General features: G+C 44.2%; 4 protein-coding genes across 7 annotated transcripts in view; 2 read left to right on the top strand and 2 right to left on the bottom strand.

The window, feature by feature from the left end:
- The window catches only part of UTP15 (UTP15 small subunit processome component), a 16956-nt gene extending 3662 nt beyond the window's left edge, over positions 1–13294 (bottom strand). The window contains exons 1-7 of one of the 2 annotated variants that reach the window (XM_059492099.1): positions 13068–13294; positions 12641–12733; positions 12372–12556; positions 11076–11254; positions 10180–10305; positions 9390–9525; positions 1551–1635 (exon numbers count right to left, since the gene is read on the bottom strand). In XM_059492099.1, coding sequence (XP_059348082.1) covers positions 1551–1635; positions 9390–9525; positions 10180–10305; positions 11076–11254; positions 12372–12556; positions 12641–12733; positions 13068–13157 — 894 coding nt within the window. In that variant the 5' untranslated portion in view covers positions 13158–13294. Of the gene's footprint in view, positions 1–1550; positions 1636–9389; positions 9526–10179; positions 10306–11075; positions 11255–12371; positions 12734–13067 lie in introns of both variants that reach the window. The other variant, XM_059492097.1, reaches the window with a different exon arrangement.
- A 95-nt stretch (positions 13295–13389) lies between these two features.
- Positions 13390–22775, top strand: ANKRA2 (ankyrin repeat family A member 2). 3 transcript variants are annotated; one of them, XM_059492006.1, is made up of 9 exons: positions 13390–13520; positions 14062–14450; positions 16428–16586; positions 18037–18102; positions 19422–19519; positions 19681–19806; positions 20199–20265; positions 20352–20432; positions 21966–22775. In XM_059492006.1, exons 2-9 carry the CDS (start codon positions 14162–14164, stop codon positions 22019–22021), a joined length of 942 nt encoding a protein of 313 aa, XP_059347989.1. In that variant the 5' UTR covers positions 13390–13520; positions 14062–14161; the 3' UTR covers positions 22022–22775. The 3 variants fall into 3 exon arrangements, with proteins under 3 accessions (XP_059347989.1, XP_059347988.1, XP_059347987.1); XM_059492005.1 differs by having other exon boundaries at positions 13390–13540; XM_059492004.1 differs by having other exon boundaries at positions 13426–13540; positions 14068–14450.
- Positions 22776–38544: 15769 nt separating this feature from the next.
- BTF3 (basic transcription factor 3) lies at positions 38545–46086 on the bottom strand. The gene is made up of 6 exons (XM_059492117.1): positions 45984–46086; positions 45635–45703; positions 42333–42446; positions 41891–42092; positions 39377–39433; positions 38545–38906 (listed from the first exon to the last, which is right to left on the bottom strand). Exons 2-6 carry the CDS (start codon positions 45701–45703, stop codon positions 38860–38862), a joined length of 489 nt encoding a protein of 162 aa, XP_059348100.1. The 5' UTR covers positions 45984–46086; the 3' UTR covers positions 38545–38859.
- A 10218-nt stretch (positions 46087–56304) lies between these two features.
- Positions 56305–57564, top strand: FOXD1 (forkhead box D1). The gene has a single exon (XM_059492879.1). The coding sequence runs from the start codon at positions 56305–56307 to the stop codon at positions 57562–57564; it is 1260 nt and encodes a 419-aa protein (XP_059348862.1).
- The last annotated feature ends 13336 nt before the right edge of the window (positions 57565–70900 follow it).

Genomic DNA, 70900 nt, shown 5'->3' with positions numbered 1-70900 from the left:
CATAATTTCACTTATATAATGAAGCAGGTGTAAATTTCACCCAGAAAAATTGTGGATGCCCCATCCCTTGAAGTGTTCAAGGCCAGACAGGATGGCGCTTTGTGCAACCTGGTCTAGCAGTGTCAGGGCAGGGGGCTGAAATTACATGACCTTTAATATCCCCTCCAACCCAAGCCATTCTACAATTATTAGATGATATAATAAAAGCCTACAGAATTATGACAGGAACAGATGGAGATCAGCTGATGAATGGCTCATTTAAGGGCATCAACTGAAGGTTATGAAGATTCAAGTGGAACAATAGGGAGCAATTCTTCACACAAGTATCAGAAATGTGGAACTCCTTATCAAGGAATCCAGGCAAGGTTTCAAGTTTAATCAAGCTCAAGGAGAGACTGAACAGGCTTATGCAATAGTAATTAACTGAATTACAACGAAACTACACTTTGATGAGTTAATTTCTCATCTGAAAATGGAATTTGAGAGAATATCAACACACTTGCTCTGCGTTTAGTTTTCTATATGCATTTCCTTATGCAGCATGTGGATTCAGACCCACCTTTGATTTGACTCAGTAAAGGCATTATAATGTTCTTGTATGACCATTTAAAATTCAAATTTAGTCAACAGAAAAATTCCAGTTTAGTCAACAGAAAACAAGATCATACTTCAAAAGATGTATTATACACACTCTAGAGATGTTAAACTACAGGTATTGCATATTTTCCAGTTGCCATAGGGTCTTAAAAGGCTATGGATTCTTCACTTCAAAAGAAAAAAAAATCCAAATTTATTATACCTCAGCTCCCTTGGTAATACAGTAGGAAATGAAGACACTACCCACACATACCTTCCACATTCCAGCAGAGAAGGACAATTAGCAAAGGTAGTAAAGATCCCTCACAGGCCCATTCACATGTCCTTCAAAGGCTACATAAGGGGGTACGACATGACAACAGTATTGCTTAAAAACTGGTGCCAGCCTCCAAATTTCAGGCCAGCAGATAACTTATCCCCTGGAAATCAAGAGCTTCTGAGAAGTAAGAGTCTCTGCTGTCTGCTTCCAAGAGACACCTTGACAAACAAATTTTTTTATGCTCACAACCATTTTCTTTCTTCCTCAGACCAACCTGACACCAACTTTTAAAGCAAGTTTACATCCTATTCTGAATTTCTCAACAAATTAACTACTTTTTTTTTATTGCTGCCATGCGAAAGGACTCACAGCATTCCTGAAAGGCAAAAGGTAAGTATAATCATCTTGAAGTTGAAGGACCACCTTTCTAAAGTGAATGCTTTCCCTATGATGTACATTGTCATTCATAAACACAAGACATTGCACTGATCTAGTCAGGTAACATGGTATCTGAATCTATTATGCTTAAAAACTGTTAGTTTGTTACTCAGGAGAAACATATTCAACCCTAGTTTGCACGTACACCATTCTTCTGAAACACCCAACAGCCAGGAAAGCAACAATTATTTATTTTAGTGACTTAAAAGGTATCAGGAATTCACTTCTAGTCTAGGAAGTCTTCTAATGCGCTTACCGACAACGCAAGACTGAGGATGGATGTTGCATAGTTGAAGCTGTGGACCACTTTGTAGGATGTAGTACTGTAAATCTTCACATGCCTACACACAAGAGCAAAGATAAAAAAGCTGTTAGTAGAGATTTACTGTTGTCACTTTACAGGAACTTCATCACTCTCATCTTCTACAGGTCATTCAAGGAAACTGAGAGTTAATACAATGCTTTCCTCAGACTACCACTGAGCTTCTTAGGTATTACTCCTGCCACAGTAATGTTCTGTTAAAAGGTATCCACAAGTCAAGTCAGGAGTGCACTTACCTCACAAAAGGTGAAAATGGGGCAAGAATAGAAGAAGAAATTGAAGGCAGGCATAGTGATTATTTGAATTCAGAAATGTGTATTAGGAAAACACTGAGACAGCATCTCTTCAAATTTGTTCTTAAATTTTAAATACAAGATCTACTAGCAATATCTGAGAGTAAATCTGTAGATACTCTTGCATCCAGCTGCCCATTAAGGATTTGGTTGGAAGCACGAAATATTTAACAAACTTGAAAACAAAGTATTATCTTCCAAGGACAAAAGCTAGTGTTATGTAATTGTAAAGCCTGAGGTAGCCTAGGCAATACAGGAGGAAGGAGGAAAACAGATCCAGTGTCATTTCACATCACTTTGTATTTCTAATGTCTAATGTCTCAGACACAAGACACCAACTATCAGTACTCATCAACTGAAACCGAATGAAAAAAGCAAAGAGGTCACGTTCACAAGCACTCTTGGGTACAAGAAGCAAAAGCAGCAAGACACAAAACCCAGGCTTTTAAAAGGCGAATACTGGCACATTTTTAGATATTTAAACTGTATTAAAGTTAAAAACAGTTAAATTCCTGTCCTGGGTTGACTATATGATGCTTTTATCCCCAATTGTCTCATTCTGATTATGTTAAATATTAATAAGTTTTGTACCTTTAAGAGTGTTCCAGAGAGTGAAGGGGGGGAGAGAAGAAGCGCACAGTTTGTTTTCAGACACTGCACTCACTCCTCCACATTCCTGCTCCTGGACTGTGTTGTCTGTGGACAGACAGCGGGGCAGAGAGCTCTTCTTTTGCTTTTTAGTTAGTTCTAGCCAGCTGAGGCAGAGAAATTCCCTGGACCGTTTTTTTTCCTTTTTCTTTGGACCTCTTGAAACTGCTCTGGACTGAACACCCAGGAGAGCACCGGCAGCTGCACCTGAGGCCCACCGGGCCGGGCCTGGCCTGCAACAATTCCAGCACCGGACGGACTGATCAGAGACTGAGTGAGCTGAGCTTCAACCCGGGGTTTTCTCAGTTTGTCATCTCTTTTAGAGTGGCAAGGGGTCTCATTGCTTTGATATTGTTTTGGTCTTATTGTTTAATAAACAGGTTTTTTCCACCTTTCTCCAAGGAGGTATTTTTTCCTCCCGGACCAGTTGGGGGGAGGGGCCGATTGGATCTGCTTTTCCCACCGGAGCTCCTTTGGGGGATTCTTCCTCAAATTTGCTCTAAACCTGGACAAATACATGAATTGGCGCCCAACGCGCTGCTGGAAAAGGTGGAAAAAAGCCCTATTAATTGTGTGTTTGTTGTTGTTAAAGCAGTTAGTAGCCATGCTGCTTGGACCCCTGATGTCTCTGGTTGTGAAAGCCTCCGTGTGGCTCTGGGCTCTAGACCTTTTTGAGGTTTCAATACCTTTCTGGTCATTAGGATTATTGTCCTTAACAAGTAATTTTTACAGTAGAGGGGTACGGATTGGAATAGCTGTTGTGCTGGCCTTGGTGATAATGATTTATAAAGCGTTCACAAAGATACTGGCCTCTGTTTACGACATGTACGGTTTATGGTTTCTTCATCCTACCCTGCATCCCAATTCCAGTAGTACGTTTTGGGAATTTATTAGTAACTACACTCAGTCTGTTAGAAGAGGAGCCAAGAATGAGACTTTCCAGGCTTCCCTTTCCCTCTTCTCCTTTGGATCGGTTATGTCACTTTTTGAGAATGTTCAGTTTCCCCTGAATGTTAAAGAGACCATCTTTCTGGTATTTCATCTGGTAAGCTTCCTCTATATGGTCTGCAGCTTCTCTAGAATGAGAGCTGAGATATCCAGAGGAGCTGGTGAGACCCCTGACCCAGAAGCAGATGCAGGCGTGAAAAATCCTGAGTGGGGTGGAGAATGGGAAAATATAGGCCAAACCCTGAAGGAATTTTCTGATCCTGTAGACTGGGATTTTCCATGGAACAAATTCAGAACGCAGCAGAGGTGTGGAAATACCTAAAAGAGAAGTGCCATGACGATTCTAAGGAGAAAAGGCTAATTGCAATAAGCTGGGCCCTGGCCTATGCTTATCGCACTGTGTTAGATAGTGTAGGGCAGCAGACAGAGGCAGGGGGGCAGGGAGATAAATCAGCTATCCCAGTCACTCAAGCTGTAGCCAACAGCCCAGGCTTGAAGCCAGCAGCCAGACCAGATAGTGAGCCTAAGCCAGCATCTAAACCCATGGCTGTTGCTACCAGTACTAGAAGTGGGAAACGCACGGAAAAAACTGATCGACCAGTGGATGATGATGATGATGGTGATACAGGAGAAGGAACCTCAGTGCCTCCTGACATAAAATCAGGAGTCAAAGCAGCAGGTGCAAGACCAGACGCAAATATTGAGTCTTATTCTCTGAAGGACCTTCGTGGCCTAAGGAAGGATTACACCCGACAACCTGATAAATCCATCATTAGTTGGCTGGTCCGTCTCTGGGATGCTGCAGCCGAGGCTACAATTCTGGATGGCACTGAAGCCAGGCATTTGGGATCTCTGTTACAGGATCCTGTCACAGACCAAGGAATGATGAGGGGGGCTAACTCTCACAGCCTCTGGGAACGGGTCCTAAGAAGTGTAGCAGAAAGATACCTGTGTGCAGACAATCTCTATATGCAGCAAACTCAGTGGAAAACCATAGAACAAGGGATTCAACGCTTGAGGGAAATGGCAATAGCTGAGATTGTCTTCTCAGATGATGGAAACACTGTAAATCCAGACTTGGTACCATGCACATCTGTGATGTGGAGAAAACTTGTACGACTTGGGCCACAAGAATACGCTTCTGCTTTAGCAATGATGAAGCAGGATGATGGTGAGGAGACTGTGCTGGATATGGCAAAGAAGCTCCGAGCATATGCAGACACTGTGAATGGCCCAACACATGCCAGAATTGCAGCGGTGGAAACACATCTTCAAAAATTAGAGGACAAGATAGAGGAGGGTCACAAGAAACTGAGGGAGGAGATTAAAGAGGGCTTTCTCCAAATCTCGGCAGTACAGATCAGAGGTTCTGGTACCCACCGCAGACGTTCCCCAGATAGCGAGAGAAGGTACATCCCATGAGCTGAGCTGTGGTTCTACCTGCGTGATTGTGGAGAAGACATGGGGAGATGGCATAGAAAACCTACCGCTGCTCTGGCACAGCGTGTGAGACAACTGAAGATTCAGAGAGGAAGCTCCAAAAGGGAAGCAGCTCCAGTGGCCAGTAACCGAACTGTCACATATGATGATAATGACAATATTTTTGATCCCCTTGAAGGAACCTCCAAGACATATGCCCAGGGAAAGAAGGATAAACAGGCTTAGAGGGGCCCTGCCTCTAGCCAGGTAGAGGCTGGGGAAAACCGTGTTTTTTGGACTGTGTGGATTCGTTGGCCTGGCACATCTGAACCACAAGAATACAAAGCTTTGGTTGACACTGGTGCACAACACACATTAATCCCATCGAGACATGTGGGGACAGAGTCTGTTTCTATTGCTGGTGTGACAGGGCCATCACAGGATTTTACTTTGGTGGAAACTGAAGTGAGTCTGACTGGAAATGAGTGGAAGAAACACTCTATTGTGACTGGCCCAGAGGCCCCATGTATTTTGGGCATAGGCTACCTTCGAAGTGGGTATTTCAAAGACCCAAAGGGACTCAGATGGGCATTTGGAATAGCTGCTGTAGAGACAGAGTCAAGCAGTTTAACAGCTTGCCTGGAGTGTCAGAAAGCCCATCTGCAGTAGGTCTCCTGAAGGTGGAAGAGCAATGAGTGCCAATTGCCACCTCAACAGTGCACCGCCGACAGTACCGAACTAATCGAGATGCTGTGATCCCCATCCACAAAATGATCTGTGAGCTGGAGAGCCAGGGGATGGTCAGCAAGACCCACTCACCCTTCAACAGTCCTATTTGGCCTGTGGGAAAATCTGAAGGAGAATGGAGATTGACAGTGGACTATCGTGCCTTGAATGAAGTGACCCCACCCCTGAGCGCTGCTGTGCCGGACATGCTGGAACTCCAGTACGATCTGGAGTCCAAGGCAGCAAAGTGGTATGCCACTATAGACATTGCCAATGCATTTTTCTTCATTCCTCTGGCAGCAGAATGCAGGCCTCAGTTTGCTTTCACCTGGAGAGGCGTGCAGTACACCTGGAAGCGACTGCCCCAGGGGTGGAAGCACAACCCCACCATCCGCCATGGACTGATCCAGGCTGCACTGGAAAAGGGTGAGGCTCCAGAACACCTGCAATATATTGATGACATCATTGTGTGGGGGAAGACAGCAGCAGAGGTGTTCGAGAAAGGGGAGAAAATTATCCAGATTCTCCTAAAAGCTGGCTTCACCATCAAGAAGAATGAAGTCAAGGGACCTGCTCAAGAGATCCAGTTTCTAGGAGTGAAGTGGCAAGACGGACGGCATCAGATTCCCACCAATGTCATCAACAAGATCATTGCAATGTCTCCACCCACCAATAAGAAGGAGACACAAGCTTTCCTAGGCGCCATAGGTTTTTGGAGGATGCATATTCCCAAATACAGTCAGATCATGAGCCCTCTCTACCTGGTCACCCGTAAGAAGAACACTTTCCACTGGGGCCCAGAGCAGCAACAAACCTTTGCACAGACCAAGCAGGAGATTGCTCATGCAGTAGCCCTTGGCCCAGTCAGGACAGGACCAGAGGTGAAGAATGTGCTCTACTCTGCAGCCGGGAACCATGGCTTGTCCTGGAGCCTTTGGCAGAAGGTGCCTGGGGAGACTCGAGGCCGACCACTAGGATTTTGGAGTCGTAGCTACAGAGGGTCTGAAGCCAACTATACTCCAACAGAGAAAGAAATCCTGGCTGCCAATGAAGGAGTCCAGGCAGCCTCAGAGGTAACAGGCACTGAAGCACAACTCCTCCTGGCACCCCGACTACCAGTGCTGGGGTGGATGTTCAAAGCAAAGGTTCCTTCCACTCACCATGCCACCAGTGCTACATGGAGCAAGTGGATTGCTCTCATCACTCAGTGCGCCCGTATTGGAAAACTGAATCGCCCTGGGATTCTGGAAATAATTACAAACTGGCCGGAAGGTGAAAACTTTGGTCTCTCTGATGAAGGGGAACAAGAAGTGACACGGGCTGAAGAAGCTCCACTATACAACCAACTGCCAGCAGAAGATACACAATACGCTCTCTTTACTGATGGTTCATGCCGCATTGTGGGAATGCACCAGAAGTGGAAAGCAGCCGTACGGAGCCCCACACGACAGGTGGCAGAGGCCACTGAAGGAGAAGGTGGATCAAGCCAACTTGCTGAACTCAAAGCTGTTCAACTGGCCCTGGCCATTGCTGAGAGAGAGAAGTAGCCAAAGCTCTACCTTAATACTGATTCATGGATGGTAGCCAATGCTCTGTGGGGATGGCTGGAAAGGTGGAAAGAGGCTAACTGGCAGCATAGAGGAAAACCAATTTGGGCTGCTGAAGAGTGGAAAGACATTGCTACCAGGGTAGGGAAACTGCCTGTGAAGGTCCGCCATGTAGATGCCCATGTACCCAAGAGTAGAGCTAATGAGAAGCACCAAAACAGTGAGCAAGTAGATCAGGCTGCAAAGATAGGGGTGTCCAAAATAGACCTAGATTGGGAACATAAGGGAGAGTTATTCTTAGCACGATGGGCCCATGATGCCTCAGGCCATCAGGGCAGGGATACCACCTATAAGTGAGCATGAGACCAAGGGGTGGATCTAACCATGGACAGTATCTCTCAGGTTATCCATGACTGTGAGACGTGCGCTGCCATCAAGCAGGCCAAGCGAGTGAAGCCCCTCTGGTATGGTGGGCGGTGGTCCAAGTACAAGTATGGGGAGGCCTGGCAGATTGACTACATCACACTGCCCCAGACACGCCAGGGCAAGTGCTACGTGCTGACCATGGTGGAAGCCACCACTGGATGGCTGGAAACCTACCCTGTGTCTCATGCTACAGCCTGGAACACCATCCTGGGCCTTGAAAAGCAAGTTCTGTGGAGACATGGCATCCCTGAGAGGATTGAGTCAGACAATGGGACTCATTTCAAGAACCACCTTATCAACACCTGGGCTAGGGAACATGGCATTGAGTGGGTGTACCATACCCCCTACCATGCACCAGCTGCAGGAAAAGTGGAGACATACAACAGACTGTTAAAAAGCACATTGAAAGCATTAGGTGGGGGGATCTTTCAAGAACTGGGAGCAGCATCTGGCAAAAGCCACCTGGTTAGTTAACACCCGAGGCTCTACTTAGCAAGTGGGCCCTGCCCAATCTGAGCCTTTGCAGAGAGTAGATGGAGACAAGTCCCAGTGGTACATGTCAGAGGTTTATTAGGGAAGACAGTTTGGATTAATCCTGCCTCGAATACAGACAAACCCATTCGTGGGGTTGTTTTTGCTCAGGGACCAGGTTGCACATGGTGGATAATGCAAAAAGATGGAAGAACATGATGTGTACCTTAGGGAGATCTGATTGTTGGATAAAACCTGTATAAATATCACTGTTTCCTGAACATTATTACCATTGTCTGTGTATAGTTGTATAACGGATGTATCATGTATGTACTTGTAGAGTTAGAATTTATATTAGTGTTAGTAGTAAGCAGACGATATGGGGATAAGGGGTGGAATGTCCTGGGTTGACTATATGATGCTTTTATCCCCAATCATCTCATTCTGTTTATGTTAAATATTAATAAGTTTAGTACCTTTAAGAGTGTTCCAGAGAGTGAAGGGGGGGAGAGAAGAAGCGCACAGTTTGTTTTCAGACACTGCACTCATTCCTGCTCCTGGACTGTGTTGTCTGTGGACAGACAGCGGGGCAGAGAGCTCTTCTTTTGCTTTTTAGTTAGTTCTAGCCAGCTGAGGCAGAGAAATTCCCTGGACCGTTTTTTTTCCTTTTTCTTTGGACCTCTTGAAACTGCTCTGGACTGAACACCCAGGAGAGCACCGGCAGCTGCACCTGAGGCCCACCGGGCCGGGCCTGGCCTGCAACAATTCCAGCACCGGACGGACTGATCAGAGACTGAGTGAGCTGAGCTTCAACCCGGGGTTTTCTCAGTTTGTCATCTCTTTTAGAGTGGCAAGGGGTCTCATTGCTTTGATATTGTTTTGGTCTTATTGTTTAATAAACAGGTTTTTTCCACCTTTCTCCAAGGAGGTATTTTTTCCTCCCGGACCAGTTGGGGGGAGGGGCCGATTGGATCTGCTTTTCCCACCGGAGCTCCTTTGGGGGATTCTTCCCCAAATTTGTTCTAAACCTGGACAATTCCAAAGACTGGAAAGATCAGTTTATTTAAAAAACTGAACCCTTATTCAGAAGTTCTCCAGGCACACACAATCCTTATTGATATTCAGATTAGTAAGAGGAAAAGGTTAAATTGTATCATAGAATCATAGTACAGTTTGAATCACAGAATCATAGTACACTTTTCCGCAAACAGGTTAACAGTGATGTGAAATAATACCTTTCAAAGAAAAAAGGTCCTAAAGAATGGAACCATAAGGAAGCCACAAAATATACCAACCTGTCGAGAGATCCTGACAATAACCTTTGTCCAGAGCTGTTCAGGCACAAACAAGTCACAGTTTTATGGTGATTTTTAAGTGAAACTAGTAACTGTCCACCTTTTAGTACATCCCAAACTTTGACATATCGACCTCCTGTGAAGAGGAAGCACACAAAACATACACATGTACATATTTATGCTTCTCTGAAGAAGTTTTCACAGAGTGATGCAATATTTCCTTCGCAAGTACCTTTACCTCCTAACAGTTTTCTGTACCTACTCACCATCCTCTTCCATTCTATCTTCTGGCACAAGCCTGCTCTTTTTTTAGGCCATTCTGAATGGACCTAAATGATTCAACCATTCTCCAATCATACTCATTACCAAAAAAAAAAAATCTTTAAACTATAGGGTTATGGTACCTCTGATGGAATAGCAACAAGAGACTAAAAAAGCTTGTCAACATGATGAGAAAGACAGTCCTATCCTTTCAAAAGCTAAGTATGTTAATTCCTTCACTTTAGAAGTGGGCCAATTAGTCTGCATTTTGTTATTACAAATTATATTGGGGGCAGGGGGGTAGTGGAAACAAGAATATTAAACCAAAGACAAAAAGGAAAGATCCTTACTTGCACCCGGCACCTAAACGCAGATTCTGACATAAGATATTTGAGAAATCAAATTATTACATCACTTACCACTTCATTATCAAACTAAAACAGCACGCAAAAAGCTGAAGTATTCCTCAAATGAGGACCACAGAAAATATATTTTATTTAATTCTATAAATTCTAATTCATAGAATCACCTGCAGATACCAGAAGTCCACCAGATGGAAAGAGAAGCACGCTCTCCACAGGATGGCCGTGCTCTATCGTCATGACACTACTCTTTGTTCGTGCATCAAACAGTTTCACAGTGTGATCATAGGAACCTGCAAACATCAGCATAAATCAGTTTCATAATTTCAACTAGTTCAAGAACTAAAACAACTGTGTACTATCATCTAAAGGAGTTCCTGGCTAATAGCAACAGTCTTCAATCATACATGTAAAAACACCTTGTGACTTACCTTGGTTAGTTTACAGCCTTGGGGAAACAAATTTTCTAATTCTAGCCCTAGCTACCTGTCAGTCTGTAAAATTAATTTGTTTTCATTTAATTTCACTTCCATGAACGAAGTGTATTTATAATAATAAATATCAAGCAACCTGATGAAACCTTCTTGTGCCTCATGAAAAAAGGAATACTAGGTTTTTTTCACAGTTTTCCACAGACTAATACAAAGCAATTGTTTGGAAAAACAAAAGCAGCTGGTTCCAAGAAACTCCACATGACTTCACATTTTTGAGTGTGCCAGTTATGAGCTGTACAGACTAGAGTCCTGCTCCAGAAACTTGGTACAACATTTCAGTCACTCCCTGACTAAGGATACATTCACAGTATTTTCTTTCACAAGTTCTATTAACCCTAATAGACTAAACTATGAAGATGTTAAAATTCAGTTCCTGCAGTTTCCCCTAGAACATCAGTGTCAAGCTTAAAAAGCAATCAAAAAAAGGAAACAATAAAGTAGGTATTGCACAGGCAGACTGATCCTTCACGACTAAAATGCAATAAGCATGACCCTACTGTATCAAAAACTTTCAGCATTTTTCTTCAACTCAATCTAAAAGAAGTATAAATAAAAAAACAAAACCAAACCTGTTATGAAGACATCTGCATTCACTTTACTTGCACAGCCACATCTCACGTAGTCAGTATGCTCACTGTAAGAGATGATTTCTGTGGCACTTGGAATATCCCACAATTTTGATGAATAATCATCACCACCAGAAAATATTCGGTATTTATCAGACAGGAATCCCACTAGATGAACTGGTCTAGAAAACAAAGTCCACAACACCCGAAGTTAAAATATATTCATGTTTCAAGAAGAGTTAGTATGCATGAAGAGTTTATTAAAGTACTCCAACCTAGAAGTGCAGTGTTTAATATTAGAACTTGCAAAGCCTCACTTTATAACAGCAAATTTCAAGTATGGCTGCTTTGAACAATCTTCTTGCCTTTTAAAACCACTACTGAAGTCTTTGTGTCTTTGTTATGACTGTAATATCCCAACGGGTCTTGGCAGAACACACACAGGTGTACTCTGTGCAAATGCAGGTGTGCACAGGTATGAAGTCAACCTAGCCACTGGAACACCCAATTTGCAAAGAGACCTCAAACAGAAACACTCTGAAGGTCAGTCTGGGTACTTCCTACTGAAAGGGGGATTCTTCTTGTTCTACATAGATAAACCACAAATCGATTTTTCATAGCACAGAAGTCTGTTGAGGCACTACCACTGTCTCCTCCTCACTGATACATCAGAACTCCTAATTTCTTCCTCACCCCATGCTACCATTATGCACTTCTTTGGTTTTGTTTTTGAAGCTTTTTAAGGAATTCCTGCTTTTACTGGTGTATTTCTTCATTGGTTTTGTTTATTTTAGAACTCTTTTCCTACCAGCATCAAATAAGATGTGCTTATCAATGCAATGTACCCGCAAGAGAGTACCTACACAACATATTAAGAGACACCTATGTGAAAATGTATTTACTCTTCTACATACTTGATTCATATTTAGATTTTTTTAAAATCTCACTCCCATTTTAAAGTTAACATAAATCTACTTTTCAGTAAGATCTCCACGAGACAGTCAAAAGCGACATAAATCAGTTCTACTCAGGTTTTCAGCAACATGTGAAGCAGACATACTACTATAATTTAATGTAAATACTGAATATTGCTGAGGCACCTGAGCGGGTTGCCCAGAGAAGATGGGAATGCCCCTTCCCTGGCAGCGTTCAAGGCTAGGCTGGGTGGGGCTCTGAGCAGCCTGGCCGCTATAGCAGCAGGCGTTCCTGCCGTGCGGCGGGAGGGGTGGAACACGGCGATCTTTAAGAAACCCCCCGGTTGCTTTAGGATGCAAACAAAACAAAACAGCCCTGCCTTACTTGGTATGACCCTCGAACTGCCTGAGCGGGGCTTTGCCGCTGACGTCGAAAAGGGAGATGCTGCCGCCCTCGCTGCCGGCGGCCAGCAGGCGCCCGTCGTCCCGGTAGGTGGCACAGTACGCCGCGTCACGGAAGCGAGAGAACGTCTTGATGGGCTCCTGCGAGTAGCGGCCGTAGATGTGGATCTGCCAGAACAAGAGGGAATTACATCTCCTGGTGTCATGCCAGCTGAAGAACAACAGCATAAAAGCCTCCGAAAGGCCACTTACCCTCGAGGATGCTGTGACAGCGTAGTTATACGGTGGGACTGGGGAGAAGTCAATTTTATTTACTGCACCGAATTCCTTTATCTGAACAGGTGTCTAAAACAGTTGTGATAAAGATCGTTAAATACACATAAGGACACAATCAAGTATGAAAACAGCAAAATAAAAGCTATTTTTCCTACAAAGAATTTAAAACTCCATAAGAATCAAATCGTTTTTGCGGTGCAATGATAATGAGTTTCACTTCTGACAGACCACTCCTATTCTTTTAATTTTTTTCCAATTCACTCAATACAACTTACCCTTTTAATTACGTGCTCTGAACTTAAAAACTAACTTATACGTGTTTAAAAAAAAAAAAATCATTGCACCAAAATAGTAAAAGAAGACATTCTGGGCCAGTAACTGCGACTGCTGGGCTTCCTCCTACCTTGTATCCCCGCCAGTACAGCGTGTCCTGTGTGATCTTCTCCCCGAGCTTGGGGCACGCCTGGACCACCACTGGCTTGTACGCGGCCATGACGCGGGGCCGGGCCGGGCCGGGGCAGGCCGGAGCTCAGCGGGAGAGGCCCGGGAAGCGGCGGAGACCCGGGAAGCGGGAGAGGCCCGGGAAGCGGCGGCGGGCTCGGAGCACACGCGGCACGCCGCGCCGGCCGCGAGGAGAGATGGCGGCAGCACCGGCAGTGCGTCATCAGAGCGCGCCTCTCGTTGGCCAATCGGCAGGGCGGCGAGACCGCACTTCCGGCAGTGGCGGCGGCGGCGGCTGCAAGCCGAGGCGAGGCCGGGCCCGGGCCCCGGCGCTGTGGGGCCTGTCCTCGGCCTGTCCTCACCGGCTGCCTGCGGGGACAGGGGACGCCTCCAGACGTGCCCCAGACTTCCCGCGGTACTGCGAACAAGCCACGGGTATTCTGGGGTTGCCTTTATCGGTTTAACGGGATTTGGTTTTTTTCCTACGTATGTGATAGAAGCAGTTTATTTTACTCAGGTTGCAAAAGACATATGGGAGCTTAAAGTCGCTTTAAATTTTTCCTCAAGTGTAATGTTTTCGGAAAATAAAGTCATATTAATAGCTTGTTCTTGGCTTAGTATAAATCTGGTTGTTGTGCGGGCTTTTTTGTTGCAACTAGGCAAATATTCTGAAGCGTCGTTTCACATGGATGAAACTCCTACTGGCTTAATAGCGGAGTTTGGTTTAAACATCCAGGTGCTGAAACATATTTGCGTTTTGGTCACTAACTTCTGACAGCAACAAGAAAGGCCATAAGTTCGAATACAGTTTGATGTGTTTTTATGCATTGTTTAAGATTGATATTTCACCAGTGTTTTGACTGACAAAAATAAATAGCATAGCCTTAAATACAGTTTGATGTATTTTTGTGCATTGTTTTAGCAGAATGTTCTTAACCAGTGTTGTGTCTGTTCAGGTGCAGGTTGTCCAGAAAATTTGGCTTGGCTGGCCAGAATTGTTCCTGGCTGGAAACAATGAAGAACCATTTTGCATGAAACTTGAACGGGACTCAGATCATGGCATCTTCAACAAACTTAGATGTCGGGGCCCAGTTAATTGTGGAAGAATGTACCACCAGCTACAGCCTTCCACCCATGCCAGACATTAAAGTGGAGCATCAGCTTGATGCCAGCACAGAGGAGGGCCCAGCTCAGAGTGTCACCATGGGGATGAAATTCATTTTGCCCAATAGATTTGATATGAACGTCTGCTCACGATTTGTGAAGTCTTTGAATGAGGAGGACAGTAAAAATATTCAAGATCAAGTCAACTCTGACCTTGAAGTCGCATCTGTCTTATTTAAAGGTTGAATTTATGGTACAAAATATTATCTGTGTACTGTGTCATCCTGCTAAGTTATTATGCTTTCTGAAAAAAGAGTTTCTGTGCTATATGTGTATTGATCAGTTTTCTAAGATATGTTCCTCTAACGTTTTTTTAATATGTTTAATGGGTTATTAATATAAAAATTTGCTCCAATATTAATTGTTATGCTACATTTCGAATATATATATATAATCTGAAGACTCAGGGGCACAAAAAGTTTTTGAAGCTAGTCAGAGCTGATGCTAATTAGGTAAACAAGCTGCTTCTGTATGGCGTGTCCTGCAGCAGTATGCTTCTTCACAAAACACTGCTGAAGGCACTTTATGGGCACTTCAATAACTTTCAGCAGCATGTTGTATCTTTTCATGAGGGTGATGAAAGACTGCACAGGGCAGGTGTGTTTTGTCACTGTGGCTGTACAGAGCCTCTGGTCCTAGCCATGGGCTTGCCACTGTAGCTGCCCTGCTGCTGGAAAGCAAATGCTGCTCCAGGGCAGGATCCCTGCAGCTAATCCTGCCACTGCTGGGCAGTTTCATCACATGAATGAGTCACTGAGTCTAAATATTGAGCTTTTTCATAGATCAGAATATTGACACAGGGCGAAATTAGCACTGCCATCTACTTCCCCTTACCTGTTGTGGTTTCCAGCATTTGCTGTCATATTTCAGACTGTTCGTGGTGTATCTCTCCCTGAAGTCCATGTGACCTATTGCCTGTGACAAGTGCAAACACAGGCCTCCTCTGAATTTTGATGGTTTCACTGACTTGTGTTGTTTGGCTGCATTTCAGCCACTATAGTTTTCAAACATTTTTGATTTTGCCCCAAGTGCTCAGTAGGAGAGCTGCAGGTCTGAGTGGCAGATTTACACCCATCAGCACCTGGGTAGTTTTTCTTAGGTAACATCTTTAAGTCCCTTAGAAGTAGTCCTGCAAATCCAGGGACCACAGGTCAAAATCTGTGGTAGGACTCTTAATTCTTTACAGTCTGTTCTAGCTGTTTGATTGGCAAACAAAACATAATTTTGTTTCCTTTTACACTCTACTTCTTTTAAGTAGTCTCCCTGAATTTGTGCTTGCATTCATGATCACAGACTTCTCTATGGTGTTACTTCAGTGTGTGTGTTAATTAGTTTCTACGCATTAATTACTGGTGTCAAATCAGTTAAGCCAATATGGAGTTTAATCCTTCAATATATCCTTTAAGAATCTAATCTCAAAACCAAAAGCTACTTTTGAGAATTAGAAGCCAAGACAACACGATAAATATATTCTGTAAAAAAAATGCCATTAGCTTCTAGGAGAAAGCAAGAAAAGTTGGTATGAAGGAGCACATCAGTAGTGAAGGACTTCCTGAACTCTGAGCAGTGACCTGCTGTTGCATTTTATGTACATTCATGTGGGTGCTGTCCTTCTCCTGGATAAGTATTCATCAGGCATTTATAATGCTGTTAAATTTTATCCAGGAGTGGGAAAAGCCCTGGTGAAGAAGTTAATGAATGTTGTCTCCACTCATGCAGTGGAGTGGTTAGGGAGCAGGCAAAGGCTGCAAAGGTACCTGAGTGCAGGTCTGACCAGAGCTGCATCATGTTATTGCCTTGGAGAGTGTTTATGAGAAGATGACAAGTAGAACCTTCTTACGTAATAAATCCATGCCCGGGATGTTGAAAAATCAAGACAAAGGCTTCCCTCATTCAGATACTAACTTGTCTCTGGGTGACATTATGCCATATTGAACTTACGAAGTAGCATAATTGTTTTATGCTAGAAACTAATGCAGGTCTTTATTCAGCTTTCACAGTACACAGTGGGAAAAGCACATGTCACAAAGCTTTCTTAACATGGATTTTAAAGGTCTTGTGATACTTTACAGTGCTTTACAGTTTCACTTAGAATCTATGGCTTGCTTTTAATGCTCTTATTAGTACTGAAATCCTCTCTGTTTTTTGTTCAATGTAGCTGAATGCAACAGCCACACTTCTCCTTCCCCTGGTATCCAAGTAAGACATGTTTATACTCCATCAACTACTAAGCATTTCTCACCAATAAAACAATCAACTACACTAACTAACAAACACAGGGGAAATGAAGTCTCTACAACACCTCTACTTGTAAACTGTAAGTATCTTTCTGCCTTTCTATTAATTATTTTGTGAACTATATTTTGGATGCTTGACAGATTTGTACGGTTTTTTCTTTGGTGTTGCAATGAACTTAAAGATAGGAAAAAACCACTGAGATAGTCTTCCCTCTCATCCTGTACTCCTCAGAAAAAAGATGGAGACTCATTTTCCCTCTCATTTATTTGAGTTGTCCCTGCCCATGTAATTTCACATGGATAATTTCACATGGGTCCAGCCATAAAATAGTCATCCACCTGTTGTATGGAATTCATGACTGACGTTTATTTTCCAGATGGGGAAAAAAAACCAGAAAAAGCCTTACCTATACTTTTTAAATCAAAAATTAGATAGTAAGTTGTAAGTTCATGTACTTCATGCCCATGTTTTCAGAACTTGTGCATCTTAAAATTAGATGATTGGTAAATGCTGCAAGATACTTAAGATGTAATGTAAATATAGAATACTGTGTCATGATTGTCACAGATCTGGAAAATCAAGGAAGCATTATTTCTGGTGGGATTTTTTTCTGAATTGTCAAGCATTGCCTTTTTAAATTAATTTGCAGTAATTTACTTTGTAGTAAATTATTTTCTCTAGAAATTACAAGTCACTCTTTTTTAAAGAAAAATGCTACTTGCATGGAAAAAATTAATCGGGAGCTGCAGTATAGGCTACTGAACAAAATACATCATCTTCCTCAACAAACTCAACTTTCATGTGGTTACTTGGAGGAGGACAGTGAACATTTACAGTTAATGTAATCATTAGCTAATTTTGTTACTACATCATGTGAATAATTTATTACATTTAGCCTCCTGATTACCTTTCAGGACTGCTCCAAGTTGCAGTCATCAAAACCATGCACCCATGCAGTTTTCTGTGGGATTGGAGGTTATTTTTGCATAATCTCTGCAATAACAAATCCCTCAATCTTTGTTTTCTTCTCTATATATCAAGTTATGTATAGTTTTGTAATGTCTGATCTATTCCACATTATAGGGAGTGGGAGACACACTAGAGGCTTCCTTTGTTGACTAGTGGGACAGTCTTCTAGTGATCCAAGTGTGATTTTTAAATTAAACTTCCTTCATCTATCAAAATGTGTTTATTTTCACTTAATAAATGGGTCTTAAAGTAATCTTGGGTTGCTGACCAAACAGCAGTGAAGACTGCATGTTACTTTGTAAAGAGTCAGTGTGGGAAGTATCCTTTGCTTTCAAGAATAACTGCTCCATTGCTTTAAAAATTACCTAAATCTGCGAAACTCTTCAGAAAATTTTCAGTGGTTTAATTGTGATTTAAGTTCAGAGCCTAAGGTAGAATCATCTACACGCTTGATTCCAAGTTCTGTACTGCTGAAGCCAATGGACATGTTATGCTCAGCTCTAAATAGAGCAGAATTAAAACTGCTGTATGTAGCATGGCTTTTGCTTTCTTTTTTGCAGCTTTATCTGTCCATCAGCTGGCTGCTCAGGGAGAAATGTTATATCTGGCCACACGTATTGAACAAGGTGAGACAGAAGAAGGTTAAATGCCTTTTTTGTTTTCTTTGGGCCATTTATATGCTGTTGTGTTTGAGCTTTTCACCAAAGGAAGACATTTGAGGTATCTGTTCTTTGCAGATGTGGACTAATATTTTGTATCAATCTATTACTCACTCACTGTATCATTTGCATTTTAAATTAAAACATTAACATTAATAACACAAGGTAAATCCCTTCCTCTCCCTGTTCTGTAGGGGTATATAGGTAATCCATGGTACTAAAAAAGGAACATGTTAATTCTGTCACAGCAGCTTATTAAATTTCATTTTTAATTTATCCTTGTCATTTTAAACATACTTGCATTCATGGTGGCTTTCCAATTCTATTTAATCAGTCAGCATAAAGACCTGCATGTCACTAATGTAAGCCATGCCTCACACCTGCAGTGTAATAGTACACATTCTGAATGATGTGGCATTTGTGTGTCCATAATACATGTGCAAAACTTCAGTTCTCTCTAACGTATTTATGAATTTAATAGCATTAGTAGTATATTCTTACTGCACTAATAGTAATCTCCCATGCTTTCAGTGCATTATTGAAATGTTTACTGGGAAACAGGTAATGAGTCACTGTGTCTAAATACTTTGTAATGAGCCATGTATATGAAAAGTTAATAAATTCTGGAGTGTTGGTAGCAGTTAAAAATGCTTATTTTGGTGCTATGATAAGCATGGGATTTATAAAGTACTTAGATATTAAAATAAAATCCAGCTGAAATATTTGTCAGCCAGCTGTTAAAAGAAGTTCTTTTCTTTTTCCAGCTGCACTCGATGTGGACCTTAATTGTTTTCACAGACCACCTTATTGATTACACAAACTTTGTGGAGAATGGGGTTGTTTTACCTATATTGCTGTACAAGTTCATTTTTTACAAAATTGTGTGGCTCATTCTATTGAAAAAACAGTCTGCAGTATAATACAGGATGTACCTCTTTATTTTTCAAACATCCTTTATCTTCTTTACAAGGGTGAAGCCCAGATTACAGACAACTTGTAATTTTCTGAGTAAAAACAGAGTTTGATTTATAGAGCTTAAAAACTTGAATTTTAAATTATTAAACTAAAGGCTGAAATTTTTCTTTTGTCAGTTGGATATGTTTTTCTTTCTTGGACAGACAGACAGACTACCACCACCACTGGGACAGAATTTTGTTTTTAAAGTTGAGAATAACATTTAGGTCACACTGGTTCCTGGTGAATAAATGTTACCATCAGCACATTTCACCAGCTGATACAGTGCAGTGAGAAAAGGATTACTAAGTTATATATTTTTCTCTGAACAGAAAACTTAATCAATCATAAGGATGAAGAAGGATTTACCCCTCTGATGTGGGCGGCAGCTCATGGGCAGATAGCAGTAGTGGAATTTCTGCTCCAGAATGTAAGGAAAAAATCACAATTGATTTTGAATTCATTTACTCTTCAGTTTGTTTTGCATTCCTAAGTTTGTCAATGCTGCTACAAGCTTAAAAGATTTAAAGTTAAGGTCTATGTAAAACCTTGAATTTGCTTCTTTTTTTTTAAACTGATACTTTATTTCAGGGTGCAGATCCTCAGATTCTGGGCAAGGGGCGAGAAAGTGCCCTCTCACTGGCCTGCAGTAAAGGATACACTGATATTGTCAAAATGCTGCTCGACTGTGGAGTTGATGTCAATGAGTATGACTGGGTAAGATTCTAGCTTGAATTTAGTCAGAGGGTGCTTTGGTCAGAAAATTGAAGCAGGACATAGCACTGCCTTGAGTTTGAAGCTGTTCTACCTCTTCTGAAATACTTGAGAGTTTCACAACTTTCATAGGATACGAGAAGGTGATGCTACTAGTTCTGACTTCATGGTAGAAAGAGAATGAGACCAATTCTGACTTCTTGTAGAAGTGTGATCTTAGTGTTTGAACAGTATACAAAAATGATGAAAGTTGTGAAGATCTAAAACTGAACCTCATTTTTATAAAACCTAGGAAGTCTCTTACTGTTACATAGAAGCATATTTGTGTATTAAGGAATTACAGTTGCAGACTGCTTAATCATTTAAGTGTCTGAGGTATTTCTCTGCTTCTGCAGAATGGAGGCACACCCTTGCTATATGCAGTACATGGGAACCATGTGAAATGTGTTAAAATTCTTCTCGGTAAGCAGACTGTCCAAATTATCATTAATAATGTACGATCAGTTCTCCCTGTCAGAAATGTAAGATTCTATCCCTGTTTTACATAGAGAGTGGTGCTGATCCAACCATTGAAACAGATGCTGGCTATAATTCCATGGATTTGGCTGTAGCCTTGGGCTATCGCAGTGGTGAGTATTGCAAATGTAAACACTTTAAAAAAAATCATTTTTGCAGCTCCTCATTTATGTAGCTGCTCTAATGGCCCAGTAGAGGTTTTGCAGCTCTTAACATGTTACCTGTTCTACAAGTCCTAATAATCCTAAGTGCATTAAGCCAAAATGGGTAGGAGCTTCTGTTCTTGTTTCAGAAAGTCAAGTACTTACTAAGAAAATGTCCCTGACCTGGCTGTATATCACTGGACACAAATAATGGTGTTTAGGGCTGATGCAGCCATGACTCAGATAAGGCCTGCAACCCTCCTGAACCCATCAGCCTACTTGACTGGAATGATGTTATGTAGTTTGCTAAACCTTCTTCAGTCAGATCAGCTCTAGCTCTAGTTTGTCTTGAGGCAGACAGTAATCAGTGAATTGTAATATCTGGCTTGGTTATGGAAACCAGAAGCAAAGAAGGGACTCCTTATTGTTTTTTTCCCTCACTGCTGCTGTCATTTTGAAACCTGTGAAATGTCTGCCATTACAGAAATAAATGGAATCAAAAAGTAAGCCAAGCACTCTATGTGTAGCTTTTCCAAGCACTGCCTTGTGCTTAGGAATGAGCCCGTGTCATGGTTTAACCCCAGTCAGCAGCCAAGCCCCACACAGCCACTCAATCACTCCCCCACCAGAGAGATCAGGGAGAGAAAAAGTGTAATAGGGAAAGCAAAGGCTGTGCACACAAGCAAAGCAAACCAGGGAATTAATTCAGTGTTTCCCATGCACTGGCGGGTGTTCGGCCATCTACAGGAGAGCCAGGCCCCATCATGCAAAATGGTTACTTGGGAAGACAAATGACATCACCACAAATGTCCCCCCCTTTCCTGTTTCTTGTCCCCACTTTATACTCTGAGCTTGGTGCCACATGGTCTGGAATATCCCTTTGGTCAGTTTGGGTCACCTGTCCTGGCTCTGTCTCCTCCCAGCCTGCCAAGCACCCCCAGTCCCTCCCAGTGTGGCTGCACCAAAAGCAGAAAAGGCCTTGGCTCTGGGCAAGCCCTGCTCAGCAATGACAAAAACATCTCTGTATTACCAACTCTGTGTTCTGCACAAATCCAAAACACAGCCCCACAGCAGCCACTGTGAGGAAAATTAACTCTACCCCAGATGAAACAAGCACAGCCCAACTTGACAGGAGTTTACATAGAAGACTGCTTCAAGAGCTCAATCTCCAAGTGTTTCACAGAAGTTTCTCATAAATGCTTCTGCCTATTTTCTCTTCGTAGGCTAAAAATTTGCTTTCCATGTGCTAGCAGTCTATTCAAACCAAAGAACTGATGATGACCCCCCAAAACATTGTTTGCCTATCTGGGGGTATTGTTTTTGCATTATATAAGGCTTTTACTTTCTGAAGGAATGCTGACTTATTCACAGAGTGAATTTATACATGTCTGGTTTTTATTAAATAATTGCACAGGACAAGCAGATATCTGCTAGAAAAAAAACAGTGTAACTCTGAAAATAGAGAAAAAATAAATACTAACCTCATCTCTTTTTCTGCTTTAGTTCAGCAGGTTATTGAGTCTCATTTATTGAAGCTACTTCAAAATATCAAGGAATAGCGGTTGGCTTTTCTGCAGGTGCCACATCTTGGCTTGGAGATTTGAACTGCTGTTTAGCTCTAATCAGTGACAAGAGTTGGTTTTTTTGTAACTTTACCTCAGTGCAACTATTTGCTGGCTTTAGTTAAGCTTTTTGGTGTTCTTCCTCTTCTTTCATTGTTGTTAATACAAATGTGCAATGTCATCCTTTTCTTAAATATATTTTGTATAATTTTAGAAGAGTCAGTTGTCATGCATGAAAGTATTTGTAAATAAACCCAGTTTTGACCATCTAAATGTTTACACTGAGTGTAGTTGGTGGCACTATGCCAAGTGTCCTACTTCATCACTTCATCATCAATACATATTCACAGGAAGAAATGTGTTTAGATATTGAGGGATATCACCACCAAAAGATAGATACCTGTATTGTTAATAATGCCAAAATGTTCAGTCTGTGTGAAGTTTTTGAGACCCCCCCAGTTTATATTTATTCTGGCTAGAGCCAGAGCAGGGTTCATTTTTGCGATACAGAGAAGGTGGCTAGGATGGAGAGCTTACTCTGTATCACCTCACCTCATTGCTAAGAGAAGGAGGCAGTCCCTTCCAGGGTGCAGGAGTTCCTTCCAGTCAGGGTAGATTGGTTGCACTGGGGTTGGTGGAGCTCTGCAATAAGCAGTTTTGCATGTGAATCACTCTGTCTTTTGTACATTGTTGCTGTTAATGCTTGTTTTCTTACCTCATTGCTGTGTCCAGTAAATTTTTCTTATTCCAACCTGTGATCTTTACCTTTTTTGCCTCGAATTCCCCTTTCCATCTCACCCCAGGGGAAAGCAGAGAGGGAGTGGGGGAGCAAGCAAGTGGGAGTGCATTTGAAGCGTCCCAGGGAGCACTAAACTGGGCAGTACCATTCCTAAACCACAGCAGTCTTGTTTGGCACCTACTATGGGCCAGGAAGGATTGAGATGACAGATAAAATCAGGGGTAATTGGAAATAAATTTGGTCTAAGTATTTGCTGTATTAGGTTGGGAGCCACTGGTCACAGAGTGGCTTTGTCTGTTGGTGTGGGTGTTGTACTTAACCCTTTGTATAATCCTCTATGTGCTCCTCCTGATGGTATTTTTTAGAGGAGGGAGGGGAATCAGGATTGTTCTGTTGCTGTACACTGTGACATCAGTTCATGGCATGGTAACATCAAAGGCAGTGAGGGCCATTTGGGATATGTATTCAATGCTCCTCTCCTACCCTTACCTCAGGCACTACGATTTGGGAGTCTATTAATAGTCGTGTCCAGTCTGGCAGGGGAGAATTGGAAAGGACTATTTTCCCCATCTTTTTACTCCTGTTACAAGAGCTTTTGAGAAGTCTGAATTCCCTTTGGATGGTTAAGAAGAGCATGTTCTTGTTGCTAAGTCTGGCAGGTCTCCTCAGGGCGGTTTACATCATGTTTAGATATTTCTAGGGAGGTTATTCAGACATCTGCCCTGAGGGTAGATAGTCATGAGTGGCATGGAATGTGGGAAAAAATGGGCCAGCTTTTGAAGGATTATTGTGCTTCAATGGTTTGGAAGTTCACCCGTGTCAGGAAAATCCACAAATGCCAGAGTTCTATGTCCAAAAAGGAGACAGAGGACTCCTTCAACTTCATTCAAATAAAGGGAGAAGAGTCCTCTGGGGCACACACACCCACAGGGATTTCTCTCTCGGGGTTTCAGAGGGCACAGCCTCCTTTTATCCCAAACTCCCGGCCGCAGGTTTCCCTCTTCATTTCCCCACTGGCTGAGGTACTAGGAAGGTACAGCCTTCCCAAACCACCAACCCCATGTGCCCCCTTGAATCTGTCTTTTTACCCCAAAGTTGAGAAGTTCAGGCTTGTGAAGACTCTTGTCGATCTCAGGAGCCAAGCTGTCCGGTCTCTACAACAAACCTGCTGCCTTGAATTTAGTAGAGACAGTAAGAGCCATTTCAACGAGGTAAACACTCATACCTTCACCAGCTATGAGATCCTGATAAAGTCGCATAAGATGTGAAGGAAAACTGGTGTAGCAGGAGAGGCACAAAGTTATGCAATGTGCTGGGGCCTGGCTACTCTTTCCTGGGCACTGCTTGACCCTAAACAGCACGCTCAGGGGAGAGGCCAGAAAGCAGACCACCAGGCACCATAGCCACGCAGACTGCAGCTGAACAACCTCTTCTGCTAAGTATATATATTCTGGTAAGTATATATAAGTATAAAATTTTTTTATTTTATAACTTCAGTCAGGTTTGTTCACCTTTGCCCTGGAGGAAGGGATCTGAAATTTGTTTTCAGGCCATTTCTCTACTAGGTGAGGCCTGATGAGCTTAACATCTCAACAGACTGGGAGCAGCACAGAAGAGACAGAAAAGATAACAGCCAGCAACAGCCATCAAGGGCCATTAACGGAACATCCATTCCAAACACCTCTGGCATGGTCAGAGACACCTCCTCAGGGGAAAGCAATAAGGAGGAGGATCTATATAGCATCGGAGGCAAAGAGATTTGTAACAAATGAGAAATGGAATACTAAGAACTACATAACTTGGAACCAATGAACATTGAACCAACAATTTTTTTCATTTTGACTGTATAAGGTTTGTGAAAAATCTGGTAAAATTCACATGTGATGAAATTACATTCTCTGCACACCCAGACTACGTGTGGACAAAATTATTTCTGTTGCATATCTTGGCCAGAACAACATTCTGGCCAGAAGTAAAGTAATGCCTTGATTATTTAACACTAAAATCGTTGTCAGATAGTTTTGGTTTTTCACAGTTTAGGTGACAGTAGCAATCTCCCCTATACAGAAGAAGAAATGCAAGATCAAATCAGTTCACACAGGAAGGCATGAGGAGGAAGCACGGCTCTCTTAACAGGAGGAAGAGGCAGGGCCAGAGATAATCAATCACCCCATTTCTGTCCCTCGGTGAGGTGCGGGATGCACAAGAAGATTTCAGCCAGCAGTCAGGAGAGTCCCTGGTCACCTGGCTGGCCCAGTGCTGGGGTACTGCAACCCACGATGTGAAATCAGACAGTAGTAAAGCTGGGCAACTGGAATCCCTGACCCTGGGATGTGGGCACTGACAAGAGGATTGGGAAGAGGACAGAAACTCAGACCCTGCAGGCGACTCCTGTCAAGCATGAGGGAAAGGTACTAGATGAAGCATGATCTAGAAGTGCACCCAAGCAGGTGGAATGCTATTGAAAAAGGTATCCAGTACCTGAGAGAACTAACTGTGCTGAATGTTATAGATACATATAATACTGGCTTTTTGCAAATATTAAAATGGATTTTATATGTGTGATGTTAAAGTAACTGTTTCAAAGATACAGTTTTTATTTCTGCTGTTTAATCAAGCTTAGACCTAGTAGTGAAATAGCTGTGCTTGCGTTAAAATGCCTGCCCAGATGGGATAACATCCAATGAACATAGGATGAGGACATCTGCTACAGATATGCCAACTATCAGCACTTGCCGTCTGAAGACAGTGAGGACCAAGGCCCAGACTGGAAGTGATAAAAGAGAAGGAGCCAAAACCACAACCAAGAAACACGTATGCTCTAAAAAGGCAGACCCGAGGAGGGGCCATGTAAAACCTGGAAAATGTAAACTAGTTTATGGATATGCATAAGGGTCTATGAATATGCAACAGGCTGTAGGGGATGATGTAGGGGAAAAGGTTTTTAAGGGGTATCTCAGAAGGTGATGGTGTGCTCTTGGCTGAGTGCCAAGATGCACCTAGGCATTATTTTGCTCTATGGTCCTTGTGTCCTATTGTCCTTTATTAAACTTTTTAAATTTTCACAGGAGAGTGAACGTGTTTTTTACACTGAGCACAGTCTATAAGGATTTGAGTAATGACCAGATAGATCGTTTTGGGTGGAGTAGAGTGTATGAAAAACACATTCACTCTCCTGTGAAAATTTAAAAAGTTTAATAAAGGATAATAGGAGACAAGGACCACAGAGCAAAGGTTATTACGGCTGGGTGCATGTTGGCACTCAGCCAAGACCACACTTAACTTCAGAGACACCCCTTAAATATCTTTTCCCTTACATCAGCCTCTTGCATATTCATAGACCCTTATGCATAGTAAACTTTTCCCCAAACTAGTTCACATGTTCCAAGAACTATTTAACAAGTCTTCTTGGATCCACCTTTTTAGAGCATGCATGTTCCTTGGTTGTGGTTTTAGTCCATTCTTATCACCTCCAGGTTTTGGGCCTTGGTTCACCTGTCTTCAGATGGCAAGTGCTGATAGTTGGCATATCTGTAGCAGGTGTCCTCTTCCTATGTTCGTTGGATGTTATCCCATTCAAGCAGGCATTTTAACGCAAGCATACGTATATCAGCGATTTCACTACTACGTCTAGGCTTAATTAACAACAGAAATAAAAACTACATAACAAAGTTACTTTAACACCACACATAAAGAATCCATTTTAATATTTGCAAAAAGTTAGTATTATAATATGTATCTATAACAGAGTGAATGATTGGTGGTTTTATATATATGTGCATGTGCGTGTGTGTGTAGAGTTTGCCTTAGAACAATTTGGTTGCAATGGAGAGGATGTATGTAGTCGTTTTGGTTGTCGTTATGCATGGTAATAATATAAAAGCATAAAAGTAACACTTAAGAAAATACATAAGGAAAATAATGAGAAAGAAATTATAAGAGTAGAAAGGTATTACCACGATGAATCCCGTGACGAGACTTGATTGTTGCAATTCGGATGTCCATTGGTTAAACTGATGTTCAGAGTCTCCTGGCACCCTGACTGCCGGTGCTGGGATGGATGTTCAAAGGGGAAGTCCCTCCTACACGGCATGCCACCAAATCTGCATGGAGTAAGTGGGTCTTGTAGATCACACAGCTTGGCATGCCTCCAATTCTCTCCAGTCTGCCACAGGGGGAAGGGAGTCTTAATGAGCAGTGTGTGGTTTCTGTGGGAACACTGACAGTACCTGACTTCTTTCCTCCTGCCTTCCACTGTTAGTCCTGCAACAACTAGGCCAACACATTGTAGATTGAAATTTCCTTGGTACAAGAAATTCTAATTGCTAGTACAGAACTCCTAGCTCCTAAATATCCTTCATGCAGTGGCTGAAAGCAGGTATCAGCTGTATGGAATGAAAAGCCACAGCCTCCTGCACTACAGCCTTCTTCAGCCATTGTAGTTCTTTGGATCATGGAATATTTCAAGTTGAAAGGGACAATGCACATCATTGAGTCACATTCCCTGCTCCTTGCAGCACAATCCCTATGGGTCCCTTCCAACTTCAGATATTCTGTGACTACCTCAGACTAAAGCATACCACTAAGCATCACCCAGACACTCCTTGAATGCTGACAGGCTGGGAGACCATTTTTGTGGGAACCTGTTCAGTGATCAACACCTCTCTTAATAAAGAGCCTTTCCCTCATGTTCAGTCTGAACTTTTCCCTGATGCAGTTACATTCTATTTCCTAATGTCCAAAGTCTGGTTACCAGAGGGAATATCAGTGCTTGCCTCTCCACTTCCTCTTATGAGGGAGCTGTAGGCTGCCATAAAGTCACCTCAGGCTCCTCCAGAATGAACAGACCAAGTGACATCATCTGTTCCTCATACTGCTTTCCTCTCAAGACCCTTCACCACCCTCAAGGCCTTCCTTTGGACACTTCCCCAATGGTTTTATATCTCACTTTTACTTTGGCACCCAGAACTGCCCCCAGCACTCGAGGTGAGGCTGCCCCAGGGCAGAGCACAGCAGGACAATCCCCTCCCTTGCCCGACTGGCCATGCTGTCCCTGATGTCCCCAGGGTGGCCCTCCTGGCTGTCAGGGTGCTGCTGACCATGGTCAACTCGACCCCAATCCAAGCCCTCACATCTCTTTTTGCAGGGCTGCTCTCCAGCCTCTTGTCTCCAGCCTGGGGGATGTCCTACTATAGCTGTTCAGTCAAAACAGCGATTAAGATTTTTAAATTAGTTGAAAAAAATCTGACAATGTTAACTGATCTTCTGGGACTTCTGCACTTACTCAAAGCTACAATGAATGATGGAACATAACAGTTTTGCACAAATAATAGATAAGCTTTTGAAAGAGACTTTTCAGCAGCTCTCCCCCAACAGTACATAAGGTTTTCTCCCATATAACGTTCACGGTTCCAAGCATTTCTCCAGTGTGCCCACTAGAGGTCTGGCATCTACTGACATCCACACACCATTAATCCCTGCCTTTTTTCCCCAGTCCGTGAGTAGCAAGCCCAACCTCCAAGTTCCTGTATTTCTTGTGTAGGGTCTCTACTGTGCTGATTTTTTTCTATTTGAAAGTAAATCCATACACAAAGAAAATGAGCACTATTTAAAGAATATGCACTGTGATTCTGATGAAAGGGACTATAAGGCTGGAGAACAATCCAGCTAAATTCTCTGAGTCAGAGCCAGAGAAATAATGAATTAAAAATGCTAACCCTGAAATAACAAAGTGATTGAATATACAAAAGGGGAAAATGTAGAAAAAAATTCCAAACCTCCATGGATTAAACCAGGATTTCTGGCCTAATTTCCCTCTGACTCTATGTACCGAAACATCTGTGGTACATAGAAGGTGTACACTGGGTCAGAAGTAACCTCTGAAAGGTGGTGTGAAGAGCCAGTGCAGAGATGCATTTCTTTCAAGAGAGTGAAATCTGCAATGGAATCAGCCTTAGGGGAAGTGAAGCAAAAAAATGTAACTGATCTTGCAGGTGTTGGTGAAATCCTTGCTCCATTATCTGTCCCCCAGGCTTTGACACCTGTATTCTTACGTAGCATTTACACAAGTTTTATTGCATCAGGCATGATTAAATCAGATGAAAGAAACAACAAATCTGACATGCCTTGGAAGCAAGAGACAAAAAATATTTTATAATCAAAATCCAGAAAAATGTCTCTTGTAAGTAATTTTAAAGTAAAATAAGATGAAGTGCCAATTACTTTAAAGTTGCATATTAAAAATACTGAGATTTAATGTCCTGTGTAAAAACAAGTGCTGAATTTCCACACTTGTTGAAAAGTAATGCAAATAAAAGGCAAATTGTGTTTCCTTGAGATACCATAACCTAAGCCATTTTTTATTAAATTGCAAGACATCTTATGTATACACAAAACTACATCAGTATGCTTAAAGAACAGAATTTCCTTTTCCTGAATTATTTGTGTTACAGGAAAGTACTTGTTCTAAATAATGAACCTTCAATATCTGCTCTGTATTTTGTCTTGAATTTCAATAAGCAATGAGATAACATATAGGAAATAAAACTCACTAATTCTTAGCTATTGCCTCAAAAGATATCCCAGAAAATGCATTTTTTAATTATATGTGAAGACATATAAGAGGAATGTAGATTAAGACAATGCAATTTCTTCCATCTTTTTGCTGCAGAATTTCAAGGAATTCTCAGATAGTCATCACAACACCTCCCACAAGAGTGAGTACAAAGGTGAAGATGGTAATTTTTCAGAAGCTGTTTCCTGCATCATATGCCCTTTCTACTATGTAACATTATACTGCTAAGGGAACACGGAATTGAAGTTTTCTGTGGCTCTTCTGAGGACCTTGCAGGGACCAACCAGCACTATTTCATAAGCTATGATTCAGATACCCTGAGGAAAATTTAGTCAAGAGTTAGCAAACAGCGGAAAAAAAAATCTATGCAAAGAAAAAGCCTTACTCACAGGAAAAAAATCCCTATGTAAAAGGCACAGACAACTGGTGATTATGCAATATTAACAGCATGCTTCACTCCACATACTTTGTATTTCCCTGAGGCACAACAACGAATTTTTGTTTTTCTTGGTGTAAATACTTCTCAGTATTCATTTTCCTTTGTTTATAGTGGCAAAAATTTTAAGTGGTGGGAACTTCAGCATCGGTTAAGTGTTTTGAAAGGTCAGTCTTCTGATTTCATTCTAGTGAATGATTTCTGTAGCCTCTGATGGCAGTGAGACAACACTAAGACAGACTTGCCTTTGAACTACACCTATGGATCCAAAGTGTTTCCTTGTTACAGAACCAGAGGAGTTTGAAAATTCTGCAGTCAGAATCTTAATTACAAGCTGATTTTCTCCAAAGTTTTTACAAAAGCTCTAGTCAATGCAATTTCTTACAGAAATTTTTCATCTTTTAAATTTGAACTTAAATAACAGTATGCACTTTTTTAGATTATTAAGATCTATATATAATAAATTGCTTTTCCTGATTAACTAAATTATTTTTTGCCAAATTCAGTGTGCAACATGTAAACACAGATGTCATGAACTCTGCTCACAAAGCAGATTGCCAGCAGTTTCATGTAGTAGTAACAGCCAAATGGTTCAGAACTGCACAAAGTCTTTGTCTTATTCATTCCCGTTTGACTTTGCAGGGTATTCTGGTTAATCATGTACAATGTTAGCATTACTATTTGCATGTAAATTTGATGAGCACTTTGTAACACTCTTCCCTGTCTGCTCTGGTTTTCCCGGGGCTGTTACTAGTTCCACTCTGTTGCCTTCTTTGTTCATCTGTCTTGTACTTTGAATTCCCCACTTGTATTTCTGAGACAGTTACAGAAAGCAGCAACCTCCTGCCAGACCTTCCCAGGGTAGAGCATAATCTCCCTTCAGCCCTCCTGTGGGCTTTTCCTTGGCATTTAAAAAAAAAAGTCTGTATCATACACTTCCTTATGCCACACAGGGAGCAGGTGCCCACAGCAGGAAGCCAAGAGATGGAAGATGGGCCTCTGCTCTTCACCTTTTCCATGATCCACAGGAGATGATTCTGGCTCCTCACTGTGGTACTAGAGGAAAACTCTCTCCCAGGGCCATGATGGAAGTGCCCCATGACACTTTTTCTCCCCCCCCGGACATTGTTAACCCAGCAGTATTCCTGCAGTAAGAAATAATGTCGCACAGCTCCAAGATGAAAATCAGCCACTGGACCTTACTCTTAGCCAAGAAACAACACGAGACAAACTTTTATTTACAGCATGCACCAGCTCTGCATTTCCAGAGCAACTTGGTCCTACAATCTACCTTTAAAAAATCTCGAATCTTGCTTCTTTAAACCTTGATGATGATGCTTAGCTCAGCCTGAGGAAACAGATGTAAACTAATGCCAGAAGTATTACTCATCTTCCACAACTGTTTTATAACAGTTGGACAAAAAATGTCAGAAGCAGAGCAACCATGAAAGTTTATCTTAATTCTAGGTGACTTGTTTTGGCTAAGCATTTCACATTCACAGCTCTAGCCTACACCTAGCATGAACCAGATGCCAGATGTAACTCCATATTCTCTGGAAGGAATGAAGGATAGGGAAAAAAAAAAAGACAGACTGTATTTACTCAAATGAAAGACTCAAATATGTTCTGCATTTTTAACTAGTAAGCTAATGTTAGGGGCATTCCAGTAGTTTTTCCTGAACACTGAGGACCAGACCTTTTTCCTTTACAACAACGGTATAAATCACTGGAGTGTAGACACTGCCCATCACTAGAATGATCATCATTAGTATTGTTATAGCAGTTCCGCTTGCATGCACCTCCTGCTGTGCAGCACATAATGCTTTCAGGAAGTACACTGCTCCATCTGGCAATGAATGTATAACTGGGTGAATTAGGAATCCAGTCACTTGGAACTTTAAAGATCAAAGATATTGTTAGGGGTTATATATTATTATAGTCCTAGGAATGACGTCTGAATAGATCTTTCTGTTGAGGGTTATTTGTCACCAAATTAAGCTAGCAACTCTCCAGGCATACAGGACTGTAAAGCACGTCAGTCCATCTTCTGCAGATGAGCAGTGATGAGGCCAACCATGTACGAAGAAATCAGCAGGGAAGGTTGCAAACCCCAACAGAAAGAAGATGTAAACTGGACACAGCAACAAGGTGGATTACAGCTGTGGGACTGCACTGTATGGCTCATCCTTTTCCTGCAAGAATAAACCTAAGTAATCCCTAAATAATCCTCTGAAAAAAAAAATCCTGACCTGCATTGTGGGAGATACTGTTTTGATTTGTTATGTAAATCAACCAAACATGCTCTTTAGCACTGAAATCAAAGCATAGCAAGTACAATCACATCACATGCTTTTCACAGCCTACAAAATTTGCTAGCACATCAGCATTTCTACATCATAAATGAAGCTTACAGAGCAGCATCACTTTCACACCAATTCTAGTATATACCATTGTCAAGCAGTTCAGAAGGACCTATCCAATGCCTGAACTCAACCTTGTGTATTGTTGTCAGCTAAAGGACACTGAATGATATGTAGTCTGCGGGCACATTTGATGTGCCAGAACTTATTCAGGCTTCTAGCACCACGGAAAAACAGGCAAGCTTTAGCTAAACCACATAGATTGTTCCATCCCACTTTTGTAGCCACTAGACTGCATCTAGACTGTCTTAAATGTTACAATCTAAGGGATTCAGCACAATTGTTTCTGAAAATGTATCACAAAAATAGCTTGCCTTTCTACTCTGCAATCGTGGTATAATCTATCCCAAATATACAGTAAAATCACAGGCATAACAGCACCATCATTGTCTCCAAAAAGGCTTTTGTTTAGAAGCATTATGATTTTCTGTTCACACAAAACTGTTTCCAGAAGGTCCACAGCATCCCAGAAAAATGTATTGGTGCATCCTCGAAGCTTGCATCCCCACTGGAATTTAATTTACAGCCTGCTTATATAGTTTGTCTCAAATATACTGTATATCCTGATGAAACCAGAGAGTTGCCAAGGTGGGACATAATCAGGAATAAAAACAGGTTTTGAAATAAATAATCACCTATTTCCAAGGTACAAATTATTAAAATAGGACAATGCTAAAATATGAGGAACAAATATAACACGAGTAAAGGGTCTGTTGTAAAGGGCTGATGCACTTAAGCAGAATGACAATCCATCTAGAATACAGATCCTGACAGAGGTCAGCCCAGACACCAGTGTATACGTGCACAAGGTCACATCTGAGCAAGTCTGAATTTTTTTGCTGGTGGAAGATGATGACTCAGTGAATCCTGAGACCTGTAAGCTAGTCTAGCTTCTACACAGTAAAAACATACCCAGCCCCAACCCCCTCCCCCCCCCCCCCAAAAAAATCTTAAAGATCATCACCCCTGGGCAGTAATTACTGGAGCGTGAAATGCTACAGATGTACATGAGAATTGTTTATCCAAATGTTGCCCCCAACATACGCTAAAGGCAAACCCCAGCTATATGAGCTGGCTATGCTAGTTTCATGCTTTTTAGGAGCTTCCCTAAACCAGAAAGAACTGTAGTAACTACTGATTCCTAACACTAACTGGTGCAAAGCAGCTGGGAGGAGAAAAAAAGGAATTCTCAAATTAACTCCTCCCTGGTGCTCTGTATACCAACTGTCCCTGGAACAAAAACTTGTAATGGACATCTCAGATCAATAAACCTGCCACTCTGCTGACACAATTGTTCAGTATTTTCATTTCACCTCATTTTTAGTTTAGGTTTGCATCCTTCAAACACATGTTCACATAACCCTCACCATATATTTACATAAGGCTCATGCTTGTTGGGGACAGATGAATAAGACAAATCTAACACAACAAAATGAGATGACTGACCTGGACAGGTGAAGCCAAACAATGCTAGAAATGACCACAAATGCAGAAGTCTTAAATACACAAAAGTATTATAAAAATGGCTCCTAACTGCTTTAGTCTGCTCACTTCGCATCTTAGCTATGTTACTCACCCATGTGGCTCCAATGAATAATAATCTAAAGATTATTACTTTTAATTCCTCCTAGTTCTGCAGAGGCAACTATACTGAAGAGACAAGGAGCATATTCATCACCCCATTCATTTTAACACCATTCTACTCTACTGTGACTACCAGTGACAATCTCTGTGTAATACCACAGATGTTATGCCAAACACCAATGTCACACAAGCATAAATTTTGGCATGTCCAACCATCTTTCTTTTTACAGGCACAATAGGGCAAGAAGCCCTCTCAGAACACCTCAGTTGGGTTCTCAAAGGTGGCAGTAGTCTTGCGTACACACAGTTACTAGACATCCATCACAAAACAGCAGTTCACTGTGGAGAGATGCTACTGTTGAGAGTTCTGACTATACTCAGTTACATCTGCATTTGCCTGATGTAGTTACTGGAAGTAACAGCAAAGAATAGCAGGACTAGTCACAGTCCCTGAAGAGGCAGCTTAAACCCACAGCTCCCTCTGTTTCAGCTGATACTTTCCACAACTTCAAACCTTGCCTAATCTTATTGCATCATTTTAAGCCAGTGACAATACGCAGGCACAAACATTTGCCACAAGTTGGGAAGCAGGATACTTATCAGGTATGCAGAGCTGAAATTTTTGAGACTCCAGCATAATCTTTACAGACATTATTAACTCAGGTACAACTTACACAGAGAATGTTAACTTCGTGTGTGCCCTAAAAACTTGGAGTAGGATACAGCCCATTACTACATTTTTCCAGAAAAGAAGGGGAAAAAAAAGGGCATTGTTCAATGGAATTGCAGAATAAGGATCTCAACTGCAGATTTATCTGCCAGTAACCTGCAGCACGCATCAATCAAATCCTTGTGTGAGGACGTGTTGCAAATCTTGGTTAATGGGTATCACAACCAAAAGCTTTTGCAGGATCAAACTGAGCTTCAATCAATCTGATTAGCAGCAAGATATCCAAGAATTCTGCCTTCCACTCATGCAAGAGGTTACAGACATAGGCACTGTATTATAGCCTATACCATTACAACACTAATTAGTCAACAATTGTTCTGATTTGTCTGGATTCACTAAGAATGCAAAACATTGGGCTGTAACTCATCTGTTAAAGTATTACTAATCCCTTCATTATACAAACATTGTTCAAATGGCTTTTTTTCACTACCAGGATACCTTAGGTGCAATGTAAATGTAATGTAAATTACATCTGTTAAATCTCTTATTTAAAAAAAAAACAGATTACAGTAAGACCATACAGTAATAGTACTATATAAAATGTCTTCCTTCTATTCAGTAACATTATTTTATAATGATAATCCACACATGAAGACAGAGTATTAGCAGAGGAGTTAAAACTTTCATGATGAAACTGCAGGTACCATGTTACCAAGAAACCACAGCTTAAAGTCAATTAGAATACACAGAAATAGTTATACTCCTGATTCTCAGAGCTTCCATATATACATCCACTTTTCATCCATCTTTAAAGTTACTGAGTTCACCTTGTAGTCAAACTAATTGTGTTATTTCCTCGTCCTACAGACAGTTCCCCCAAGCTAAGTAAGCTTGGCTCAGCTGCACCATAAGCTCCTTTTTCTGTAAAATAAGACTTCCTTTCAGAGTCCAATCTCTGTTACTGGTCAGGATCTTAAAACTATCATATCCAGTAGAAAACATTTTCAGCAACTCTCATAGTTTTCTATCATTTCAGCCACATCTAAGAAAGAATAGCTCAGAAAAATTAGATGCCACATTGCATGTATTAGTTAAGTGCAAGACATGTTGAGTACTTATTAATATTTTAAAATACGCAGCTTAGAAATCTCTCTTTTTTACATATACCACCATCTTGCCAGTCACTTAAGGCTGTAATCTAGTCATCATCAACATGGACTTCCCCATATCTCTGTTGAATATTAACTCTCCAGTTTCCTAACTTGTTCAAATCTATTCCCACATTTAAAGGACAGAACAGCCTATTATTCCAACCGTACCATTACACATTTAGGTTTTCAGCAGATACAGTAGACAACTTGAGGAAAAGTAAATTATCTGTATGATGTTTCACCCACAAAACAGAGTATCAGCACAAAATTTCAGAGAGGTGGCAACTATACTTAACTTCCCCCACACTCCAGGCAAATCAATATAAGAAAATACACAAACATTGATTTCAAATTTCAAGTATTGAGCTGTGAACATTTTAAGCATGTTCTTCCTTTGTCATGTATGTCAAATGTGCATTACAAATTACATTAAATTCTCAATTATTACTTTTCCTAACAGACACAACCAAAGACTCACAAGCCTTTAATAGTAAGAACAAACATGTAATAATAATGCAAGGTGACTTTGAGAACTTTACTGGTCAGGATCTTACAACTATCATATCCAGTAGAAAACATTTTCAGCAACTGTCATATATGTGGCTTACTTTAAAACCATAGTTAGAAGCTTTTCATATGTACACCACTAATAAAACACACAGCTTCATCATCTCCCAAAAGGTTTTTGTTGTTTGGGTTTTGACATTAGAATATACTAATTTTAAAACACTGCAAAGCCCTTAAAGCATAAGATTAATATGAAAATATTTCCAAAAATCTGTTCCAAACATTATGAAAAACCTCACTAGAACCCACCACTGCACTGAGTTAAGCTATTTCAGAGCTTAATGTGACAGAACCTGAACATTCCTTTAGCCTTTTAAAAATACAAAACTCAGTAGAAACACAGGCATTTGTTTTCCTCCATTGTCCAAAATATTTGGAATGGAGAGCCATTTTCCTTGAGTAAAACTAGATATGAATCCGTAACAGCATAATCACAGTATGGTTACCCTGAAGTTCAACCTGATGAGAAACATCAGGTTGAGAAACTAACCTCAGTTTCTAGTAATCAGTGACAGATTAGGAAAACCATAACTAAACTCTTTACTAAGAGAAAAATAATCACACCATTGAGTCCAGGATTGAACACAAAGTCACACATGAAGAACATTATAACCTTACCAGATAAATACTTTACTTCCATTTAGACTCTGCTATAGTCAAGAACAGTTTGCTCATACCTTTATCCTCAGTTTGAGTCTGAAGATGCAGATTATGCCAGTATTTCCCGACTGGGAGTGTATGGGGAGCATACCTTGCACAAAGACTTCCAGAGGCATGTCACATGGGTGTGGATCACTAGATTACATTGCACTTCAAAGTGCAATGCACTTCAAAGACACTGCTTTAGTGAGGATCTTATTTTTTAAGTACTAAATGTATGTGTGTTAGAGGGAAAAAGGCTATAACATCTAAGCCAGGCCCGAAGACTTCGTAAGATAGAAATCAGTAGAAAGTATTTCATGAGGGCTATGATGGCTTAAACAATTTATGTGGACTAGCATATCTGAATCACAGAACAGGTAACGCACTCATAAAAACCCAGCATGTCATTTATTTACTCAACAGGTCACAGGAAGTCTGGCAAGCTACTCAACTGAATTTGGTTTTTTCCCTTATACACAGCAATTATATTTGCCATTCTTATTTCAAAAGTCAAATTCACACAGGCCTAGTTTTTCTACCTTACTGCCACAACTCAATGAATCCACTTTTTAAGCTAATTCAATGGTACAAGCACAGTTCACTGAAGTACTTGTAAACCAAGACAAGTGCTCTAAAATTGTTACCTCAAGTTCTTGCACCCGGCTTCAGCCATGTCATGCTCACATTAGTCTGCTTACCTCAAACCACAGGAGTTCTAGGGCTTGAACAAGTTCCTCCACTGTTTCCCAATGTACACTATGACAAACATGCTTGACAAGTCAGACACAGACCCACCCTTTTCCAGGAACACAGAGAGCTTTGCTATGGGTACAGCAACTCCTACCTTGAATTTCATTCTCCGTAAGTCACAGTGAACCTACACTTCCTGAAGTATCTGCTCTAGAAACAACCTTAGGAGGCCAGTAGCTGGGTGCTCTTCGGTCATGCAAGCTTCTGATCTATCATTAATATCAATGACTCACAAACATGAAATTTAGTTCTCACCCTTAGAAATTCCAGCTATACAGAGGTATGGAATGCAAAATGTCTTTCTTGTGCCCTAGAAAGTTCTATTTTTCTCTGAAACACAACAAAAACCCAAAAAGCAATAAAAACAACACATTCCTGAAACATTCAAATTATTAGTTAATAGATCCAAAGCTGGTAAATACACTTAAGAACCATTATCAATTTTATAAATGCTTTTCCTCTTTCTGTGCTTCATTCCCCCATATAACTGATGGTTTCAGGTAAGTAAAATTAAAATGGTATTATTTAACCCATTAAACAGTTGTACCATGCAAATGGTACATGTTGTACCAAGTTGTACCATGCAAACATCTTTTAAACACTCACTGAAGATAAAAATTTAACACATGTAGCTCCCCCAAGGCCAGCAGCAAGCAGCTGGCAAGTAAAAATTCTTCCTGAACTTGCAAATTTTGTGTTAGATTAAGCCACCATTAACTGTTGCTAAAATACAATTCTATTTCGTAAATCCAGTAGGTTACAAACTGACAGCCTACCTAGCTCTAACCTGCAATGCCAGAAATTCACCAATTAAGTCCAAAAGGTTTCATTATGCACAGAAAGCTTTTTTTCAGGAGTCAGCTTTTTAACACAGCAAAAGGAGAATGCTCTGCAGAAAAGCAAAACATTTTAAGACTGTTTAATATTTAGGACCTGTTGTTTAATATTTTTGTCCCCGATTTTCTGACAAAAAGTCACACCAGAAACTTTGTTTTATATTTTTATTGTATGCCAAAGTTCATTAAAGATGAGTGTTTGCTTGTAGAAGTTACTCAAAAAATGTGTCTAGGCAGAAATTTGTTAGCAATCTGACTTATTTCAAAGCATAGTTTTGTTCAATCGGGCCACAAAAATAACAGTGTACAAGCAGTAACTAAGGAGCTGTAGATTCAAGGAGTTTCCAAATATCACTGATCTTGAGATCTCATCAGGAAATAAATCAAGGCAGTCACAATATAAAATAGCAGCTCCATATAGCTTTTTCAAGTTTTAATTTTATTCAGGAGGTGACAGTTCAGTAGTTCAGTTTGCCTCATTCTTCGAAGCTTCATCGAAGTTTTCAACAAGATCTAGAAAAAGATTGTTGAAATTAAAAGTTTGACACATTTCCCCTCTGCCGAACATTTTGGGTTAGAATTTTTTTCCAAAGTCCTACTTCATATCAAGTTTTTACCATAAAATCTTTCAGCTTGTAAAATACAGAGCAAATATTGCTCAACCAAAGAAATTTTGGACAGTCCATTAAAAAGCACAATTCTAAAAGCATTTAACTTCACGATAATGACTGGGCAGTGATTCTGACAAGGTAGTTTCTCATGAAATATTAAATAATGATCTTGGTCGCAGCTATCACTTCAACACAGGACCAAAATGCTAGCTTAAACTGCCAAGTCTCTCACAGTATCTGAAATTAATGAAATAATCTGCCCACAGAAGTCACTAGACATCATTCTTACTATCCCTGGTCTGATCTTATGCTATGTGTAAGATCTCTCAGCAAAATTCACTTCCTTCTCCACCACTGCATGTTTGGTCTCACCTGGAACTTCGTCGTCATCATCTTCACCAGTGGCAAGTGGTGCTTTTCCGTCCACAGCTGCAAGAGCAAGTAGTTCAAAAGCTTCATTCAAGCTCATCGTAGGCATTTTGAGTTATTGTTTAGCTTTGTGCTTTTTGAAAACATTATCAAAGATTCTGGGCCAAGCTGCAATGCTTTATCCAGTTCTGTAAATAAAACTCTTTATCTAATGTCAGAAGCTTATATTCCCTTTTTTACTGATAATGCTCAAACAGCCCAGTAGTAAAATTAGAAGATGCATGCTAAACAGCATACTAGTCACCATCTTGTACAAAGATATTGAGTACTCTGCACAACAATAACTCCCACATACAAGTGGAGATTGATTTTACAAGTTTCTCCTAAAAGTAGGTTAGTTTATGGACTACCACATGGCTCTTAAATTTACATATTTTACATCATGAAGTTTTAAGGATCTTATTACCCCACACATCCAAAGAAATCTGAGGTGTAATTGTGAAGTTGCAGGCAGACACAAGTAGAAGTACTTAAAAGGTACTACTGTTCTCTGGCAAAGTCAAAGGAATATGGAATTGGATGCAGTTTTACACTCCTTAGGTGGTTTAGGCGACCTAGTGTTCTAGTCCACATGTTTGCTGACTCAGTAATTTCTTTAACCATTCCTATTGCATTTGACAGAGGTAATGAGATTTAACCATCTCCATTGTAGCAGACCAGTGAGCATCTGCTGAACCGGGCAGAAGTATAATGCTACAAAGGATAATGCTATCTCAAGTGTCTGAGTATAGAGAATAAGAATACTCTACAACTATTCTTAGCTGTACTGTCACATTGTCTCTTACTCTCTACTGCCTTAGCATTATTCCAATTAATCCTTCTCAGTTTTTAAGAAAAGTGTGAGGAAAAACATGGTACTAGATGTCTACATTAATTTCTAGAGAACCAGAACTGATAAATAAACTTTGTTTTGAAAGGACTTGGGACAAGGACATCACTGTTCTTAATTTGTTTTTTTTAAGAAGCAGAAAGTTGTTAAATCTTAAATGCATCTTAACATTAAAAACAACATTTGAAGAGCAAACCATGTTATTTTGTCCTAAATTACCTGGCATTCTCTCTCATCCCCAAGACCAGTCCAAGTTTACCTTAGCATCTGCTATCATCACAGATGCTTCATTCATTGATATTAAGCTTCCAAACCTAGCTGACAATGCCAAATAGAAAGTTTTGTGCAACTAGTTCTGGCATCCACTCTTAGTGGAAAGAAACAGCCATTTATTAGAACATAAAAACTAATCACTTCAAACAAGCTTCCCTCCTTCTAAAACTCCACAGTTTAGCTTAGTATATAGCCTCTTATAACTGGCTTCTCATTGTTACCAGAAAACAGAACTCCAGCAATCATTCTAAATCCTTCCAAGTACTCTTTTCTTTCAAGCTCTATTACTATCACACAGGTGACATTAGAAGAAAGGATCTGAGGATCATGATAAAGAACACTTTACTCCATATCTTGAGGACTACTTCTAGTAAAATTTTTTTCATTGGTAAGTTGCCAGGAGGGCACCATCAATTTTAGGAATGTAAAGAGAGGCTGCTTTGGCAACAAAGCAGAGGAAGAATAATAAATTAATCAAATTAGAACTGCCAAAGATCGGACACAATGATTTTATCTCATTTTTTCTACGTTCAGGCTGTTCCATATATTTGAAGGAATGAGCTTAAGATATTTCAGGAAGTAGAAGACTGCACACACAGGACACAAGCAATGTTCCCAGTGTCAACAAGTCTTTCACTCCTGATTTTCATCCTGTAGCAGCAGCACCTTTATCAAACACTACATATTTAAGTCCTTACTATACTTTTCCCAGTTTTAGAAAGAACAAATGCTCATACTTTTTTACTATTTTAAGTATGAAATAGAAGTTGGTGTATCTAGCTTAATACACCCTGTTCTCTATACTGTTTTACACATACTGAAATTATAATGTACTTGCTTATAAATACCATGTAATTTCTTCCTAGTTATCAAAAAGCCCATGGAGCAATACTTGCACCACACCTGGGAGGGAGAAAAGCAATCACGAGATTATCTGTTATGTCTCTCTCCCCATTACTTACATTTCCATTCCAAGTGTCAAGAAATATGCTCAAACTTATCCTTCTTTAAAACCTAACATTTACAGAGTAATTAATTCACCCAGCTATAATGAACAAGATATGTCAAAATATGACAGCCACACCAAGAAGGAAAGTACCAGAAAATCAAGTCTGGCTACAATTTTCCAGTGCTAACCCAGCTACAAGACACACTAACAGGTGACTTCGCTTGACTGAGTTATGCTTGCCATTGGGTTTGAGCTATAAATAAAATTGATTTTAAAGTGTTTGGTTTCTTTGTAAGGATTTTATAACATGCTTGCCAACAACAAGAGTGCAGGGAATGTCACTGCTGCTACAGAAACAAGCTTCATGTCAGCTGCCAGCATGAAACACATTCAAGTTTCAACCTACATTGCTTGGGTAGGGCTTCTGCCAATCTCCTGAGGCTGGTCAGACTGTCAGCTCCGAGCTGGTTTAGGATGCTAGGCAGCATTTCTGTCAGCTGCTTTGTCTCAGCATGGCCGGTGATAGTGAAAGTGTTAGCAGCCAGAGATGCCTGAACTTTTGGGTTATTGAAGTGAATGACTGTTCCTTGATTGGTAAACATGTTTACCTGCAAGAAAAAAAAAATCCGGTATTTGAAGCAGTTGAACGGGATTTTTCAATTTAACAGGAAATAAAGATTCTTAAAGTTCCAGGAAGACCTATTGATCATCTACAGACAAGTTTAGGAGCTATGTTACTTACCAGAAAATTGATTTTAATGCATATTCTATTTAATACGTTTTCTATTTTCTATAATACTATTTCTATTTTCTATTTAAATATATTTTTTTTCCTTTGAAGCAATTACCTCTTCAATTCCAGAAATATTGTTGACTCCCAGTTTCTTCAATGAAAACTGAAGCTTTTTATCATCTGCTGTAGCTGTTCTGTGAACAACCTTCTTCTTTCTGCGGGCAGTACCCTTTGCAAAAAAAAAAAAAATTACAAGATTAAGCTTAAGTAGTTCTCACAAACTCTAATCCTAAAGGCTGCATAACTACTTCACAATCTCTACAAATCACCTTAACATACTGCACCTGTGTTTCACTGCATGTAACCCTGCTGCCCAACTGCACTGCAGCAGTTTTTCTCTTTGCAGTTAGGCAAGATTTGCACATGTAGGAGAAGCATAAAGTTTTAGGAAGCAATGCCATGACAGAGTATTTATTCCACAAATGTCATAGTTTTACTGCAACATCTTAGAAAAGGGGAGTTGCAAATTTAACCTTCTTAACCCAAGTCATCACAAGACATAAAACTGAAGAATGAACAGTTTCAAGCAATTTCCAAAAGTTATTAGTTTTTTCTTAGATTATAGCCAAATTTTGGAAAAAATCAGAGGTCGTAAGGCTATGAACACATCATTAACAAATGAATAAGAGAAAAGCCAAAAATACTCCATTTTTATTCTAAATAGCCATCTTTCATCTGATGGATTTACATATTTGAAGAATGCCTACTTTTCCAAATTATATTATAAATACATTTTAAATAATACTTCTGGTGTTCTAGACCAACCCTGTTTAGAAACCAAACAAGTAAAGGTTAAGTTGTCCTACAGATCCAAAGCTCCAGATTTCTCCAGGGAAGTAAAAGTTCCACATTAGAATACATCTATTTATATAAAAAAGCAGAAAATGTCATTCTCCAATTGCTTGCACAAGGGTTCAGAAAAATCTGACATAAAATGTCGGTAAAAAAAGTGAAACTAAGCTTGTTTTTGACATAATGTAACTGTAACTACTAATCTAAGCCCTCCCACTCTGGCTGCTCATCTGCCTCGTGCTAATAAGAAGAGAATGTGTTGCTGCCTAGCTGTGTAAATAGCTGCAATTCCTTTTCAGTTTACTGTCAGAAATTTAAAAGTTGGCTGGACAGTAACAAATCTAACATAATTCTGTTACCAACAATGAGGAACATTAGTGACAAATTCATATGAAACCAACACTTGGAAGATGACCACTCAAACCTTTAAGTTTTTGTCTAGAAAACTTGATATTCACACCCTGCTACTGTTGGGTTAGCACACACAGTGGTTTGGAAACTGCTAAAAGTAACAGAATTGCTTTATTTTAGTGGCTTGTCTACCCAAGAATTGAGCTAAATAAGGCATATGCTAAGTCCCCCTGGACAACAAAATTCTCGGTAAATTTCAGAACATGACATCTTGAATCAAGGAATATGGATGAATATGTACCTCCTTCACACCCATCTCAACTTACATGGCAACAATGCAATAAAGATATCAGGAATAATTTACCATTATAAAAAATAATAATATGGCAGGTTCAGGCATTCCAACTATTTCACAGTCTAATTTTAGAATTAAATTACCATTCTAAGCTTTGCCTAATGTCTATAAAAGCCCTATATTGATCAGCAAGCTGCAAGAACTGCAATCTGAATGCATGCTCTCACATGACAGACATTAAAAGCCTCTATAGTCAATAAACACACACTGGTTAACATGCATACAATCAGCAAAATAATACAGGAGTTCTCTAATTAACCATTAACATACACCAAGAATATGCAAAAATTACCAAGGTGGTTAATTACTACATAAACCCTGCTTTAGGCTGCCTAAATCTCCAGCAATTGGCAAAAAGAAAAGGGAAAAAAGCCCCAAACACTGGAATGAAAGCTCCTGGAAATTCTGTCAGCGAGAGTTCTGTTGAATAATTTGTAATCTAGAACATTGTGCATACTCTCTCAGGTATGAAAGATTCCTGAAAAGTTCCTGAATTCGGACTGACACTGAAATTAAAATGTTTACTGTCATATTAAACATACTTTTCTCACATTATAAGTAAACACACAACACAAATACCTCTATTCAAATACAACAAAACAAAGTTTTTCTTATTATATTCGTCTGCAATTTAAAAAGTATGACAATATATAGAATTTTTAAATTTGTGCAGAAAGGCAAAAAACTGCCTTGAGCAACATAAGTATCTCTGACAAATCAGTAACATAAGACCTCTAAGACCTGTTATGAAAACTATACCAAACCTCACTTGCTGTAAGGTATACTCACTTTAAATCCCACACGTTTTCTAAAACAGCCCACAAAATTAGCACGGGATGGCTGCAAGAGGACTACAATGACCATCTACTTCCAAACTTTCTGCCATGGGCAGGGACAATTCTAACTGGACGAAGGTACTCAAGAGTCCCATCCAACCTAGCCCTTAACACCCCCAGGGATGTGGCACCCACAGCCTCTCTGGGAAACTTGTTCCAGTGCCTGACCGGCCTCATAGTAAAGAATTTTTTCCTAATATCCAGTCTAAACCTATTTTCAAGCTAAACCCATGCCCCCTTGACATGCTACTACATGCTCTTGTAAACAGTCTTGATGCATCTTTCCTGTAGGCTCCCTTCAGGTACTAGGAGGCCACAATTAGGCCCCAATGCCTCCCCTTTTGCAGGCTGACCAGTCCCAATCCTCTCAGACTGTTCTAACATGAGAGGAGCTCCAGCCCTCTGATCAATCTGCTGTCCCTTCTCTGGACTATTCCAACATCTCCCTGTCCTTGCTGTGCTGGGAGCCCAGAGCTGATGCAGCCCTGCAGGTGGGGTCTCAGCAGAGCAGAGCAGAGGGGCAGAATCCCCTCCCTGCCCTGCTGCCCACCCTGCTCTGGATGCAGCCCAGGACACGTGTGGCTCTCTGGGCTGGCAGTGCCCATGGCTGGGGCATGTCCAGCCTCTCAGCCACCAGCACCCCAATTCCTTCTGGGCAGGGCTGCTGGGATCTGTTCATGCCCAGCCTGTGCTGGTACCAGGGCTGCTCTGACCCACAGGCAGTACCCTGCACTTGACCTTGCTGATTACTAGATTCACATTCACCTTAATAAAGAATATTAAATCTACTGTAAAAAAACATACACAGAGAGAAACGCCTGGAGATTCACCTACTGCATATTGCACCTACAAAAGTGACTTCAGAGGGCCCTGGCGGAGCACAGATTCCCTTGAGGACAGTCCAGCCAAGCTGAAAGCACTCAGGGCTGCTCCACACACCCGTTTCCGGGACCCCTTGTGTCAGGCCCGACATACGGGCTGGGACACGCAATCCCGAAGGCAGCGCAGGGAGGCGGCTCCTACCTTGCCACCGATGCGCACTTGGGCCTGAAGCTTGGCCAGCTTCTCCTGGTTCATGATGGTCTCCTTCATCTGCGGGAACAACAAGAGTGGGTGTGGGAACACCGGTGGGGGTACGTGGGCGCAGGGGGCTCTGCAGCCGCCCCTCACACACACCCACACGCGGCACGGGGGCAGCCCCGCCCCGCCCTGCCAGCGGGCCGCAGCGCTCTCCGATCGCGGCCAGAGCCGCCGAGCCTCCCCGCCGGGCCCGGCCCGTAACCGCCGTCCCTTTCTCCAACCACCACCGCCCCCACCGCCCCCGGCCGAGTCACGCTCCCCTCCTCGCCGCCCCCCGCCTCCCCCGCGGTACCTCGGCGAGCGGAGGGGCGCGGAGCGCGGCTGGAGGCGGCGGGCAGGACGCGGGGCCGGAATCCGCACGCGGGCACGGCGAGATGGCGGCCGGAAGGAAGGACCTGCGCGCCGGGCCGCGCGTGCGCCGCGCCGGGCCCGGCAGGGGGCGCCCCTCGGGGCGGGCCGTGGAATCCCGGGAGCTGTTGGCTTGGGAAAGACCTGCGGTGTGGTTGGCGCGCGCTGCCACGGCCAGTCTTCCCTTAGACAACTTCAGGAATAGTGACTCTAGCATCTCCCTGCGGAGCCCGCTGCAATATGTTGTCAGCCTTTCTGTGAAGAAATTCCTCTTGATGTAGACTCTCCTCTTGCTGCACCTCCTTTCAGGTCGTTGTAGAGAGTGATAAAGTCACCCCTCAAGTCTCCTCCAGGCTAACATCCCCAGCTCCCTCAGCTGTTCCCCATAAGACTTGTGCTCCAGACCCTTCACCAGCATTGTTGGCCACCTCTGGTCTTCTGCCAGCACCTCAATGTCCTCCTCCTATTGAAGGGCCAAGGACTGGACACAGCACTGGACACGTGGCCTCACCAGTACAAGGGGACAATCCCTGTCCTTGTCCTGCTGGCCACACCATTGCTGATCCAGACCAGGATGCCATTGGCCTTCTTGGCCACCTGGACACATGCTGGCTCATGTTTGGATCAGCACCCGCAGGTCCTTTTCCTGTGGGCGGCTTTCCAGCCACTCTGCCCCAGCTTTGGAGCTGCCTGGGGTTGTGGTGGCAAGGGCAGGACCCAGCACTCACCATGCCTGCCCTGCCCTCTTACCCAGCCTGCTTACCTGCAGCCTTGCCAGGGAAGTTCCCCGCCACAGGCTTGACATCCATGGTCTGGCATCACAGAGTAACAGAACCATTTGGATTGGAAGGAACCTCTGGAGATCATCCAGTGTAATGCCCCTGATAAGTCAGGAACACCCAGAGCAGATGACATAGGAACATATCCAGGTGGGTTTTGAACAGTTCCAGAGAGAGACACTCCACATATTCCCTGGGCAGCCTGTTCCACTGCTTAGCCACCCTCAACATATAGGAGTTATCTCTCATGTTGGGGAGGAATTTCTTGTGTTTTAACTTATGGCCATTGCTCCTCATCCTGTCACTGTGCACAACTGAAAAGAGTCTGGCACCATCCTCTTGACACCTGCCTTTGAGATATTTATACGTATTGACAAGATCCCTTCTTAGTCTTCTCTAGACTAAACAGGCCCAGCTCCCACAGTCTGTCATAAGAGAGGTGGCCCAGAAGTTGTGCTTGTGTGGCTGGACCCTCTCCAGTAATTCCTTGCCTTTCTTGTACTGAGGAGTCCAGAACTGGACGTGGTGCTCCAGATGTGGCCTCACTAATTATGTGTTTATTATTTTTCACGCTAGAAAACACTTGAGCATTATGTTTCTTTCTCCCTTTTTTAGTGCAGGCCCTCTCTCAAAGCTCGTGGCTGTGCTTCTCCCTGCTGTCCTCATCACCTCACCTCCCTCCTCCCAGCTGGCCAGTGCAGAGCTCTGTGGTGGGGCCCCTTAAGTGAAACAAACCCCAATGCCCCCAACTGCCCCTGCCCAGCCAAACTACTGAGATTCTTCTGTCACCACTGCCTGTGTAACAGCCCTTGTTCTTTTTATTTCTTCCACCTTGTGTGTTTTTCCCTGTGGCTTTTCCTCTGCTGTTATGTTATTGTAATTTATAAACTATCCACATGCAGCTGCTTGCTGCTGGTCACGGAGGGCACACACCGTCTGTGTGCCTTTACTGGATCCCTCAGAGATGTCCCCCTGTAGCTGTTTTCCCTCACCAAGGCCTTAATCTACCCTTTTTAAGTATTGCCAATCTTTGTGTTTTCGGAGTCCTGTTCTGAGAGCCAAACTCACACTCCTCCCAGGCCCTAACTCACGCAGTTGCTGCTGCCTTTGAGTACATGTAAACCTTGTTCCTCAGTTTGCATTTCTGAGGCAGAGATCATTCAGTCTACAATTTCAGTCTCCCACTAGTTTGCCACTGTGTTTGAGTTTACTCTGACAAGTGTGACTAATCTCACAGCCGTGGGGAACGCGCATGTCTGGCTCCAGCAGAAGGCAAAGCAGTCCTTGCAGGAGCTGTGCTGCACAGCAGAGGGCAGGAGCAGATTTATGGGGGGGGAAGAAGCCTGGCATTCTCATCAGTGCTACACGTGCTCACAGAGTGATGCAAGAGAGGAGGAGCCGTGTTGCTCCATGGTCCCAGTCACCACCTCAACCGAGCTTGATGAGCCTACTGGGACCAGTGGAAACACTGCTGACCTTGCCTTCTCACCCTGTGTTTTTATGCCTTTTATACTGATTCTTCTCTGGAATATCCTCAGTTAACTATTCTCTTTGGTCTTGTTTCTGTAAGACTATGTTAATAATTAATCTGTCCTTCTTCATTGATTAACATTGTCTCTCTTATTACTAATTCCCAGAGCCAAGATTTTTCCAAGGCACTACTTTTTATGTGTCTGTAAATTTAGTTTGCTCTTACATTATCTTTTCACTACACCAGAGCTGAGTGATAATTTGTACAAAAGATATTGATCCTGTTAAAATCGAGGCCTTTGTAATTAGTGAAAATTAATGATAATCCCAAGATGACTCCATCTGGTGGGGGTAGAAATTCTCAGGGGGATGATGATTCAAAAGGCACTGCTGAAGAGCAGCAGCCTATGTGCCTCCCACCAGGTGAATCACAGATGAAAATTGGGGGATGATCAAACAACTGTAAAAGATGGTGGGGGAACCGCCAAAAATTTGGTTCACCGTTTCTAAGAAAAATAGCAGGGGAAGCTCATATTATTTACCTGAACTAGCAACCCCAGTATATCATTCAGAAGGAGGGGGGGAAAGCAGATTTAGGAGAAGGGGGTGTTTGGGGAAGACAGAGTTTCTTAGGAACTAAAAAGAAAGCTTATAAATTTATTGCAGGATGAAACTGCCAATGTACCTGCAGAAAAAGGGAAGAGAACCAAGATGAAAAAACACAGAACACACCTGAGTTTGTAACAAATCTGCTTCAGATTTTTTACACTCTGCCATCCATATATGTGTAATAGTCTAGAATTGCTAGGCCAAATAATGATTACAAACAAGCAAAATATTTTATTAGACTAAAATACTGAAGTGAAAATTAATCACAGAAAGATTATCCTAAGATAAAAACTGTAGAAAATGCTGTTATGGCTGGCATTTTAGGATCAGCTGGTCTAGAGATATGATCTCATGTGCTCTCATGTGAGATTTTTGAAGACAAACTATGATGAAAACCACATTGCTGAGTCGTATCAGGACACAGCTAAAGTGATTCAAAAGTGGCAGTTCAAGGGGTTCTAAGATTTGGTTACATTTCATGGATCAAACAGGAGACCTTCAAAAAAAATAAGCTTTACATCTGAGAAAAAGCATTTTAGCATGCTAAAATAGTAATGGCTTGTTTTCTTCAGTTTTTCTTTTGTAATTCCATAATGGGAAACATAAACCTAAACCTGGATTTCGTAGTAGCTGCAGATCTTCTATGAGAAATGAAGCAGATCCAAGGACTGTACCATTGAGAGGGATCCTGAGCTCAGTAAACACCTTTTCAGTTCTGAAAAAGGGTGAAAGTCATGACCTCAAAAACATTGAAGCATATACATTGCTAAAGGAAAGTTCATTAGCTACACCAAAACAGCATAGGAATGGAGGAAGATTGTTAAAATGGTTACTTAGAAAAATTGTTTCCTAAATTATATGGAAGTTTAAAGGCAGGAGAATTTGTTCTCAAAATGGTAGTGGAAAAGCTCTCCTAAAAGTCATGGCCAGTGCTGCATAAGTAATAACAGGGAATGTTGAGGAGAAGTGCTAGTATTATATTGAGGGGACTAATCACAGATCTAAAGCATAAGTGATCAGGCTGTAGTGAAGCAATATTTGTCTTGATTACCAGGAACAACAAGAAAAAAAAACATGGCTTTAGGCAGTGAAGGAAATCTGATACTTAAAATTTCATTTGGAAACATTTGTTCAGAAGAATGCTGTATTTAACTGCAGGACATAGGAGGGAAAGTACTGAGTAATTTTGAAAATACCCATGTATGTTAGCAATTTTATGGAGAAAAATAGCAGCATTATGTAGTAGAGAACCAAAAATGTTGAGAGAGAGAGATGAATGGAATAGAAACCATCTCCAGATATCAAGACATTAGACTCACTGAAGAATTAGAAACTTTTTAAGGGATGTAAAATATATAAACTTTGATAGGAGCCCAGAAAGATTCAACCAAAGTCTGGTGCTGTTTCCATCTCATGTGTTACCATGTTGTATCATGTGCCACAGAGTTGATCTGTAATAGACTTAGTGTCAAGGAAGAGAGGCTGCTGCCCGGCAAACAATGTCCTTTTCTCACCGTGACTGTAGTTTTTAAACTCAGCAACCCAAAATACCTGGGCTTGAAACCATATCACAGGCTTTTTACAGCTTCCAGGATGCCTCTCCCTGTAACACCCTGCAGAGTCCTACTAGGGAGTAGTTGGAGAAGGGCTACATCAAGAATCCCCTGCCTTCACTGTACATAGTACAACTGGGCTTTGCAGGATATTTGGGAATTTGAGTTAATAAGACTGCTAAAAGCTCACCAAGAAAGGCTTACCTGTTAGTTCTAGTCAATAGCAAATACCTTCCTAGAAAATAAGAGGTAGAAGTCACTATATCCTTTATTGGCTATGCATAGAAAAGGTGATACCTTGAATTTATGCATGGATGTTAGAGACTTAGACAAACTGTTTATTCCTAAAGACATCCTATACACAGAATTCAAGAGGACTTGAATCCTTCAAGCCATGATCGCAGAAATATTTTGACCTCTGCTAAGACAGTGGTTTTTGTATTGTCTTTAAACATTAACACAAGTCAAAACATTGTTGAGACAACAACCCAACACACACGTGTAAATGTGTAACGTATCACATTTAGCCCAGGATGAATCAGGACTAAGTTTGGCCTACTTTAGAAGAATAAGTACCATCATGCAACCTTTGATTATTGCCTTGGCATCTCCAAAATTTTTATTCATTCTGGATTTTACTTGATTTTCTAGACCTCCTGGTCCAGCTGGTGGCTCGGCAGGAGTGGTGAGCATGCATGGCAAGAGGTGGAAAGGCTGAACAAGGCAAGGGCCTTCCTTTTTCTGCAACAGCTAGCTGCTATTTCTGCTCAAGTCCTGGCAGGAACCCATTACCCACTAATTTCTAGATGGAAAAATGGATCATTGTCTTTGATCACAATACAGCTTATCCCGAAGGATTTCTAAGTGGACGAAGAATATACCTGCCAATATTCACTGAATTTATGAATGAGTTTGTACTCCTTTGGGGCTTACTTTCAACTCTACAGAATGAAATAGAAAATATTTCAAATATTTGAGACGCTAATTATGGGATCTCCCTCCTAGTTTGCTAAAGCTTGTTTACAACAAAAAAAAATTAAGGGCTTATGTGGAAAATGGTAGAAAGATTTTCAGTAGCTGGTGAAGTTATGGAATTAAAAGTAACCTAAACAAGCATGATTTGTTCGTGTGAAAAGTACTCTGCTATATCAGCTCCAGCAGCCAGTGCTTAATTTTGTAAATCTGATATCCTTCCACCAGCATTGGAAAGAGTTACTGGTTTTAAGGGGTAGAAATAATAAGTTGAAATTAGAACTGGCAAAGAATATTTAAGCATCTCATGCTGTTTTGAAGGACTATTAAGAAAATAATAGGAGTGAAACGAACAAGAAAAAAGGTGGAGAGAATGACAAAGATTATCAGGAATACATAATTACTTCTGTGCTACTCTAGTGATTCTGAAGGAGAACTCCTCAGCATGTAAAAAAGGTGACAAATGAAAAAATTTGTCATAGAATCTACGGAGTCATGAACAGCAGGAAGAAAGCGTTGAACAACACTTGTTCCTTGTCTCTTCCATGACAAAAATGAGGGCGCGTCACATTTAAATGAGCAGGTGACTTGCATAAAGCAAATGAAAAGAGACACTTCTTACCACTCATGGTTAAAGCCTAGGAGCATTTCACCACAGAATATGTTTAGTAGTGTAAATGTACATGATTTCAAAAAACAACTGGGCAAATTCATGGAATAAATTCTCTCACAGGTTGTTAAATTCCGATATTATCTCCACTTTAAAACAAACAAACAAACAGCTTGAAACCTAGATTTCTGGTAGCTAGGAATTAATGTTACACACTTGTCTTGTTCCTATATTCTTCCCTAAACATCTGGTCTTAGCTCATGTTGAAGTCAGTTTATTCTGCTAGATGGGTCTTGGTCTAACCCAGTAAAAATGCTTCTTAAGATCAGAACATCATGAGGACATTAAATCACATTTTACAGAAATTAAAAATCCAAAGAGTTTTAAAGGTAGTAACTTTCACTTGTCAGAACAAATGTACATGGCCCACAAGAATTATAGAACAAGGAGAAAAAATCTGCAAACCAACAAACAAAACAAAACCCAACAAAATCCAACCCAACAAAACAAATAAACCAAACCAACTTGGTCAAGAAGAAAAAAATGTGTGACAGGAGTAGAGGGGAGATCATCTCCAAGGATGATAAACCCTTTTTCAGCAGTAGACATGGCTGGAACCCCAGATTTTCTTTAGTTTTTCAGGTGACTGCTGCCAATCCTCTCCAATGCATTGTGATCACACAGACATTGTAATCCTGGCCTCTGCAGAAGGTTAAAGGTGGTGTTAACCTTCCCCAAAACTGCGTGGCAAGAGTAGGGGAAAATAAACACCCAAAAATGTGGAGATAAAATGCCGGTCACTGTTATACTGGGCTAAGAAGACCACGGCTCTCACTGTCACTGTTATTGTCTCTGTCATGGACAGAGGTCATGGACACCGCGATCCTTTTGCAAGGTAATTGCTGGTGCATTTATTTATTTGTTCTATGACACAAGCAGCTCAGAATTCCATCCAATCTTTGACTCAAGACACAACATTCACAGAAAATGGAAATTACTCAAAAATTGGTTCTATACATTAAGAAAAAGTCCAGTTCTGCAGCTCTGGAAAACTCAGAGCGCCTCAGCCAGTGTGCCTGTGTGGCTGCTTGAAAATGCCCTGCATAGTGCCCAGGGTAATCTTTGATTTTTAATAAAGGCCTGGGCTGCACTGGTAAAATGTGGATGTTCTGTGTATGCATGCAGGAATTGTGTGTACAGTATATAACAAAAATTACAATTCATAATAATCCAAAACTTATGAGTAATTTTAATATGCCCAAACAAAAAAAGCATAAATCCTAGCTGAGTAACTGTATTTCTCATCCCGCAACTGTGGTTTTAGATGTATGATATATCAGATCATTCACGACTAGCAGGAAACCGTAGAAGACAGCCCCCAAGATCCTGGGTCAACGGTGGTCATTTGGTGGTTGCGTGTGTGGGCAGAGAGCCCCGTCACGGAGGTGGTAAGGTGGTCCAGGAAGTTCCAGCCCTTTCGCGGTGTGGCTCCAAAATTCTTCTTTAGGGTCTCGCGGTGCCGCCCAGTCGCTGAGCGGGGGGATTCCTGCCCGACCGTGCCTTTCTCGGGGGATGCTTTGGCCAGGGAGGTCACGCCGGGCCCCGAGCCCCGCACTCGGTCCCGCCGCCGGCGCTCCTTGCCGGTAGATGGCATCCCCCGTCCGCGCACAGCCGTGCCCGGAGCGGAGCGGCGCTGACCGCGAGCTGGGCGACAGGGCAAAGCCCCAGGCCCCGCCGCTGGCCGGATTTCGCAAAGGGAAATGCCACCCCCCGATGGCACCCCGATCGGCCCCGTCCAGAACGAGCCGCAGCCCAGCCGAGGCTGGCGGCAGCTCGGTGCTGTGGAGGAGCCGCCGGTGTCACACGCTCAGTGAAACAACCGCGCGTTCTGCTAGAGCAGGATCGAGGGCAGAGCGCGGCTCTTTTGGTTTGTCGCTCAGTGGTTCTTCCCTGTGCATTTTTAAACTTCACCGTTCTTCAGACTTTAGAGCATGATTTTTTAAAGACTGTTTTAAACGTTCAGGCTAGGAGAAGATAAAGAATGGGCGGGGGGGGGGGGGGGGGAGGAAGCAGAAAGAGAAAATAGTAACTCTTCGTAAAGACGAGAAACCTCTTGAAGACGAAGAATCCTATCTACCTTTCTTTAGTAGCTTCCCGAGAACCTTAAAACTAATTCGAAGAGAAATTTTATGAACTGTAGGAACTGTAAATCCGAGTGATATCTATTTTTGTGCAGGAAAAAAAAAAAAAGCAATTAGCTGGATATAGAGGGTTGCGTTTTTTACTTTTTATTCCCCCCCATTTTGTAACTTTTGGTGGTATTGTCTTGCAGGCGCCTTAGTAGTGAACAAAATGTAAATAGGATTATTTGGAAATAGTAGAAAGGATTATGTTGTAAATCCATGGAACTGGGTTTGAAACAGGGTGGCTTGTAGCTTTGCGTTAGGACAGTATAGCAACAAACCAAAACGTATTTCGAGAAATTGGGTGTGTACGTTGTTTGCAAAGTGTGATTTGATCAATGAGACTTTATGCATCAGTCTGCCCTTCTCAGGACGATTTCTGCCAAAGAAGGAAATGCTCCTTTACTCCCAGTCGGATCTTGATTGCTGTTTATCCTGCCAGAACTGGGAAAGATGGGATTTTTCAAAGCCTTTCTTTTTAAGACCATGGTAATTGCATTTCTGTCCAAATTTCTGGGGGGTTTATTTTGTTTGGGTTCTTTGGTGGAGTTTTTGTCTCTCTCTCTCTTTTTTTTTTTTTTTTTTTTTTTTTTTTTTTTTTTTTTTTTTTTCCTTTTTTCCTGCCAGCCCTTACATAAAGGGGGCCCCGGTCCTCTGTCGTATCATAGATCACCTGAAAAGGGGAACAGCGCCACAAAATTAGCAAGCAGTAAGCAGTCCTCTGTCGTTTTCTCAGGGGTGTTGCTCCTACTTAAAGTGAAAGTTCCATTCTAAAGGCCAGTGAATTTATTTCCTTTACATACAAAGGAGGTAACGCTAATTCTCTGTGTTTCTCATAGCGGAGGGAGTGGAGTGTTTCTCATAATGGAGGGAACTGCTTCTCTCTCTTTAATAACCATAGCCTTACAATTTGACTGAGAATAGTGGTGTGTTTTGGAGGCTGTTCTTTTAGAGTTTGTGAGGTCGATAGCAAGAGATATTTTATTTCCTTCTAAATTAAACTCTGGAGAGTGATGGGGGAGAGGTAGGGAAGGATGTCTCTCAACCATTCCGCGGACAGAAGTCTGAAGTTTATTAACTCACCATCTCCCTCTCCGGTTTGATTTTTTCTTCCCCCTTCCTTCCCACGGGAAGCAGCACCCCGTCTCTGAGGGCAACCCCGGGAGATGCAAAGCTCCTAGACCGTCCTCAGGGTATCCGGGAAGATGCGCCTACACTTTGCGACAGACTTTTTTTTCCTTTTGGGTTTTTTTTTTGTTTGTTTGTTTGTTTTTGTTTGGTGGGGGTTTTTTGTTTTTTGGGTTTTTTTTTTTCCCCGCGGAGGGTCAAGTGTTATCTTTATTTTCTCCCTTTTCCACTAAATATGGCACCGGTCTCCCCGCGGCCCCCCCCGGGGCCCCCCTGGATGGGGTGAGGCCGGGAGGGCCCAGACGGTGGCGAGGCGCCCTTCTTGGCCAGGGGGGAAGGCTCGCCGGGTTCTGACGCTAGGAGCCATGTGATGGCCCCCTCGCTACAAGGCGGGGAGGAAGGCTGCCCTCCCTGGGACTAAGCCCCAGCCTTTTCACCGTGTTTCCTAAGGCCCAGCAAGCCGTCCCCTACGCCCTCCCTCCTCGCCAGCCTCCTCCCCTCTCCTCCTCCCAGGACTAGGCGCGCTCCCTCCTGCGCCGCATCCATTAATGTCTGGGGGCTGAGGTGAGGAGAAAGAAGGGGAAACCGACTTCCAGGAGAGACGGCGCAACCTCCCTGCGCCCGCAATAACAGATCCCAACCGAAAAAAAAAACCGAAAAAGATCCCCAAAAGGGGGAAAGGGAAGGGAAAAAAGAGAAAGAGAGAAATCCAAACGGCAGCAAAAAATACCCCGAAACAAAACCCTGACTAGCCGCCGCCTCCGAGAGGGCGGCGGGAGCGCTCCAGAGGCGCGGCAGCGGCGCTGGGGGCCGGCGCGGCTCGGAGCGGCCCGCCTGCCCGTGGCGGCGGCGGGGCGGCTCTCCGCGGAGCGGCGCGGAGGCCTGGCGGCGGCGGGGAAAGCGCCCGCTCGCTCGCCGCGCCGCGCCGGCCGCCACCGATGCGCTGCCCCGCCGCCGCGCCATGACCCTTAGCTCGGAGATGTCCGAGGCGTCGACGCTGGCTGAGGAGACCGACATCGATGTGGTGGGCGAGGAAGACGACGAGGAGGACGACGAGGAGCCGCGGACCCGCCGCCGCCGCCGCTCCTACGCCGAGGATGAGGAGGAGGACGACGACGACGACGAGGAAGAGGACGAGGAGGATGTGGGCGACCTCCACGCCGCCGCCCTGCTGCCGCGGTCGCCCGTGCGCGGCGGAGGCGTAGGTGGCGGCGGCGGGGCGGGCGGCGGGGACGCTGCCGGTGGCTCTCGGCCCCCCTCGCGGGGTGGCCCGCAGAAGGCGACGGCGGGCGGCGGCGGGGCGGGCGGCGGCGGCGGCGGGGCGGGCAGCGGCGGCGGCAAGAACAGCCTCGTGAAGCCGCCCTACTCCTACATCGCTCTCATCACCATGGCCATCCTGCAGAGCCCCAAGAAGAGGCTGACGCTGAGTGAGATCTGCGAGTTCATCAGCGGGCGCTTTCCCTACTACAGGGAGAAGTTCCCTGCGTGGCAGAACAGCATCCGCCACAACCTCTCCCTCAATGACTGCTTCGTCAAGATCCCCCGGGAGCCCGGCAATCCTGGCAAGGGCAACTACTGGACGCTTGACCCCGAATCCGCCGACATGTTCGACAACGGGAGCTTCCTGCGCCGCCGAAAGCGCTTCAAGCGGCAGCAGCTGCCGGCGCCCGAGCTTCTGCTGCGCGCCGTGGACCCCGCCGCCTTCCTCCCGCAGCCTCCGCCGCAGCCCCCGCAGCAGCCGCCCTGCGCCTACGGACCCTACGGCTGCGGCTACGGTCTCCAGCTCCAGCCTTACCACCCCCACTCCGCCCTCTTCGCCTTCCACCACCCCTCTCCGCCGCCCCGCCAGCCCCCTGCCGCCCCCGGCAGCGCCCCCGGTGCGGCGCTGCCCCCCGCCGCCGCCGCGCCGCCGGGCCCCTTGCTGCCGGCGGCGGAGCTGGCACGGACGCCCTTCGGCTACGCGCACCCGCTGGGCCCGGCGCTGGCGGCCTCGCTGCACTCCGCCAAGCCCGGCAGCGGCGCGGCGCTGGCCCGCTCGCCCTTCTCCATCGAGAGCATCATCGGGGGAAGCCCCGGCCCCGGCGCGGGCAGCAGCTGCGGCTCGCAGTCGACCTCGGCGCCGGGGCTGGCCCGCTCGCTGGGGAGCGCCGGGAGCGGCCTGCCCCCCGCCGCCGCCCTGCCCGCCACCCCCGGCTTCGCGGCACGGATCTCTAACTGTTAAGTGTTTGGGAGTCTTTCCGAAGGTAGGATCTGGGGTATCTCCTTTCTCCGCCGCTCGGACGCCCGGCGGACGCTGCCCGCAGGGGCTGCCTGTCTTTGCGTGGGGATAATTGTGACGGGGCTCGGGGGCCGTCCGCCGCGAGCGACGGACCTCCCGCGACCTTCACTAGTGCAAAGCCAGGTGTAGATCTAGATACTGCACGGGCAGGCGGTCGCTACATCGGAAAGTTACTCGCTACTCCTTAAAAAGAAACAAACATGGTGATAAATAATGTCTCTAAACCGCTGAAGTTCAGAGATTCTCAGGTCTAGGAGCTTGAAAACAGTAATGTACAGGAGGAAAAAAAAGGCTTGAGGGAGGACAGCAGAGCAATACTTTTTCATTTAGTACACTTGTCTCATGTACTTTTATAAAAGAAAAGATTAACGTGTTTACACAGAAGAAAGTCAAGATTATCATTTCTTATTTTAACCTGTGTTTTGTATTATAATAGACTTACGGAGTTTTTTTATTTTGTACTTTATGCGTATTCTTTACAAGGAATATTGTTAAAATTACAGCAAGTATTATTGTACCATTTTAATGTAAAATTTTTACACATTTTCAAAAATAAAATTTTTAATTTTCAAAAAAAAAAAAAAAATGTCAAAACCAAACCCAAAGACCAAAGGAGCCCAGCCAAACAATTGGCTTTGGATCCTTCCCTCCTTAGCACTTCTCCTTTCTTTGGGACACTCAAATTTTTTCTTTGGGATTAATAGCACAATAGTCAAGGAATATTCTAGCTTGGAATTTATTATGTGCAGATTTGACTGCAAAGAAGAAAATAAAAATAAGATCTTTGCAGGCAATGCATTGTTAACCCTAGCAGATAAAGAATGACAAAAAACCCAAAATAAACTAAACAAAAACAAAAAAAACAAAACAAAGCAAAAAATCCACACAACACCAACAAAACCCCCCCAAGAAAACAAAAAACACTCTACAAAAAACAGCAGGAACGAAAGAGGGGATAAATAGAAATAGGTCTCTCTGGAGGGAGTAAAGCCCTGTTCTGTAAGTCGCAAATCAGGGGATTGATTAAAACGCCGGTTTAAAACTATTTTTATACTTTTGGGTGTGTTTTAAATCACAACTGCATCATAGTTTGGTTTCCAAGAGGCCAAAGGAAAATACTACTAATAAAGGGCGTGCATTGAACTTAAGAGAGATTTGTTCTAGACACTTATGTTTCTGTGATGATGATAATAGTGGATGTGTTTCTACTTTTCAATACATAAAATATAAAATGCGCTTTGTAATATCCTCGTGTGATGAGTTGATTAAGTTTATAAGCTGTCGAAATAAGGATGTACAAAACAAACCATGAAAGCAGCTTTTCTGATTCCAAACACTCGTTTTTAACAGCATAAGGTCCATAGATATATATTTTATAGACTAAAAAAATTTTAATCAAAAAATCTGACCTCAAATATTCAGAGCTTTTATATGGAAAAGAGAATCGCATGTTTTAAGAGTAGGCATGTGAATGTTTGTTGTGGGCTAGGAATACACGTTTTTCAAAACAGGGAGGCGCTTTTTAACTGCGACTGTATTTATAACTATTTAGGAGACTCGGGGATCAAATATGTGAATTTTCATAATAAAAAAATAATAATAATAAAAAGGGAGGGATGCCTTTTAGTGCTCTTTGGAGTGAGGAGGGGTTTACATGTAGAAGTATTTCGTCGCCTGGGTTTTAAAGATTCTCATAGACGGAAAAGTGGTAATTCTCCGTTTTGTTTGTAGCAATGCTGCGTTAAAATAGTGGGTTTCAGAAAGCAGAAAGACTGGACATAAGATCTCTGCTGGGCTCCATTTGCAGTCTGGAGCTGGAAGGCCTCTTTGGGTGTTCCGGGTTCCTTAGCAGAAAAATAAGTCCATTCTAATTTCTAAAACAAAAGGGAAAATACCCCAGAGGCACCGTGTTCGTATTCTCCAGGGAGAGCGAGTCTTTTTCACGAGAGACCGATTAATTCACTTTCCCCGGGCCTGGCCGGGGGATGCGCCGGGCCGACACGGGCCGGTGCGGCGCGGAGTGCCGAGCTAAGCTGAGGCCCCCCTCGAAGAGGCAGATAAAATCAAACAGGGAAGTGTTTCGCGGGAGACAAGGCAGCTGTGGCCTTGCGGCGGTGCGAGGCTTCCCGAGGAGGGGTGCTGCTGGCGCTCAGTTTGGGTTCTGTCTGCTCGAGTCCTAGGGATCTCCACGAGCAGTTACATGAGAAGGGTAGATTCCGGCGACCCACCCTGTGTTTGTTTCTCTTGGCTTCTACGCAGCAGACCCCGGGTACGCAGTAGACCCCAGGGAGCCCGGCGACCTCCCCCACGCAGAATCCAGCCCGGCCTACGCCAGTGGGCAGTGGGGTCTGAGTGTGCCCACTACCCATCCCTCAGGTCTCCTCAGAGATACATGGCAAGCAAACTGCTTGGCTACTTTTTCCTTCCACGTTTTTCGCCGGTTGCCTCCATCCCGTGCGGACAAAACCTTCCCTTGGGAGTTGCTAGGGAAGGTGACAGGAGCAAACTGCAGTAGGTGGTACGGATTATTTTTTTTTTCCTGTAAGGAAAAGGGGGTCGAGTAAGAGGTCCAGAGTCCTGGTGAAGGACCTTTTTGCCTGTTCTCCTCGAGTCTGCGGGGAAGACGCCTGGCCTCGGTGCTGGTCCCGAGGGTCCTGTTTCCCCGCTGCTGCCGCAGAGCAGGTGCTGCCAGAAAAGGAGCCGGCCGCACAGCCCTTTGATGAGCTCGCAGCACCGCCGGGCCGCAGCGCCCCATTCGCATGCTAATGGCCCGCCGTGCTCTCCGCGGCTTCCAAGACTAACAGAGAAGCGAACAGTGTAGTCCTCGCAAGGACGGAGCCCGGACGAACAATTCTTCCAAAATAGTCTGGGCCCTAAACAATCTGGTAAGACATGCAGTATAGTGTCGTCTCCTTCTCCTCCCAGAGACAAAGTGTGGATTCATTAACCCGTCTCCTTGCTCATCCTATCCCCGTAGGGCTATGAGAGACGAATTACTGGATCTGAATTGGGAAGGGATTGCTCTATAAGGGGGCTAATGTTTCAATCAGTTCATCCTGAAGGACCACACAAAAAGAAACTTCTTCGTTTATGGTGCTATTATGCGGAGTTTTAATCTAGGGATAGATTTAGCCAAATGTTATCTATTGGGAATTTAATGAAGCCCTTATGTATTCAATCGTCTTTTATGCCACACACAGTGTCTCTATCCAGAAACGTTTCCTTCCACATAGTTCTTTGTTTCTGATGGGTGATTTATATACTTTTAATTAGGTTTTTAAGAAATTCTTTCTTTTCAAGTATCTTGTATAACGTTTCTCTTAAGCAGGACTGTGTTAGGTCTCTTCCCACATCCCCTATAAAAGAGGTTTCCCCTTCCCTCCCTGGTTTTGAATACGATTAGTTTGCACGTCCACACCCTGCGCCCTTCCTGCTGGAGCGCTCCTGTTCCTTGTGCAGAAGGGCCGGACATCGTGCCCGCTCTGTCGACACCGCCCTGGGCTCCCACGGGCTGCGCAGCCCGGGGGTCCGGCCGAGCCCCGTGGCTCCCGTGCACGGCTTCCCAGCCTTGAAGCTGCTCTCAACCCAAACCATCCCCATCCGCACCTCCTTTGGACCACACCTTCGATCTGGTTTGTATTTTAGGTGCGGTGAGAAGCAGTCTTGGGGTCAGCGGGGTGCACGCACATCCCATGCTTGCAGGCTAGTTTCAAATACCCAGGACCGGCCCCATCACCCAGTCCGGAAGATGAAAGAGGGGAGCGAGGCCCTCACCTGCTCTCAGCTGCTCCCTTTCTTGCAGCGCTGGTGGCGAGGGCAGAGCGCACGGTCGCCCCCGTAGAGACTGAGGCCTGTTCGGGGGATCTGTGGGAAAGTGGATCTGATTTAGCTGTCCCTTGGCACGACCTGGAGACTCCTCTCCGTATGTAATACTTTCCCTCAGTACTTACAGTCAGTACTGCTGTAGTCTCTGATAATATTGTATTTGACAGAAGTAATGGAAATTATGATCTTGGCCAAGCTCTCGCTGCTCTGGAACTTGCTAACCAATGCAGATCCGTTTTTCAACTTGTTCACAGTGGTTCCCCCACCTGCAGTGGTATTTCCTCTGCTTCCCTCGGCAGCGGCCGGCCGCACACACCATCGGGACCCGAGCACCGGCGGGGACCGGCTGCCCTGTGCCCGCAGCTGGGCGTATCCTGAGCAGGTAGGTGGCCCCCTCCACCGTTCCTCACCTCCAAGCCCCAGTGACCTGCTGCAGGTGACGGCAAGGCCTCTCCGCCCTTCTCTGAAAGTCCTTTCTCCTTTGCAACCCTCACCGTGAGAGGCACGTCGAGCAGCCGCCGTTGTTCGCTGCCCCTTCCTGCACTGCAGAGCACCACCAAGATGTGGAGGAGGCATTCGCGCAGAAGCGTGTGTACGTGTGTGCAGGAGAACGGCGCTTCAGAAGGTAACCAGCTGCTGCCGGATGGATCCCCGCTGCGGCAACAGCCGTGCTCGGTGCCTCATGGCGCAGATGGGTGCCCGCCGATTTTGTGGAGAGATGGAGAAATGAACGCGAGTTCCAAATCGGTAAACCTCTTCCTCTTGTTTTTCGCTTGAGGAAGAACTCTGTTCCCCGCCGCCGGTCCCCGCCGGGAGGTGTACTGCAGGCAGCCGGCCCTGAAAGCACGCCGGCGCCTTCCCAGACGCTTGGCTCGGCTTGCCGCTCACTCACCGGCACGACCGAAAACAGCAAAGGCAGAGGCTGCGGGCTGGGAAGGCACCCCAGCCCCACTCGCGGCCGGCCCGGCTGCCTCAGTGAGGGCGGCCCCGAGGGCTGTGTGCGGCTGCACGGCCGCGGCGGTGGGAGCGGGGAGGCACCCGGCAGCGTCCCGGCGGGAATCACCGCGGGAAGCCCACGGAAGATGGATAGCGTACGAAGATGTGCCCTTAGTGCAGCGCTCCTGCTCCACCAGCTGCCGCAGTGAGAGACACAGAGGCACCCTGCGCTCTGCGCCATGGAGAAACCTTTCGGCTAGGCACCGTAGTGCCCAAAATGTACAAAAACATACATATGGACTGGACTGGACGAAAGGGGCCTCTCTTTTTAATTTTTTTTTTCTTTTAGCGCGGTGTCTCGTCAATTTCAGAAATTCTACCGCTGAACTGAATTCAGAAGGAAATTTGTGGTTGCGGGGTTTTTATTTTTCTAATCAAAATAATTAAACTTTCCCTTCCTCCAAGTCACAGGAGACCTGTTGAATTGATTCTGTTTCCCTTTCGCTGATACAGTAAAATGGCACGCAGAAATCTGCGGGACCCCGTATTTAGATGATTAATCATGCAATTTATGTTAGAAGCAAACCGATACTTAGATAATTACGTTGTTGCATTAATTCGTTTCTTAAGACAGGGAAAGCCTTTTCCACAGGCAATCCGAAGGTATTTCTGTCCCCTGAGTGCAATAGAAAACCATGTGAGTGCATCGAAACGCGTGTGAACATTTAGGAGTGTTGTCTCGGACCCGGTGACACCACCAGCCAGTGCCCGCACAACTGTAGCACTGCGGTCATCGCTCCTGCTAATGCCCACGCTTTGCCAAGACCTTTTAAAACCTGTGAATGTCTCTTCGTACCACACTGGTAGCAGGACTGCTTCTCTAGTTTCATTGCAGAAGAGTACATGCACACCTGTATACACGAGATACATTAAATACACACAATCAAGATTAATGAGGTGACTTCCCTGGGTTTTCTTTTCGTTGAATAAACACTGTCACGTCTGCTTATTCAGCAACAACCAGACGAAACAGATAGCTTTCTAATATACGGGTATACAGTGAAATTCCACCTGTCGGCTGCATGGGGGGGGGGGGGGGGGGGGAGGGGGCAGAGAAGAACAGCCTCTTCGAATAAATAGACGATTAAAATAACCATTGGTGAGGGGGAAAAAAAATTGAGGAAAGATGTCCAGTGCCGAGCAAGGATAAACAGATGTATCAGGTGACTGCTCGAAAGCAGAGGGATCGGAAATTACGGACCATATTTTATATAAAAAATATTTTATACTTTCTTTCCAGCCCGCCTCTGATTGCACAAAGTGCCGTGGGGCTGCTCGGTGGGGTCTGTCAAGCATTCCTCTCGGTGGGCTCTGTCAAGCATCCCTTCCACCTTCATGGAAGTCCTTAACCTGTCTTTCTCCGTGCAGACGGCGCTGCCGGTGGGGCAGCGCACGCAAGTGTGTACTCTCGCACTGTTCCGCAAGCGCTAGGCAGCCGGAGGCCCCGCTAACCCCTCTTCCTCTCTACTTTTCGCTTCTGTATGAGAAGCCAAAGGGTGGTCTTTCTCTGAAAATTAACCGCTTTAAATGGCTTTCAGCTCTGCTTGCATCCCGATGTCTTTCCTCCTGGCACTCAGACATCTGCCGGCCGGGACATGATTTTCGGTGGAATCCCCAGTTCCACCCGTCCGCCTCTGAGGCAGATGTCCCGTCCCGCGCACCGGAGCGGGGCTACCGACAAGAGGTGTGGATTGGATGTCTTCGCTTTTAATAAAAGACTCTCTTCCCCTCAAGCCTCCTCCCCACCCAGAAGGAATCCGCAACAACTTGCTAACACCCATGGGCAAGCCAAACGTGGCGTTTCCACAAGAGATTTTGAGTCCGGTCCCGGAGGTGCTGCTGCGCCTGCCGCTGCAAGACGGCGCGGTTCGCCCGCTTAAGCGGCGCAAGCCCCGCGGCCGTGCCGGGGCGGAGCCGGGGGCGCTGCCGGCACACCGGCAGGACGGACCGTGCTCGGTGCCTCCTCCCGCCCCCAGGTACGCTGCCGTGCTAGCGGGGCTGTCTCGGCCGCCCGCCGGCAGGGCAGACCGCTGCTGCCACTGAGGGAGCCCTCTGGGCTCATGACTCCCCCGGGGAGGACAGCCTTCGGCCCGGTCTGTCCTGCCGTCGACACCCACCGTGGGGCGCGCGGGGGCGTGTGGGGTGAGGGGAGCCCGGTGCCGACGCTATAAATCCCTCGGCAATTGAGTTCTGCACCTTTGATTTGGAAAATCGGATTCTTTGAGTGGAAACAGTTGACAGGAACTTAAAAGGATTAGCTGCATTCCACACAGGATCATTTTTACTCGTAACATTTTGAAACGATTGATCCCTTCCAGACCATAAACAATGTCCAGAAAAATGATCTAACGAGACTTCCATTGTTTCCTTTTGTCTACGAATCCCCTTTCGCCAGCAGTTTGATTAGGGACTTTGACAGGCTGGATTGTAATCACAGACACACACACACACAGACACACAGACACACAGACACACACACACACAGACACACACACACACACACACACACACGCCGTTTTCCCGAGATAAGTATTGAATTTGAAATAGTTCGTCTTTTGCTCCATAGTGTCATTCTGCCAGAAATCGAGGAGAAAGGCAGGTAGGGGCAGAAGGAGCAAGGAGAGCGGGACCGAGAGGGGTGCCGCAGAGCGCCGAAATGAGGGGTGGGGACATTTCCCAAGCTTCTCTTGCTGGTTTTTGTACCGGCCTGGTAGGAGAAAGAGAAAGAGAAGACCCACAGGTGCACAAGCCTGCTCGGGACATAGAGCGTAGAATACAACACGTGCTCCCCGTTCCCCACCGCGGTCCGAGATGACTCAAGATCCGCGGGCTCTGCTTGGTCCCTCTCTCCTCCTCTTCCCGTCCCGTCTGAGGGCAGGAGAGTTAACGCAGGACATTAACGGGGTGGGAGGGGAGCGAGGGGGCCCTGCCCTGTCATGCTGACCGGCCGACTTTTCCTCTGTTCTGACACCTGCGCGCACTGCCCCATGCTCCTCTCCCTGATTTATCGCCCAATTAGAGGTTCAGCCTTCCCCGAGCGACCCGTGCTGCCTCCCCTGACGGGTCTCTGCGGGTGACGCCTCCCCTGCGATAGCACGGGAGGTGATGGGTCGAGGAGGCCTTTTTTCGGCCCCTTCTGTTTCTCTTCCTTCCCCTCCGTATCTGTGTGAACCCAGGGCCTGGTGTCGCAGGAAAAAGCCGGAGGGGGCCGGAGCGGTGTCCACTGGCCCGTCCCGGCCCGGGGCTGTGCCGATCCAGCCTGGATCGGGGGAAAACTCAGCCAGGAGAAGCATCTCAGTTATGTCTCCCCTTCAATTAAGAGACAGCAGCTCCTTCCCGTCGGATTTCACTGGACTTGTTCTTCCTGTTACGCTCCGGGATTACTTTTTTCTTTTTTCTTTCTTCTTTCTTCTTTCTTCTTTCTTCTTTCTTCTTTCTTCTTTCTTCTTTCTTCTTTCTTCTTTCTTCTTTCTTCTTTCTTTCTTTCTTCTTTCTTCTTTCTTCTTTCTTCTTTCTTCTTTCTTTCTTCTACTTTCTTCTTTCTTCTTTCTTTTCTTTCTCTCCTTCTCTTGCTTCTCTTTTTCTTCCCTTTTTTTTTCTTCCTCTTCTTTTTTCCCCCTTATCTCTTTTTTCCTCACACTGAGAACAAGCGTCTCCCCAGCACAGACTGGTAGCATTGAGCATCTTCTTAACTTAACTGTGTCTTCCTTGTATCTATCAATCCACCTTTCTAATTAGACTAATTAGAAGATATGCGGAATGTTGCTGGGTCCATAGACTAAACTGCTTAGGGTTTCTGAAAGGAAAGCTGAATGCCCGCCATGGGAGGTGGCCATTCAGGGGTACGGTAACAGTTGCTACATTTATCTCCTGCTATTGAAAAGAGCTCTGCTTAAAGCTCGATTAAAATGTTTGGAAACTAATGCCACCCTGGATCCCTCTCTAATTAGAGGGCCTGGATAGATCGCCCTGAGCAGTCAAAAGGAACTCCTTCCCGGGCTTGGCTTTTCTGTTCAGCAGAATGTCTTCTCTCCCCACAACCCCACCCCCACCTCCAAAAAAGAAAGAAGGCGGGGGGGGGGGGGGGGGGCGGGCGGGGTTGGAAGGGAGAGAAAAAGATAACGGATCTATAAAAACGGGGGCAGATAAATGGGACAAAATCTTTCTCCCCAAGCGTTTTGTTTGGTCCCGGTTTTCCCGACGGCACGCACGGGCTCTTCTTACTGGATTCATCTTCAGCGGTCGGGACAGGTTAAGGTTGGGCAGCTCCTTCTCCGCTGCCTGCGGCAAGCCAGTCAATCTTGGGGAAGGGGAAAAGCCGTCGCCCTCCTTTCCTCGCACGCACAGGTGCGGGGCGCGCAGCCCGGTTCCCTTCTTGCCGCGCTGCCCTCCTCGCTGTGCCCCGCCGGCCTTGTTCAGAAAGAGCAGTGCAGTAAAAAAGGGGAGGATGGACGGTGGGGGAAAGTCACCCACGGAACTGACGGCTCCTGTCCCCCAAACGCTGCTTGCAGGAAGCCCAACGCAGAGCAGCAGTTGCCAGCAGGCCACCGGGCTAAGTGACGGAGGGGCTGTTGGAAATCCCGCTCTGGGGTACCTTGTGCCTCCATGTCTAACCCGAGAGCACCGCCGCTCACCTAAGCACGCACGCATTTGTGTGCGCCCGCGGGGTGTGCGGAGGGGCGCGGACAGCCCTCGGGTCGCCCCGCTGCCGGGAAAGGCAGCCTCAGCCGGACACTTTAGCGTCGGGCACCTCGCGAATTTGCGGCGCCGTTCCTTCCCCGTACGGCAGAGATAGATTTTGTCCTCATAAAGGCGAGTCAACGACTGGTGCTGGCGGGGGAAGGGATGAGGAAAATGTTCTCTTCATTAACACAAGCCTGTTACGCAGATGACTTAATTTACGGGATAGATATGACCAAAAGTGCCTGGAAAGAGCCCACACTCATGGCTCGGCAGGCGACGAGCCCGCGACAGCCGGCTCTGACCCGCGGGAGCTCTCTGTCCTTTTGGCGGCGAGCAAGGGCGCAGCGGCCGCCCCGTCGGTACCGTCGGGTCGGTAGGGGGTGGATGTTGCGGGTTTCACCCCTTGGCCTTTGGTGGTTACAGTGCACCAAGTATCGGCAGAGGGCAATAAAGTTGGGAGTTAATTTTTTTTTTTATCATTATTATGTTGTTGTCTTCTCGTTGTTGAGAATGATGCAGTGGGCGTTCTGGAGAAACTGTCCAGTCTACCAGGGAAACATATCCGCATCCCGCTCTCCCCGTATTGCCCCAGGAGAGGCCCCTCTGGCAGGTGGGATCTCCTGAGAGAAAGATGTACGGGAGTGGCAGGCAGAGAAATCCCGTTGACATTTTCCTTTTCTTTCAAGCCTCGGGAGTTACCTGCAGGAGAGGGGAACAGAAGAGAATTGAGAGGATCTGCTCCTCTTCGTCCCAGTAGTCTGGCGACGTTACCGGCGGGGGAAGGACTAGCTCGGGACCCGGATGAGCCGGCAGGTGGGAAGCGGGCAATTCCAGCCGTGTCCCTGCTCTGCCGCGCTCTTCCTCGGCCGGGCGGGGGGCTGCTCACGCTGTATCATGTTTAGTGTTTAGTCCCAGTGAACTCAACAGGACGAGTCCCAAGGACAAAACCGATCAAATATTTCCCTTAGGAACATACGGGGAGCTGCTCACGCTGTATCATGTCTAATTCCAGTGAACTCAACAGGACGAGTCCCAAGGACAAAACCGATCAAATACTTCCCTTAGGGACATAGAACCTACTTTATTTGTTTATTTATTTATTTATTTATTTATTTATTTATTTATTGTCTCCTCCGAAAGCGAGTCCAGCTGAGAGGACAGATTTTTTTTTTTTTTTTTTTTTTTTTTTTTTTTTTTTTTTTTTTTTTTCTGCTGCAGAGAGCGCATCCCTTCATAAAATGTGCTTGGAGGACCTCACCCCTGCTCCACTGCGGACCGCGGGGTGAGAGACTCCCTTAGGACACACCTGCGGGATTAAAAGACCGGAAGACCCCTCCCCTTCCCCCCCGTCAGAGGGAGGAATTTGTCCCTGGGGGACGACCAGGAGACTTTTTCGTGGCTGCTGGGCCGCGCTGGCCCCTTACTGAGGATGTAAGAGCGACCACACACACCCCCCCTCCAAAAGGCAGGCTTTTCTCTTGCCCCTGCTCATGGGCCGTGCCCCTGTCTACACCCCTCCAGCACGCACAGCATCTAGGGAATTTCATCAGGAAATGCAAGTCCGGAGGTGCCCAAGACACAGGAAGAGTGCTCGAACTTCAAGGATCAAAGAACTGCATGACAGCTAGTTGAGAGTTTGCTGAGTTTTACTGAGTTTCAGAGTTTCTTAATTTTAGCGTATAGGATCTTCCCAGGACCACTCTGCATTTCTTGAGCCCAAGGATGCTGGTGACCTCTCTCATTTGGAAAATAAGCGGATGAGGACAGAGTTTCGTGTCCAGACCAGGGCAGCTGCAGCTGCGTGCCTGGTAGTCCATCGCAGTCAGCAGGTGGCTGAGCTGTTTGTCTACACTTTACATGTTTCACATTACGTTCCTCGTGGGCGTTATACAGCAACTTTCCTTGTTAGCCCTGGGATTTTCTCTCTCTCTTTTTTACATGAGAGGTTTAACTGAAACCTGTAGCCCGACACTGATCCACCCCTCCATTCCTTCTAGTCTGGGCTCTATGACTTTGCCTCGGATATGCTTTGTGCAGTCGTGCCATTCACCCCAGGCTGGTCAAGAAGGCAAGTGGTGAGAGATTAGATGTTTTTGAGGGGGGAGCGAGGAAGAGAGAAGGGAAGGCTGAGGGTAGAAGATGGATTAGGCTTCTCTGAAATCCAGACCTCAGTGAAAATTCCACACAGAGTCATAGCCGCCCCGCGGGGAAGATGTGGACATTTCTCTCTCTCTCTTTTATTTTTTTTTAATTTTTTTTTTTTTTTTCCAGCGGGTGCTTCGGGTAGAAGCAGGTTGATGCGAGGGGCCCCAGGCCACCCCGCCCCTCTGGGGGACGGCCTTTCCCAGGGCCCCGGAGGCCGCTGCCGCGGTGATGGCGGGGCGCGAAGGGTCAGGGGCTTTACTAAGGGAGATTTCGGAGGGACAGCGATCTGCATGTCTGAAAACACGCACTCCTCGCCATCTCCCGCCAAAGCACCCTTGTGATCTGGTCATCTCAACCAGTCAGAACAACATCTTTCCCCTGATGTTGATGGCAGAAAGAGATAAAAAGAGAATTGAGATAAATATTTGTCCTTCAGGAATGGAAGTTATTAAATTAACACCCCAAAGTTTGCGCTATCTAAGGAGTTTTGTCAAACATTATTTTTTAAAAAGACAGAACAAAATATGTGAAGTTCTGCCTTTGGCCAAAGCAGTGGAGTGTAAGAAAAACATATTACTGTACATCATGGAGCCGTGCAAGCCACTGCTGGACATGTACAACAGAAGGTAAATAGATTATTTTGTTTAACAATACTGACAGCTTGTATGGAGCAGAATTGGAGAGATCTAAATATTAATAGACTCATTCAAGTGGAGCAAAAGTTACAAATCATTAGCTGAAGAAAGTTGGCTTCCAGCCCACATTCTATAGGGGCATGAGGGAAGCGTGGTAACTGTGCTGTTGCAGGCTACAGAAGGGCAATTTTTGTATATAATTTATTTAGATGAAGTGTGCAGAATGTTTTTATTTGTTCTAGTTCTAGCTGTCTCACCTCTGTGTGAACTCCCCAAATCCAAATCTACTCCAAATTCTTCTGCTCCCCCTTCTGCACACTTCCCTCCAACGTGTTTGCTTTGGCAACTTTCATGTTCTTGCAAACAATTCTTCCAAAGATATCAATCACTCTTGCACCCAAAGAGAAATACTGTACACTCAATGCGATGACAAAATGAAACATGTTTGAAGCAAACCATGTGTTCTAGTGTGCCAGGGATTATGTTATTTGTTCAGGGAATATGTTCGGAATATTTTAGGCTTCTGTTACTCTTGTAATAGTAAATTACGGGATTTATTATTTCGGAGACAACCCAAATACCTCTTTACACGTGGAGAGCTACTAAAGGGGGAAGCCTACTCTGCGTCGAGCTGGGGGAATTTATTGGCCCGCGGTACTGCATTTCACGATGCCGTTCGGCCCGAGACGAGCAGGAACCGCGGCAAGCGGGCCTGGTGCCGGCATTGCGGCGGGACGGCACCGCCTGCTCCCACGCGTGTCCGCCGGGCGCGGCGAGCGCAGCTCCGCGCCGGCCGAGGGAACGGAGCCCGTGGAAATGCTCTGCCCGCGGCGGGGGCGGGTGAGGCCGAGGGTGTGAGACCCGCCTGCTGCGCCCGAGCGGTGCCAGCCGGCGAGTGGGAGCCCCACGGGCGATGGCTTTCGAGCGGCTCGGGGAGGTTGCATCGGCCCCCAGCCTACGCCTGGAGACTGATGCGTGTCTGCCGTGCCTCCTGT

This window comes from Ammospiza nelsoni, chromosome Z, assembly GCF_027579445.1.
Source record: "Ammospiza nelsoni isolate bAmmNel1 chromosome Z, bAmmNel1.pri, whole genome shotgun sequence".
Taxonomy (NCBI): Eukaryota; Metazoa; Chordata; class Aves; order Passeriformes; family Passerellidae; genus Ammospiza; species Ammospiza nelsoni.
This window is presented reverse-complemented; position numbering and strand designations above follow the sequence as displayed.

Excerpts from the sequence above, each read along its gene's own strand:
- ANKRA2 (XM_059492006.1), top strand. The coding sequence starts at position 14,162 with ATGGCATCTTCAACAAACTTAGATGTCGGGGCCCAGTTAATTGTGGAA. Across the intron at positions 19,520-19,680 it reads TGGAATTTCTGCTCCAGAAT|GGTGCAGATCCTCAGATTCT; the intron begins GTAAGGAAAAAA and ends ACTTTATTTCAG. Across the intron at positions 20,266-20,351 it reads ATGTGTTAAAATTCTTCTCG|AGAGTGGTGCTGATCCAACC; the intron begins GTAAGCAGACTG and ends TGTTTTACATAG.
- FOXD1 (XM_059492879.1), top strand. The coding sequence starts at position 56,305 with ATGACCCTTAGCTCGGAGATGTCCGAGGCGTCGACGCTGGCTGAGGAG.
- BTF3 (XM_059492117.1), bottom strand. The coding sequence starts at position 45,703 with ATGAAGGAGACCATCATGAACCAGGAGAAGCTGGCCAAGCTTCAGGCC. Across the intron at positions 39,434-41,890 it reads AGAAGCCCTACCCAAGCAAT|CTGTGGACGGAAAAGCACCA; the intron begins GTAGGTTGAAAC and ends TTGCTCTTGCAG. Across the intron at positions 38,907-39,376 it reads TGATGACGACGAAGTTCCAG|ATCTTGTTGAAAACTTCGAT; the intron begins GTGAGACCAAAC and ends ATCTTTTTCTAG.